General features: G+C 54.7%; 1 protein-coding gene across 4 annotated transcripts; it reads left to right on the forward strand.

Moving 5' to 3' along the window:
* Positions 1-34,879: 34,879 nt before the first annotated feature.
* On the forward strand, positions 34,880-56,762 carry GPRC5C (G protein-coupled receptor class C group 5 member C). Of its 4 annotated transcripts, none has more exons than XM_046676650.1 (5): positions 34,880-35,009; positions 47,886-48,968; positions 51,333-51,427; positions 53,515-53,664; positions 55,285-56,762. In XM_046676650.1, the coding sequence occupies exons 2-5, from the start codon at positions 47,918-47,920 to the stop codon at positions 55,315-55,317; spliced, it is 1,329 nt and encodes a 442-aa protein (XP_046532606.1). In that variant the 5' UTR covers positions 34,880-35,009; positions 47,886-47,917; the 3' UTR covers positions 55,318-56,762. The 4 variants fall into 4 exon arrangements, with proteins under 4 accessions (XP_046532606.1, XP_046532605.1, XP_046532604.1 ...); XM_046676649.1 differs by lacking the exon at positions 34,880-35,009 and adding an exon at positions 41,464-41,962; XM_046676648.1 differs by lacking the exon at positions 34,880-35,009 and adding an exon at positions 41,994-42,346.
* The last annotated feature ends 12,923 nt before the right edge of the window (positions 56,763-69,685 follow it).

The following is a 69,685-nucleotide window of genomic DNA, read 5'->3' on the forward strand; positions in this document are numbered from 1 at the left end:
CCTCCTTCCCTCTCTACTTCTCCCCAGAGCAGGATGTCCAGGAAGGGACACAGCCACACCCAGAAGCAGGAAGCGGCAGCTCCTCAATCCTTTATCCACAATTCTAACCTCCAAAAAGCTCTGAAAATCTGTCCTGAGTTTGTCACAAACACATTTAGTGGCAAAACCTGACCTGAACTGAGGCAAGAGGATTTCTGTCATGACGCAGTCCTGCTACCTGCGACCCGCTGCAGACTGTCAACGGGTGTAGTTATGCGCGGCAGCCACACGCCCTGCTAGAACCGAGATCTCATACACAGCATAGGCCACACATGGTCCTCCTCTATTCTGAAAAATTCTGAATTCTCTTTTTTTTGCAGGGGAAGATTCACCCTAAGCTAACATCTGTTGCCAATCTTCCTCTTTTTTTTCTTCCTCTTTCCCCTCAAAAGCCCCAGGATATAGTTGTGTATCGTTGTAAGTTCCTCTGGTTCTCTTATGTGAGCTGCTGACACAGCATGCTACTGACAGATGGGTGATGTGGTTCCGCACCAGGGAACAGAACTGGGGCTGCTGAAGCCGAGGGCGCCAAACTTTAACCGCTAGGCCATCAGGGCTGGCTCAGATTCTGAATTCTGAGACACGTCTGGTCTGAGAGTTTCAGAGAAAAGATGGAGGAGCTGTAAGTCCCACTATTTCTGCCACAGTGCGTGGTCTGGGCTGACCCTGAGTGGCTCTGGGCATGGAGGACTCCCCCTTGTGCACACAGATGTGTCCACGGGCAGGAGTTGATCATCAGGGCTTCGTTCCTTGCTTAAGGAGGAGGAGGTGCAAGTGTGGGTACCCTGGGGGAGAAGGGGTTACTGGAGGATGAGATGATGCCTCCCCCAGCTCACTGGAGGGGCCAGGTCCACCCTGTAGAAGGAGGCACTGGGAAGAAAGGTGCCTTTTTGATGCAGAACCAAATGGAACACTGTGGAGGAGGGACCTTCTTCCCATTCTGCAGGAAACCCCTGGGGACTCTGCAGTGGAGCCACCAAGTATCAGGGAAGAGCATTTTCAGGGATGGCAACCGAGGTTGGGGCAAGACCAATGACAGGAGGCCTCTTCAGCTGGCTGGTGGGCTGTCCTCGAGGAGACAGAAAGATCCACTCCCTCGTTCCTGAGCACCCGTGACAACTGGAACTTCCAGAAACAGGTGGCGGGCTCTACTGTGACAGGTGGAGTTTGGCACAGGTGGGGGCTTCGAGCCGCCAGAACCTGGGTGTTAATATTAACGTGACTTCACTTGTACACACAGGCTGAGGCGACATCAGTGTTTTCAATGAACCCTGTGTCCTGAGTATTGTAACCGTTTCATAGACTGAGGAAACGGAGGCACAGAGAGGTTAAAGGATGTGCACGTGGCCCTAAGCTGATCAAGGGCAACAGTGAGATCCGGACCCAAGTCTGCTGGCTCCTGGTTCAGTGCCTGTTCTGCCCATCAGCCCTCAGGTGCTCTCAGGTGCAGAAGATTAGAGGTGGGGCAGCTTTGCATCGCTTATAACTTTGTGGTCCTGGGCTTATCAGATTTGAGAACCGATGTCATATTTTCCTAATAAAATGCCTTAGGTAACCGTTTCTTTTTAACATTTTTGTAACCTTTGATAAAACGAAGACATCATCCCTTTATAAGCATGTCACTGAAATGTAAATGAAAAGTGTGATTAGAACTGCTCTTGTTTCCTTTATGCATTTTTATCATTCAACTCTCAGCGGCTTCCGGAGGAGCACGGGCTGCAACGAAACGTGTGGCCTCCACCAGCCCATCTGCTGAAATGCTGCGGCTCACGGAACTCCTTTCTGAAGTTCTATTTCTTCTTACAGTTCCCCCTCCGCTGTCCGGTTTGTCCGTGGATCCTCCGTTCCGTCACCAACCCTTTGTTAATGTTGGAGGGCAGGTATATTTCAAGCATCTTTCACTTCTTCGCAAGCCTATGTAGGATTTTTTCTGGTTTGGAAGTTGGTTGACAAGTTGTTTTCGGGTCTGTATATCTGTGTGTATTAGTTTTCTAGGGCCGCCATACCAAGTTCCACAGACTGGGCAGCTTAAGCGACAGAAATTAATTTTCTTACACTGGTGGACATTCAAGTCCGAGATCCAGGTGTGGGCAGGGTTGGTGTCTTCCGAGGTCTCTCTCCTTGGCTTGCAGACGGCCGTCTTCTCTCTGTGTCCTCAGCTGGTCTTTGCTCTGTGCTGGCGCATCTGTCGTGTCTCTGTGGGTCCAAATTTCCTCTTCTTATAAGGACACCAGCCAGACTGGATTAGTGCCCACCCTAATGGCCCCATTTTAACTTAATTTCCTCTTTAAATCCACATTCTGCAGTCCAGGGGTGTTAGGCCTTCAACCTGTGAATTTGGGGGTGCGGGGGAACAATTCAGCCTGTAACACTATGATTATTTTAAAGAGAAACGTTAGTTTGGCTGTGTATCCATGTTTCTCTCAGCTTGGGATGACGTGTCCCTCCACCTTTCTCTTCCTTCTGGCCAGTGTAGCAGGATTCTCCATCAGTCCTGTGTCTTTAAGCCCGACCTCTCCTTTTTTCACGGGTGCTTGGAAGATCTTGACATTTTTGATTAAACCCTGACGAAGAGGTGTCCGCGGACAAGTGTCTTTCTTTAAGAAGCTCCCAGAGTCTGCTATAGATCTTTTCAATTCCACACTGAGAGGACCTTTGCATTCAGAAAAGTTTTCTTTATTTTCATATCGTGATTGGGCTGCTGGCCCCCTTTTCCCTCCGCCACCCACTCTTTCCTCCGGCTGGAAAGTAAGTACATGGTCTGCCAGCTTTCCTCGGTTCTCTTGCTTGCTTCCGCCTCCGACAGCATTTTCCTCCCTGCATTGGGCTCGTGGGTTCGCTCAACTTTCCAGCAGTGGTGGAGGGTCCCCGTTAGCACTTCCTGGATGTCAACACGGCGGGCGGGCACTCACTGCCCAGTCCCGGCCGCTGCCTCACCCTTACGTTCAGCTCACTTGCACTTTCCTCTGGAGGTGTTTACTGTTCTTTTCCCTTTTTCCTTTTGTCCCAAAAAAGAGGCAGCCTGGTTGGGTAAAAGGGACCCACAGCTGAGCACCTCCCTCCAGGGTGCGGGGTGGCAGAGAGCACGATGGGGACAGGGGGACAGGCTTCTGGAGGATCTGCTGTTTTCAGCGACCAGGCCCAGGGGAGGGGCCCCGGGAGAGCAAGACCACGCTGTCTGGATTAAACATTGAGCCCCTTTGTGGGCCAAGGTATAGGTGTGCAGGCAGGGGCAACAGGATGGTCTTTGATGTGGGGGTGTCTTGGGAATCTCGGCTGCCCCCTACGGCCTGCCTCCTTTGTCAGTGGAGGAGTTGGAGCTCCTCAGAGGACCTTAAGCCCAACTCTCCCTTTTGCCTGTCACTATGGGATCAGACAGCAGGGGGCACTGCAGGACCGGCAGGATGGACTGGCCCGAGAGCCGAAGGGCCAGGCTTTAAGCCGGATTTATAGGAAGATCCAAGTTGTTGCAAAGAAACTATGCCGGCACTGGGGCCCACAGCCAGCAAGGAGCAACTGGGTGGAGGGCTCAGCTGTTCCTCTTGTCACTCTCCTCCACCCCGAAGCCACATCCCTCCGCCACCCAGGGGTTGGCCAGCCCAGGAGGCCCACAGGTTGCTGCAGTTTTCTCAGATCATTCTGGTGATTGGAAAGGTTTCCTGTATGTGACACTGTGTGAAGGGCCCTTCCATCGCCCTCGACCCTCCACCCTCCATTGGCAGGGTCCAGCCAGCCCTTCCCGCTGGCCTCAGATTCAGCTGAACTGCCTTCCCAGTTATGGGGAGCTCGGCCTGCCTGTGTTCAGAGCCCCAGGGTCTCAGTCAGTGCCTCTGGGGTCCCATGCGCCCCACCCCGTCCAGTTCCACCAGGAACGGCCCCCTGCCATTCCTGGCCAGCCGTTCCTGGCCAGGGCAGACACTGGGGCATCCTATCTTCCAAGGGGGGTTGGGCCTTGGCAGCAGCCCCCATGACAAGGGTGGAGGAAAAGGGGACAGAAGGTGAGGAGGGAGGAGACTGCCAACCCCCCAGGGAGTCATGGGACCCAGGGCAGATGGCGCCCATGCCTGCTGCTGCTCCTGGAGATGTCCTCCCCAGGAGCTGCTGTTGATTTCCTCCCTCTGGTCACAAAGCAGGAAGGAGAGTTTCTGCCTGCCCCACCTCAGTCCCCCGCCACAGCCGTGCCGACCTCACCAGCCTACAGCCCCGCATTCCTGGCTAGGAGGCCTGGGGGGTCTCTGGGGGCACCTTGGGTGGGTGGGCGGGCGGGCAGGCAGGCAGGCCTGCCTGGGCTGGGGGTGCCATGCTGGGGCGCTCGCCCACCAGTCAGGGCAGTGGGAGGGTGCAGGCCTTCACACCTCTGCTGAAGAAGCCTGAAAAGGTGACTCACCTGGGGAGCAGCTGGGCCGCCTGCCCGGCACTCCCTCACCTTCTTGGTGAAAGGAGAGCCCTTCAGTTCTTTCTGGAGAAAGTGGGTTAGGGCCTGACTTAGCCTTACAGCCTCCAGGAGATTTAAACAACAGAGTCCCACTTGCCCTCCTTTGACTAGTTTCCTCCTCTGGGCGGGAGCGGGGAGGGGGCAGTGAGGGCACAGTGGTCTCTCTCCCACAGTTCACCCCCACTACCCCACCGCAGGACTCCATCCTCCAGGCCTGGTGTAAGGGGCTGGTCCTTGCCCCTCCAGCTGGGCCTGGGCAGTGATTCCTCCAATCTGGCCTTGGGCGCCCCTCCCAGGGGACTGCCAGGCCCCCGCCCCCCATGTCTGCCCACTCCCAGCTGCCGGAGGTGAAAGAGTTAACGAGGTCTGTGGTGTTTCCTGTCCGGACTCCTCCTGGATGTATATTTAGCAGGCAGCGCCTGGAGGAGGAGAGGAAGCCAAGATGCCTGGCACTGTCGCCCTGATTTGCCACACCACTCGCAGGGTGGTGGAGGGGTGCTGTGAGGGGGTGTGGGATGGTGGGAGGGGAGAGGACCTAGTGGAAGGAGCAGGGGATGTGTGAGCTGGCTTTCGATGGAAGGCTGTGGCCTCAGAGAGGACTTCGAGGCCCTGGTGGGGGGAGGGTGTTTCTCTTCTTCCATGGGAGAAGAACCGAGCGATGCAGTCTCCCAGGGACATGCGAGGATTGTGGAGAAGAGGCCTGGGAACGGGGGCTTACTGGTGACGAGTGCGATGGGACCGGGCCTGCTGGAAGAGGTCCTTCCTCCACCTACTGCAAGGGCTGCACAGAAAGCCCCGATGTGGGCCCCGGGCAGGGAACCAGGGAGCGTGGGACCTGAGTGTCTGCAGCAGGGTGTCCACTGGTCCAGGGGCCCACCGGCTGGCTGGAGGTGGTGGCAGATGAGATGGCTGGTGAGCTTTGTGGCTGGGAGCTGCATTTCCACTTTGGAATAGCAGGCGTCACCTGAGGCTCATCTGGCCACAACTTGGGGACAGGGGTGGGGGGGGGTGGATTGGAGGGGGTTGGGGGATAGCCAGGGCAGAAGAGTTTTTCTAAGTTCTCCTTCAAAAGTGCTTCTGAGGGCCCTGCCCTAGGGAGAGCAAGGTGGAGTAGTAATTGGGTGGGCTGATTGCCGAGTGTTTTTTGACTTTAAGGGGATGGAACCTGTGAACAACGCAATCCAATTCCTTCAAGTCTCCGACCTCTGGGATGTTCAATTCACAGGGATGATGTTTTGTTTGCTTGTTCGTTTTTTGTTTTGTTTTGTTTGAGGAAGATTAGCCTGAGCTAACTGCTGCCAATCCTCCTCTTTTTGCTGAGGAAGACTGGCCCTGAGCTAACATCCATGCCCATCTTCCTCTATTTTATATGTGGGACACCTGCCACAGCACGGCATGCCTAGTGGTGCCATGTCCACACCCGGGATCCAAATCGGTGAACCCCGAGCCACGGAAGCAGAACATGCACACTTAACTGCCGTGCCACCGGGCCGGCCCCAATTTTTTTTGTAGCTTGCTTGTTTGTTTCTTAACTGGAGTGTCTGCACCCTCCCCAGACCGGGATTCTGCAAATCTGGCCTCTCAGCCCAGGGGTTGTCACCAGGGGCCAGGACAACCGGCTTGGCCCCCATGGCTGATCCTCCCCACGGGCCCTTCCGTCTTCCCCAGGTGAATAGAGCAGCTCAGCCAGATCCAAGAGAGGTTCCCATTTGTCCTAGAACTCAGTTCCCTGACCCCACTGACACCCACTGAGTCCTGGGCAACTGGCACCTCTGGGTGTGGGCTCCCCCCCGCCAGCAGAGAGAGATGGGAGGCAATTTGCCAGAGTGAGCGCAGGCCCTTCCAGAAAAGATCCAGGGATCGCCTGCTACCAAGGCATGCCAGTCATTGCCGGTTTTAGTCTGTTTCGATTCCCCTGACCAGGAAGCACCACTCTTCTAGAACCTTCTGTGTCACCAACCCCTGTGAAGGCAACTAACCCTTCCCCAGAGTGCCCTCTCTACAAACCACAAGGACACTATCTGACCTGAGATTATTTCTGGGGGAAGACTTTAAAAGTAAGGAGATGAACACATGTGAGCTGCTCTGCAGTTTGATGCAAAGGGCATACCAGTGTCGCAGTGGGATGTGGTGGAAAGGATACCGGGCTGGCACCGGAAGACCTGGGTTCCGGGCCCTCCTCTGACACCAATGCGCTGTGTGACGCTGTGTGACCTTGGGAAAGTCGTTTCCAACCTCGGAGTGTCAGTTGTCTTTGTCTGCAAAACGTAGAAGATGGATTAGATGGGACCTGTGGTCACTTCCACTGTCAATTCCTCAGACTCCAATGAGGCACCCAAATCTTAGTTCGGAGCAGAAGAGGAAGAAACAGCTCGCTGCACGGGGGGCATCTCACGGAAGAGGCAGCATCTGCTGAGCATCTCCCAAGCACCAAACACCGGCTCAGTATCTTATAAGCACCATCCCATAGACTCCTCACGTAACCCCAGGAGGCGGGCATCAGTATGTGCATTTTATACATGGACATACTGAGGGTCAAAGAGGTGAAGCAATTTGCCCAAAGAACACACCTAGTTAGTGGGGGAGGCAGGACTTGGGTCTGAGCCTGTTTATCTCCAGATTCTGTACATCCAACCATCGTGCAAGGTTAGGGAGAGGCTCGAGTCAGCATGGAGCCCAGATCTAGAAGGCAGGCACAAGAGGAAGTCACACAAGCACACAGCCCTTCATTCCAACTCTGGAGTCTGGCAAAAACAGCAAGGAGTTCGGTGTGGCTGGAGCCTGGCGGGTGGGAGAGGGCGGCGGGTGGTAGAAGACGAAGTTGGAGGCTGGGGCCGGCACTGGAGGCCTCTCTGTATGGCGGGTGGAGCTTCAGAAGGTTCTTAGGATTTTGTTCTAGAAAGATCCTGCCGATGGCATTATAGAGGATGGATTCGCGGGTCAGGAGGCTGGAGATCCCTTAGGAGACCAGTGCAAGAGAGAGCGAGGCCAGGATGGAGGGACCCAGGGACAGAGGGAGGGAATGTTCACACTCTCTGTGGCCCCTGGAGCACGTCTGTGAAGAAGGAAGGTTGAGGAGGAGGCCATGTCAAGACAATGCTTTGTCACCCCCTGGGCTTCCACCGCCTCGTGGCCTGGGGCTTCAGCTCTCCCTGCCCACTGATCACCGTGTGCTGTGGGGGCTTAGCCTTGGGTCCAGGGATTCAGAGGTGGCCCTCCAGGCTCTGGACACGTACCCAGAGGTGGTCTGAAGGGAAGGGATGGTTGAGGATGGGCGCAGAGAGCCACCCACCCTGGCGGTCCTTGGTAGCCTCATCTCCTTCTGTTTGCCCCACTTTGCCACAGCTGACACTTCTAGTGCCAAGGGCCCCGGGGTCTGTCTTTACAGGGCTCACATGGCCACGCGTGAGGAGCACAGGCCTGGCTGCCCCAAACACCGCCCACGCCCGAGCTCAGGTCAGTCACCTAGAGCAAGTTCAGACGGTGAGGTCAGGAGGCTGGAGCCGCTCCCCTCCTCTGGTCCCCACCGTGAAACTTTCTACAGCAAATCTTTCCATCTCCCGTCCCTAGGGTTCTGGGCTCTTAACCAACTCTCTCACGTTCCCTAACTCCTTTGACCCCAATACGGGAATAAACAAAGGCCATTTAAATGAGAATAAGCAAAGGCTGTTGATTCCAAGCTTGCTATCCAAGGAGGAAGCCACCATCACCTGCGTTTGGCGGGGACTCAGGGGCGGGCGGGGGGTGGGAAGGCTTTATAGCAGGACAGAGGGAGGCCCAGGTGAGGCCTGATGGGAGGCTGGCGGCATGGGGAAGCTGTGGGGGGCGACCAGCAGCGTGTGTCCCATGTGAGTGTTAGGCACATATTTGCTCTTCTCTGATTGGTCCTAACTTGGGAGCAGGGGCGAGATTAGGGAAACTGCCAGTCATTAATCCGATCCTGGCCATGTGGGGACCCCGTCACAGGGGTTGTTGTTCGGCTTATGGAGCAGTCGTTCAAGATAGTGGTCTGATTTCCTGCAAGTCTGGCTTATAGACAGCTGGCCCCTTCCTGGGCTGTGCCTGCAGACAGGGGGCGAGTTTCCTGGGCCGGTTCCCGCAGACTATGGGTTAGAGCTCTATTTTTATAGATGGTCTGACCATTGCCCACCTGTATGTTCAATCTCTCACCAACAGCCTGTAAGCATCAGCCCAGTTTTGGGTTTTCATTTTTTATTTTTATTTTTATTTTTTTGAGGAAGATTAGCCCAGAGCTAATATGTGCTGCCAATCCTCCTCTTTTTGCTGAGGAAGATTGGCCCTGAGCTAACATCCGTGCTCATCTTCCTCTACTTTATATGTGGGATGCCTGCCACAGCATGGCTTGCCACATGGTGCCATGTCCGCACCCAGGATCTGAACCGGCAAACCCCAGGCCACCGAAGTGGAACGGTGAACTTAACCACTGAGCCACCAGGCCGGCCCCTTACCCCAGTTTTTAAGGCAGGTAGATGAGGAATTGGAAAGGCGAGCGGACTTAGTAAAGTCACAGAGCCAGTGCGTTTCAGAATTGGGACAGGAGTCCACTGGTTCTGTGTACACACCTTTTCATCTCAGTCCTCTGAAGGCAAGGTTCTCGCCCCCAGCCTCTAGCTCCTATGCCAGGCCTTTGAGCGTGCTCCCGATAAATCGTTATTAAATGAATGCACACTAATCTTTATGTCAGTGAGGGAACCAAGTAGAAATGCAAAAGGAGAGTGCCAGGTCCCGGCAGATGAGGCACCTGTAATGAGAAGGGCCCAGCTCTCAGCCATCTCCCCTCTGGCGTCCTGCAAACGGCTCTGTGCTCCTGGGCTGGAAGTTGAAACCACAATCTGAGACTTGTGGGTCTGGGCCAGATGGGCTGGAGGAGAACCGGCCTCTAGAGGGCAGGAGCAGTCTGCCCTCGGGGTTGGGGTTGTCTACCCCACCGTCCCCCTCACTGTTCAATCCACGTGTTGGGGATTCTGAGTGAGGGGGCAGCCGATGGCAGAGCTCCTCGCAGGAGCTGGCCTGGGGGTATGGGGGGACAAGACCCTCAAGCCCTGTGGAAGGCAGAATTCTAAGGTGGCCCCACAATCTCTATCCCTGTCCTCCGAAGTCACTCCATGATTATATCACGTTAGACAGTAAAGAGTATTTTCCGTGTAGGGAGAATCACACTGCAAGGGAAGGGCCGTGGGCTGAGGGGTTAGGTGACCCAGGGAGTCAGGTGACCAGGCTGCCCGTGTGTGTCCTGTGCTGGCCCCAGGCCTCCACAAGCCCCAGTTTCTACATCTGTGATGTGAGGTGCCAACAGAGTAATCTGACACTACCTATCCAGATTCTTTTGAGCCCAAGAGAGGCCAGGAGTAAGGCCGGCTCCCCTGGGTTATGCTGGTCAGGTGGGTGTCGGTGGCTTTGGTCTTGTGGAAAGAAAGAAGCAGAAGAAATCATTTCCTAATGTGGGTGCAGGTCTACAAGGCCACGGCTCCCCCTCCAGGCTCCCCCTCCAGCCTGAGTTCCTCTCCGACCTCGGGGTAGAAAGGCCACACCCAGGAAGGAAGAGGATTTCACAGGAGCAAGAGGTGTGGCTGTTGACTTTTCCAAGAGCTTGCTTCTGCTTCTAGATGACTAAACACCTCCCGGGGCCATATAGGAGGGGTGTGGTCCCAACCTTATAAAGACTTCTGAATCCTGGAGCCTGGGGACCATGCACTCAACCTGCGCATCTCTCTGCGGCCGTGTGTCGGGAGTCTGAGCCCGGGGAAGGGGGGTGACTGGCCCCTCACCTCCCCAGTCAGTGCCCTTCTGACCCCTCGCAGGAGCGAGGGGAGTGGGCAGCGCCCTTCAAGCAGCCTTCAAGACATTTCAGCAGCTCCACGGCCTTCAGCTTCCTCTCTGCCTTCAGAAAGGTGCCCAGCAGAGGGCTTGGTCCCTAAAAATCTAAGGAAAGAAAAAAGCCAAATGTGGGCTGGGCAGATGGGAGAACGAGGGGAAAAGCGGAGGTTTGAGGATGTAAAGAGGTTGGAGCCCCAGGAGAGGAGAGAGCTGTAACCTGTTTAGAAGCCAGAGGGCCTGGGAGGAGACAGGACGAGAAAATGCAGAAAACAACAGCACCTGGAAGAGTAAACTCTCCCTCGGCAGAGCTGCCTGATGCTGAATCAGATCTGGCCAAGGGCACACTTGGTTTTCATTATGGACTCAATTGTAGATTATTGGTACTTATGGAAAGGAGGGAGCCTTGGTCCCCAGGCCTGTCACCTCTCCAGGATTCCAGCAGGGGGCCCCGCACACCACCTCTCTCCCCCAGGCTCGTCCCCTCCTCTCCCTGCAGCAAAGACCTCCTTCCCCATGCCTGTCACTGCAAAACCCCTTCCCATGGCCCAGGGAAGAAGTCCTGCCTCCTCAACACCGCCAGCTCTTCAGGTCTGGCCTCCCAGCCTCTCAGCCCTGCCTCCCCCCATGCCCTTCCCTCTCCCAGCTGTGCTCGCGCAGAGCCATTCCGTGGACCACTGGGTTCCCAGCACCTGCTCAGTGCCTGACAAATGGACGTAATTATCCACACCCTGGAGAAACGCATACTGGGTGTGTGAATGAGAACAATCTGGCCAATCGGAGGCCTTCCTTTCAGCTTTGAAATTCCGAGTAGGCAGAGCTCACATCTGTGCATACCAGTCAGCGTCCTTGCTGTGCGCATCCTGTCCAGCAGCTCTGCAGCGTCTGGGCCCCAAGGAATCGGGAGTGCTGCCTGGACCCTTCACCACCCACACCCCTGGTGGCCTGCAGAGGATCCCGCCATGTCACTTGCTGCCTTCTGCGTGGTCCCAGGGGAAAGGAACGGCCACAGGCCCGAAAGACGGCTTCACGTGGGAGCTCTGGATAAGTTGTTTGACCAAGAGTCCTCCAGGCCCTGAAACGTGCCAACAGGAGGGGAGACGCAGGTCCAATGTGAGGTGGGGCTCAGAGCCCACCTCCTGGGCGGGAAGGAGAGGGAGCTGCACAAAGGGTCCTTCTGTGCCCTGGGGCCCAGGGGAGAGGCCTGCAGCTAAGAAAATATTTTTAGTGGTTTTCTCTGCAGGCACCTACATTCCTGAATAGCTGAAGGGGAGAAGGCCCCAGGTCGGGCGGGGAGAGGAGGCTGCCCACCTGGCCTTGCTACAGGAAGGGGCATTGAAAGGAGCTCAAAACATGTTCCAGAAAGTGCTGGGAACATGTTAAGGGCAGACCCTTGAGGGAGCGGGCAGCCAGCAGACAGGCCGGAGGTGGGATGAGGAGGTGAGGGATGAGGCCAGGCTGAGAGGCTGCTGCAGGAGGCCCCCGTGGGAGGGCCTCCCACTCCTCTCTCCTCTGCCCTCCCCAAAGGCAGGCCATCTGCAGGGAACAGCCCAGGAGCTGCGTCTCCAGGCTGGGCACCATCTGGGTGGCCAGGAGGTGGGCCAGGGAATGCCAGGGGAGCTGCCAAGTCCTGAAGTCACCGTGCCCAGGCCTGTCCACCGCTAATGGGGGTGTGAGGGAGGGTGAGGCAGATAGTGGGGAGTCTGGACAACTCTGGGGCTCTCTTCAAGGCGTGAGACCCGAGTGCAAAGATGGGGGGTGTCGGGGGGCAAGTGGAGCCGTTAGTGGGTGAGCTCCCTGATGGCAGGGCCGGGCTTTGTTTCTCTGTGCATTTTTGAGCTTCCCCTTAGGGAGGTCAGGTTCCTATGAGGCTTTCAGAAAAAGGAACCTGGTGTCGGGTGGGTGGGGTGCATTTTCTCTCTGTTCCTATATCTCCCGTCTTTATGGTAAGAGCAGGGGCCAGGCCTGTCGGCCACCCCCCCATGGCTGGGTGGAACCAAGTGGGGCAGCTTTTTGGCCAGAAGACAAAAGTCTCTTTAGCTCCAAAGGATGCCACTCTGGGCCCCAGACGCAAAGCCTCAGGTCCTGTGGAAGGCAGAATTCTAAGATGCCCCCGAGATCTCCATCTCTGGGTGTTGCTTCTGTGATTATATCACATTATATGGCAAAAGGGATTTGCAGTGGAGTTAAGGTTCCCAATCAGTTGACCTTCAAATAGAGTGGTTCTCTGGGTGGGCCTGACCTCATCACAAGAGCCCTTTAAAGGCAGAGAGTTTCTCTGGTGGCAGAAGGAAAGTCAGAGATTCCAAGCACAAGAAGGATTTGATGCTCCGTCACTGGCTTTGAAGATGCGGAGGAAGGACTTGAGAGCAGCCTCTAGGAGCTGAGACAGACCCCCAGCCAACAGCCAGCAAGACAACGGGGACCTCAGTCCTACAACCACAGGGAACTGGTTCTGCTGACAACCTAAATGACCGTGCGAGCAGATTCTCCCCCACAGCCTCCGATAAGAGCTCAGCCTGGCCAATGCCTTGATGTTGGCCTTGAGACCCTAACCAGAGACTCGGTGAAGCCCACCCCAGACTTCTGACCTACAAAACTGAGCTAATAAATGGGTGTTATGAAGCCTCTAGGTTGGTGAGGACTTGTTACTCAGAGATAGAGAACAAATATTGGTGTCTGCGCACTGGAGGCCCAGGTCCTGTGTGTTAACCTGGGTGAGAAGGAAAAGGCAGCATTCTGGTTTCACCCACAACCTTGGGGTTGCACCTCATCTGCCCTCTGGCCGTGCCCCTCCTCCACACACAGGCATCCAAACCTTTGTCCACACGTAGCCTCTGCCAGAGGCCCCGGCTCTAATCCTCTGGCTGGCAAGTTTGGCACAAACTGTTTATCCATAGACCAATTGCCGGTGAATAGCACAGCTTCTTAGGCCTAATTATCCAGGTTTCGTATACCTTTGCTTCTCTGCTAACTTTTGCCTATGTTTCTGCCTGTTTCTGATACTGTTGGATCTTCCAGGCCTTAACAAGAGCAAACCCCTTCTAGCATGTTACCTAAGCAGGACTTCCTAGTTTAAGACCCAGACCATTCTTTCAGATAGTCCCTTAAAAGTTAGAAATTGCTCTCTCTTGGTCCCGTGACTTAGATGGCTTAATTTCACCCTGTGGCAGAGATGGTTAGCTGTCCACCAAAATCCCTGCTCCCTCTCACAGAAGAGAGTTGTCGCTAAGGAGCAGAGACTACATTTCCCAGCTGCCCTTGCCACTAGGTGTGGTCGTGTGACTAGTTCCCACCAATAGAATATGAGCAGAAGAGATGTATACTGCTTCTGAGCCAACGCCATAAGAGGAGAGTGTTCCTCTCTCATACTTTCCTTCCTCTTCTGCCGGTTGGATGTAAATGACAATGAGACCCCAAGGAAAGGCAGAGCCCCAAGATGGAAAGAGCCTTGGTCCCTGGGTCCCAAGTGGAGGAAAGCCACTGGCCAATCAAGAACACCTGCCTTGGCCTGTTATATGAGTAAGAAATACATTTCTAGGGTATTTAAGCCATGATAGATTTTGAGGTCTATTTGTTACTGCTTTTTGCCTACCCTTTTCAATACACATCCCTCTACTTGGCTCTCAACCTGAATCAAGTTGCACAAGGTGCTGACTAGAGTCCCGGGATGAAAGCCTCCAAATGTCCCTGTATTTCACTTTCCTTGGCTGGTTCCCATCCCTGTCTTGGTTCACACTGTCTGCTTGCTCCAAAGTCTGGCTGACTCAGCTGGCCTGGGCCACCATCCATCTGCTATCAATGAGTTTCTGGCTCACAGGAAAATGCACATTTATTTCCCCAAAACACAGAGCTCTTTTTTCAGCAAAGGTGGTGCAGCAATATATTTAGAGAAGTGAGCTGCTGTTCAGCACACGGGCTCCTGGTTACTTTGGGACGCAGCCAGGGAGCCACGGCTCCAGCCCCAAGTCTCTTAGCAAGAGCTTCTAGTGGTTGGAGAAGAGGTGGCGTGGGGGAATGGAGGAAACCAGAAGGAGGTGACAATTCTCTCAGAAAGCAATTAAGCATTTCTTGGTGGCCTCAGGGACAACCTCAACTTTTCATCCTTTCCCCCAGGGAGGCTGAGGTGTGGGGGAGGAGAGCTTCTGGAGCAGCTGTTCTTGAAAACTCTGTGATGTGGCGTTGGGAAGACTCTGAGAAGCTCCTGCGAAAGGCAGACCCACCCTGCCCGCTGCCCGGGGACGGTGCTTCCTGCCGCAGCAGCAGTCTCCATGCTTGGTGGATGTAAGGTCTGAAGCAGCAGCTTGGGGAGTCCTGGAACGGACTGTGGTGGGGTCGGAGATAAGAGGGAGCCCTGCCCGTTGTCCACAGCTGCCGTGCAGCTCTGGCTCACCAGCCGCAGCAGACAGGACCCTAACCCTAACCCTAGAACAGGCTGGGGGCTCTGCTGTAGCTCACAGATGCCGAGGCCCAGCTCCCATTTGGGGTCATAAAATTACACAGCAGTCCTGTGCTCTGAACGGCTCCAGGACAACTCTGCCTCAGCAATTTCCAGCGCAAATTTGCTTTTTGTTTGAGTCTGGAAATAACAGCGGCAGCTTCCCCAGGGCCCAGGAATCCAGCCACTGGCTCCTCCTGGTTTCTCCTGTCTGTGAGCAAGATGCAGCCAGGTGCATAGGGTGGCACTGAGATTAAGTGACAACGACCTGACTTGGCTACCCCACAGATGCCAAGACCCCACTCAGAGAGGGTCAGCAAGGACCACCAGGCCTCTCCACACCTCCCCCTGATTGCACGAGTGGCCTGAATCCTCCATGTGCAGCCGAGGGGAGTCTCTTCTTCCAATTCCAGGCAGCTCTTGGTACTAACCCTGAAGTGGCGATGACCTGAGCAGCCGGGGCTCGGTGCAGGTCACATTTAGAGATTTCTGGTGAGAATCTTTGCCCAGCTTCCCCGCTCCCTTGGCTGTGGCTACCACCCTCCCTGCCCAAAGTCCGTTCCGATAATTCAAATCCTTCCTCTTCTGCACCCGGCCTGGTTCCTCTTTCTGTCACTTATGTCCTCGGCCTTTGCTCACCGGTTCCTTCCAAATGTTCCCTCTCTGAATCTAGCTGGGTCCTTTCCATGCCTAGTTTGCAAACATGTCAGACCTGATCCCTACCTGCAAGCCCCCATCTCTCCCGGGGGACCAGGGAGCCCGGGTTTGACAGGTGCAATGATCCAGTGCACGTGAGTGCCAGATGCCCACAGGGAACGCCAGAGGCCAAGGTCTTCCTAGGACTGGCAGCTCCGGATGGTTCCCAGGGCAGAAATAACCTGAGCCTGCTGCCCTTTCCTTCTTGAGAGTGACTCAGCAAGAAGCTGGCAGACAGAAACACGAATCTAGTCCTGGATCTTGCAGTGGGGGTAGCAGGCAAGGCCATGGCCTTAGACTGTGCATGGAGAGAAAGAGTCTAGACGCAGAGTTGGGTGCTGAAAAGATGCTTAACCTCACTTAGAATAAGAGAAGTCAAATGAAAACTGCACCCAGACCCCGTTTTCCACCTAGCAGATTTGCGAAGATCAAAGGTTAGATGCCTCGCTGAGCTGGCAAGCATGGGAAAGGCGCTCTCATGCTCTGCTGGCAGGATGCTGAACCCACGCAGCCGCCATGGAGGGCAACCAGCAATCTACTATGCGCACAAATCCTGTCACCCAGCAATTCCACTTCTGGAAATGTGGCGTCCAGCTGGGAATGCATATTTGTGAAACGACCTAGGTGGCACTGTTGACAAGAAGGACAAGGGATTGGAGATGTCCTCCATAGGGGACTGATTCCACACTTATGGTATGCCCTGGTGATGGAATACAGTGGCCAGAACAAAGCATTAAGACCTGGTGAACAGATATGAAGCGTGTCCCAGGGCTAACGCAAAGTGCAAAAACAAAAGCACAGCAAAGCAGGAGAGGAGCAGGCTGTGGGGCCGGCAGGCTTCAATTCTCAATGAAGAAATGGACTGGCATGCACCATCTGGTCAAAAAGGCAAAAGAGATGGGGCTGGCCCCGTGGCCGAGTGGTTAAGTTCGCGCACTCCGCTGCAGGCAGCCCAGTGTTTCGTTGGTTCGAATCCTGGGCACGGACATGGCACTGCTCATCCAACCATGCGGGGGCAGCGTCCCACATGCCACAACTAGAAGGACCCACAATGAAGAATATACAACTATGTACCGGGGGGCTTTGGGGAGAAAAAGGAAAAAAATTTTAAAAAAAAAAGGCAAAAGAGAAACAGCCTGTATGCTCGTCTGGATGGTGTGCTAAGGGATATCATCTGGATGGAGACCCCCCCAGACTGATTTCATCCACTATACGGGAGCGTTTTCATGATGTACCTTTTTATAATTTTAAATTTTTGAACTGTGTGAATAGATTACCTATTGAAGAAGAAAATACAGTTTGTTTTGTTTTAGGTTTATTTTATTTACTTTTTTTGAGGAAGATTAGCCCTGAGCGAACATCTCTGCCAATCCTCCTCTTTTTGCTCAGGAAGACTGGCCCTGAACTAACCTCTATGCCCATCTTCCTGTACTTTATATGTGGGACGCCCACCACAGCATGGCTTGCCAAGCGGTGCCATGTCCGCACCCGGGATCCGAACTGGTGAACCCCGGGCCAGCAAAGCAGAACGTGCAGACTCAACCACTGAGCAACTGGGCCGGCCTGAAAATGCAGTTTAAAATACGTGGGCCCCACCTCTGTAATGGAATGCAATGACCCCAGATCTTGAGCGACCAGCAAGTTCCGGGACAGAAGGAGGTGGTGGACGGGAGAGATTGTTCCGTCTTAATTCATGTGGCGTGTTACCTTTTACAAAATGCGTCACTTTTGTTGCCACAGCCAATGCTCAGCACAGTCCTTTCTTTTTAGATGAAGAAAAGGAGGCTCAGAGAGGCAAAGTGATCTTTCAGAAGCCACACAGCAAGTGGCTGAGCCAGGACTTGCATCTAGGTTTTCCTCCTCACATGTGTTTTTCTACCTCCCCCTGTGGCTGGAGAGCCCTGGGGGCTCAAGTCACTGCTGTCCCCTTTTCCACCTAGGACATGATCCACCCTTCAGTGCACACTGGTCCAGGCACCAGCTGTGCTATCAGGATGATGTCAAATTCTGGGTCAGCTGCATCCTCCCTGGGAGACTTTGGGGAAGTTGCTTGTTGGGCCAGCTCTCAGTTGCTTCATCTGTGAGGCAGGAACAATAGTGCTACCCACTCCAGAGCGTTGCGGTGAGAGTTTCCTGAGCTAAGGACCAAGAAAACAGTAGCCTAGAAGAACAAACGGGCCAGGCTTCCGGCAGGCAGCCTGGAGTCCCCCGGGGCTGGGGGGGGCTGCTGCTGGTCTTAGAATCTCACCAGATCGAAAGGAAAGTGCTTTGCATCGACTCCAGCGTTCGATCTGCCCCGTCAGCCCGCCGGCCCGGCGTTCGCCCAAACGGACATGCTTTCTCCTTCCCTCTCCTGCTCCTGCTCTGTCTTGTCCTTCCTGTGCCTGCTCTGGCTCCCCGCAACCTGGAGGCAACGGACCTAAGATTCTGCACAGAGATCCAGGCCAGCTCGGCCAGCAGAGACAGGAGGATGGCCACGGCTGTCCCCTGTAGGAGCCCGGTTCTGCCTTCTCACCCCCGCCCCCACCTCCCTTAAATAGCCAAGATTTGTTTCCTTTGGAAATTACGGTCAACCAGAAAAAGGTAAATAGGAGGGAGGAAGGGAAAGAAATGACAGTTTTTCCTCTTTCTTTCCCCACTAAATAGGTTTGAACACAAGCCTTTAGCTATGTATCGTTTTCTTTTTAAATAAGATAAAAGTTTAGGGGCCAGCCCCAGTGGCCTAGTGGTTAAATTCAGTGCATTCCACTTCAGGGGCCCGGGTTCAGTTCCCAGGTGTGGACCTATACTGCTAGTCTGTCAGTGGCCATGCTGTGGTGTGACCCACATACAAAATAGAGGAAGATTGTCAATGGATGTTAGCTCAGGGTGAATCTTCCTCAGCAAAAAAGAAAAAAGATAAAAGTTTATTTCTGTCTCACATGGTGGTCTGGAGGTGGGGGGTCTTGCCCGTCAGGGCCGCTCTGCTCTGCTCCACCAAGTCTTTCAGAGAACTAGGTGCGGTCCCTCTCGCTGCTTGGCTGTCCCCCAAGAGACCCCATCTGCAGGTGGAAGCTGAGTGCCTGCTGGGCAGCTCTCTGCCTCTACGCAAACTTTACAGTTTTATAGCCTAAAGTGCCTTTTGCAAATGTTAAAGGGGTCTCCTTCAGGCAAGTGCACATCTTGGTCAAAAGGAAGGTAGCTTTGCACGAAAAAAGGGGCACCCTCTCTAGACAGGTAAATTAGAAAAAGACGCTCTATCATGGAGGAGGCAGCTGGGTGGGAGAGTGACGAGGGGAACTGTATTTCATGTGAAAACAAAGGTACCCTTTCTTTTAAGTGGACGGAACTCACGGCTTAGTGAGGGGAGCAAGGAACCCACCAGTGTGTGGATTTCAGCAGTTCTGGGGGCTGGGCAGTCTCAGACGGAGGCACAGCGTGGTCAGTTCTGGTGTGAGCCCACTTCCTGGCTCACAGTAGGTGACGTCTGCTGTGTCCTCACACAGTGGAAGGGACATCACCCTTTAAAGAAAAAGGGGCCAGGGCCTGGCACGGTGGCGCAGCGGTTAAGTGCACACCTGCCGCTTCAGAGGCCTGGAGTTCGCCGGTTCGGATCCCGGGTGTGGACATGGCACCGCTTGGCAAGTCAGGCTGTGAGAGCCGTCCCACATATAAAGTAGAAGAAGATGGGCACGGATGTTAGCTCAGGGCCAGTCTTCCCCAGAAAAAGAGGAGGATTGGCGGCAGATGTTAGCTCAGGGCTAATCTTCCTCAAAAAAAAAAAAAAGAAAGAAAGAAAACATTAATAAGAAGAACCCATTTTCTTAATTCAGTCTCCCCTTCCTTGTTCTTCTTATTAATATTGTTTATTTTTTTAATTAACATATAGTAAACTGACTTGTTGCCTTTCTTTGGCTTTTTGGCATTTAGATTTGTGTGACCGCCACCGCATTCAGGATAAGAACAGGTCCACCGCCTCAAAACCCTCCCTCAAGCTTCCCTTTGGGGAGCCGCGCCCTCCCTCCCCACTCCCCACTCCCAACCCCCACCCCTGCCTGGCCACCGCCGTGTTTGTTCTCCGTCACTGCAGGTTGTCCTCTTGAGAATGTGACGGAAGTGGAATTCTATGGTGTAAATCCTACTGACTGGAGTTTTTCACTCAGAAGGTCTTTGAGATTCATCTCCATTGTTGCACGCATCAATAGCTCCTTCTCTTTATGACCGAGTGCTCTGCCATTGTGTGGGTGGACCAGAGTTGGTTTATCCATTCATTTGTTGAAGGACATTTGGGTTGTTTTCATTTTTTGGTGATTATGACTGGAGCTGCTATAAATATTTGTGCACAGGTTTTTGTATGAACAAAAATTTTTATTTCTCTAGGGCAGCGGTTCTCAACTGTAGGCAATTTTGCCCCCCAGGGGACATTTGGCCATGCCTGGAGACATTTTCGATTTTTACAAGTGGAGGGTGCTATTTGCTTCTGGTGGATAGAGGTCAGGGATGCTGCTAAACATCCTACAGTGCATAGGACAGCCCCACGATAAAGAACGAGCTGGTCTGAACATCCACAGCGCTGTGGTCGAGAAACCCTGCCCTGGGGTAAATACACAGAACCAAGATTATTGGGTCCCATGGTATGTGTATGTGTGACTTCATACAAAATTGCCAAACTGTCTTCCAGAATGACTTTACCATTTTGCATTCCCGCCAACAACGTATGGGAGTTGTAGGGGCTTCACATCTTAGGCAGAGCTTGATGTTGTCAGTCTTTTTAATTTCAGCCATTCTAATAGGTGTGTAGTGGTATCTCATTATGCTTTTAATTTGCGTTTCCCTAGTGGCTGACAATGTGCTTATTCACCATCTGTATAACCTCTCTGGTGAAGTGTCTGTTTAAGTCTTTTGCCAATTTTTTAATTAGGTTGTTTGTTTTCTTATTGTTGAGTTTTGAGAGTTCTTTATATACTGTGGATCTATCTAAGAGAAATCTATCCTTTGTCAAATATGTGATTTGCATCTTGTCTTTCCACTCTCTCAACAATGTCTTTTGCAGAGCAAAAGTTTTAATTTTGCTGAAGTCCAACTTGTCATCCTTTTCCTCTTTTGTGCTTTGGTGTCATGTCCAAGAACTCTTTGCCTAACTCCAGGTCATGAAGATTTTCTCCTAAAAGTTTTGTAATTTTACATTTAGATCTATGATCCATTTTGAGTGAACTGTGAAGTTCAGGTTGAGGGCTCTTTTTTTTTGGTGTATGAATGTCCAATTATTCCAGCACCAAGAGCTGAAAAGACCATCCTTCACCATTGAATTACTTTTGCTCCTTTGTCAAAAGTCAGTTGGGCCTCTTTGTGGTTGATCTGTTTCTGGGTTCTGTTCTGTCCCATTGACTGACGATGTCTACCAACTTGCCAATATCTATTGTCTCAGTTACTGTAGCTTTATTTATTTATTCGTTTATCTATTTTTATTTATTTTGGGGGGGGGGGAAGATTAGCCCTGAGATAATACCTGCTGCCAATCCTCCTCTTTTTGCTGAGGAAGACTGGCCCTGAGCTAACATCTGTGCCCATCTTCCTCTACTTTATATGTGGGACGCCCACCACAGCACGGCTTGCCAAGCGGTGCCATGCCCGCACCTGGGATCCGAACTGGCGAACCCAGGGCCGCCGAGAAGTGGAACGTGCACACTTAACCGCTGCGCCACCGGGCCGGCCCCCAGGTCCTCTATTCTTGCTGCTAGAACAGGGGCAAAGAATTTGACTTCTTCAGGCCCCATTTCGCTTGCCTGTAAAGTGGCAGCTTCGCTATCTGACCCGCCCATCTCATGGAATTGCAGCAATACTCTTAATGACCAAGCACAGAAAACATCTGGGAAGTGACAGCCCAAACTGGCATCTCTAGGGAATGGGATGGGGGCGGTGAGCGGGGAAGGGGGGTCATGGGGACATCATTCATCTTCAAACAACTCTGATCTTGTTTCAAAATTTTAACAAGTATGAATTCCTTTTGTGATTAAAAAAAGTTTGTAAATGTTCACAGTGACTACATATGTTAATTCATCATGCATTTGGTGGTCTTCAAAAACTTTTCTGCCCTGCAAAGCTGCAGGCTACTCTTCTGCGCCTATGGTGGTCACTTGGCCCAGCATGGGCGCTCTGGGTCCAAGGGTGCCAATGGGATCAGCTAGGTTGGGGACCTGGGTTCCAAGGGGGATGGGAGAAAGGGAAGGTGTGGCTCTACCTTGGCCGTGAATGTGGCTCCTTCCTCCTCGCTCCCAGCCCCCAGGTATAGAACATATGTTCCTCCCTGGCGGTCTGGCCAGACCAGCCTGCAGGCAGGTACCGAGGTGCCAGAGGGAGGGACACTGCAGAACAGAACGGAGTCAGCACAGAACACATTTTAGAAAATCAATCGCTGGGGCAGCAGCCCACCAGAGCGAGGGGGGCCGGGCGCCAAGGCCATCCTCCCATGGAGCCAGCTTCCTGCCCGGGGTTCTGCACGTGCTGATGGCTCAGCAGGCGCTGGGGCCAGCCTGGGCCAACTGTACTCAGTGCCCAAGGACACAGCTGGGGGCTGGCACACCTTCACTGGGCAGCGAGGAGGAATGGGGCCGTGTGCATTTGCACTTGTTTATTTGCTGTTTTGAAGCTCATTGTATGTGGGTGTGGGGGCTGATTGTCCCGTGTGGCTGGAGGCCGCTCAGGACAAGCCCTCCCTTGTTCACAGCCCCTCCCAGATCTGGGAAAGTGGCTGGGGGCACAGTCCACGGAGAACTTGGGATACCCCAGAAGCAAGAAAAGGGACTATATGAGGAGACCACTGTTGTTCCTATTAGGGGTAGTCCCCACTGACTGCGCTCTGCCCCCAACAGGAGGGCAGGCCCCCAGGACGTCTCCCTGGAGGGCGAAGAGAGGCAAGGGTGGCAGGGAGCCCAGGCAGCCTCCGGCGGGTGGCGCGCAGGCTGCATAGACCAGGCGCTTCAGCAGCTGAGCTCAGGTTACAGCGGCTCTCAGCCCCTCCGGAATTCGCTGCCTGCCCCCAGGCTCCGAAGTCATTTTTGGACATGTTGGTGGGGAGATTTCTGGAAACAAGTTCTGTCCTGTCCTCAAGGGCTGCCCGGGACCTGGGGGATGTGGGGGCAGAGGGAGCCAGCAGTTCTCTGCTGGAGGCTGCAGCGGCTGAGGGGCCAGTGGGAGAGTCAGGGCAGGCCCTGAGTCGGCACCGCTTCAGACCCCGACCTGCTCTCATCCTGAATAAGTCTAGCCTGTCAGGTCAGGAGAGACACCAACACCTTCTCTCCAAAGACTGTCTCTTACCCAAAACACAAACCTCTTCCCTCCTCTATCGGCCCAAACACAAGCCCAGACAGAAATCTTCTTGTGCAGAGAGCAGCCTGAGTGCTTCCCTAACTCAGAGGTCGGCAGATTCCCATAAAGGGCCAGATAGCAAAGATTTTCAACTTCGTGGCCATGTGGTCTCAAACACGACTACTCATATCCACCATTGTAGCAGGAAAGCAGACAGACAATATGTCAATAAATAGGCGTGGCTGTGTTCCAATAAAGCTTTATTAATAAAAACAAGCAGAGGGCCAGGTTTGGCCTGTGGGGTGTAGTTTGCTGACCCTAACTCTAATTCACCAGAACCCTACTAGGGCAGGTCTGAGCATCCTTTAGGATTGCCCATCCTCCCTATACTCCGCCAGACCTGCAGTAGCCATCCCAGGTTCCCTAAGATCCTGGCTGCCCACCGCTACAGAGAGGAGGAGGGTTTGTAAGCGGAGGGAGGAGGCATATGTTTGCTGAACAGACCCCCCACACACACACCCCGTAAATCACTTCACCTTAGCCCACTTTAATTAAACCCGAACAGATGCCTCCCCAGTGAACACACGTTTGTGGCTCCATAAATCACCAGGGTAGGCCACTTCAGAGATGAACAAGGAATGACCTGCCTCCAAGCCGTATGTGAGACTAGAGAACAGGCTGAAGTCCAGGGGGGAGCCATGGGCCTCCCCATCGGGGCCCAGGAGCAGAGATGTTTTCATTCTTATCCACATCGCCTTGGACTTACCATCAGGCTACAGTGGGAAAAAGGAGATTCAAGCCTCAGAGATGCTATCACTTACTGCCGAATGACCCTGGGCAAGTTACTCAATCTCTCTAGGCTTTAGTTTCCTTGTTTTATAAAATAGAGATAAAAATAGTACTTGGTTCCTGGAGCCCTGAGGTTTAGATTAGATAAGCCACGTGAAGCATTTAACGTAGCACCTAACACATACGGTCAAGCCTTGCTTGAAGATGGGATTCCTTCTGAGAAATCTGTGGTTGGGCAATTTCGTCATTGTGCAAACATCATAGAGTGACCTACACAAACCTAGATGGTATAGCCTACTGCACACCTAGGCTGAATGGTGCTGATTTTATGGGACCACCCTGGTATATGCAGTCCATGGTGGATTGTAATGTGGCTATGCGGTGCATGACTGCACGGGCAGGGCCAAAGCTGTGGCTGTGACTGTCAGCTTACTCACTGGGCAAGTTCCATGTGTCAGACCTGTGCTAAGAACTGCTAAGTTAAATCTTACTTAACACTCATAGCAAGCCTATGAGGTAGCTCTTATACTCCTGCATTACAGGTGAGGAAACTGAGGCTCAGAGAAGCGATAACTTGCCCTAGGGCACACAGCTTCAGCCAGAGTCAAAGGGGAACCATGAGAGTGAATGTACAAGAAGAAAAGAATAGACATGGACAAGGAAGCTTGGGATCCTCTGCAGACAATGGGGCAGAGAGGCAGCCCCACTGGCACAAGTGTGCTTTCACTTTCTGGAGAGGAAGGGGACAGTGGCCTCTGAGCCACCATGAGTTCAGTTGGGGCCCTGTCTCTTGGACACCTGCCAGTCTTTCCCAGGAAAGCTGACAGTCCTGGGTGGAAAGATTCTTTGGGGGTTGTTGGGTGAACATCCCATGGCCCCATGTGCTGGGTTGAATGGTGTCACTCAAAAATTCATGTCTACCTGGAACCTCAGAATGTGACCTTATTTGGAAATAGGGTCTTTACAGATATAATTAAGGTCAGGATTGACATGAGATCATACTGGACGAAGATGGACCCTAAATCGAATGAGAGTGTCCCTATAAGAACCAGAAGGGGAAACATGGCAACTTAGAGAAGAAGGCCACGAAGATGGAGCAGAGACTGGAGTGATGTGTCTATAAGCCAAAGACTGCTGGGAGCCATGAGAAACGTGGAGAGAGGCACCGAATGGAGTCTCCGTCAGGGCCTTCGGAAGGAACCAACCCTGCCGACACCTTGATTTTGGACTTCTGGCCTCCAGAACCAGGAGAGAATAAATTTCTGCTGTTTGAAGCCACTCAGTTTGTGGTAATTTGTTACGGCAGCCACAGGAAATGAATACACCACGACCTTTTGAACTTTAGAGAGTGGTTCCCGGTGTCCCAGCACACTCTGAGGTCCCCAACCATGCTCGTAGACTGAGACAAATGGACAAGGAAAAGACGCAGGAAGGGAGAAGTCAGCTGGCGGGCCAGTGCTGGTTTGGAAAGCCAGCGGACAGGTGTAACGCAAGTTTGAAGGAAGCCACTGCTGGGAGCCAGGAACGGGAGCGAAGTCAGGAAATGATTAGGAGAGGCGAGGCTGGCCCAGCAAGGCTCCATCTCCTCTCTGCCTGAGAACCGCAAATAAACGGTGCTGGTGACAAGTTCTTTATTAAAGGGAAGTAGCCAGGGCAATGAAGGGACTGTCTGGTCGGCTTCCCTCTCCCACTTCAGGCTGCCCTCTCCACCCCCACATCAGGGCTGTGTCTGCACGGCGGTCCAGCGGACAATCAGACACGACTCCCACGACGCCGTCCGACTGCTGGGTCAGAGCTGTGGTCAGGACTGGGGGGTGAGGCCAGGCTGGATGCTGGCCACAGACAGACCTCCATATTGTGGCCCTGACCTTGGTGCCCAGGGCCTGTGCCCGCCCAGAGTCCTATTGTCCAGAGAAGCCAGCAGCACCTGGGTGACAGGGGGAGGGGACTGCCCCGGGCTTTTCAGTTGAGGAGTTTCTTCCTGTTCCCACACTCCAGCTGGAACCAGGCCTCCCATGTTGTCATAGCAACAGTCCTTCTAAGCTGGGCAGCTCAGAAGGCTGAGGAGTGGGGACTGTCCCTTGTTCTGGGTGGTAGCTTGCCTCCAAAGGGAGCAGCCACCAATTCCTGCCCTCTTTGTACATATATGCCACTGCCCCATCGAGAGGTAAAGTCCATCCATCCACCCCTTGTATGCGGGCTACCTTGTGACTGCTTGAACCAAGAGAATACGGCAGAAGTGATGCTGAGCCAGATCCGCACCCAACCCTGGAGAGGACTGGCCATTTCTACCTGCTCTTGGAGTCAAGAGGTGCCATTTAAGAAGCCGGGGCCATACCACTGGAGAGAGAGGCCACACGGAGGAGCCCTGAGCTGCCATCTTGGACATCCAGCACCGTTGGGTCTTCCTATGACCACGTTCCTGGTTGCTCTCTGATGGCACCTGTCTAGGCGCCTCACCCCATCACCAAGGGAGAACCCACCAGTTAAGCCCCATCAACCCACACAACCACAAGAGAGAAAAATAAATCATTGTTTTAAGCCACTAATTTTGCACTAGTTTGCTTACACGGTCCTTAATGATAGGAATACTCTGACAGATTCCTCCCTTCATCTCCAGCCCCCGTCTCATTCACTGGCTACTCTGGGGCAACAAGAACCCCAAGCTCCAAAGTCCACAGTCCCCATGGACAATTTGACTCTCTGGTAACCGGCCCTGGTCACAGGGCAGGACCGCTGGGTGGCACTGCTCCTCCTGGTGTTGGTAGGAAACCTTTAAATGAAAATCAGCAAATATTTGTAAAGCAGCTGGGATGTTCATGGCACTCTGAGGAACTCAAAGAGACATACAATGCCTTTTATTTGAAGAGCATTAAACAGCTTAGCAAGCACTCTAACATATTGAACCTCATTTCACCCGTGACAACCATGAAAGTAGCTGGCAGGCATCATTCCTTTTGTTACAGAACAGGAAACTACCTAAAACCACACAAATGGGAGTGGCAGAGCCAGGGCTAGAAGCCAGGTCACCTGGCTACCCATCCATAGGCCTCCTTCCCACTGCATCCCTGTCACCCCCAAACCATGCTGGATCGCATCTGGGGCTCGGGCAGGCCCATTGTCTTGGTTGAAGGAGAAACGGACCACAGGCGGCCAGCAGGTGCTGTAGTTACTGGCCCTGAAGTCGCCTTCCTGAGTTCCGTGGTGGTTCTGCCTTGGTTGTAATAACCTGGCGATTACTCACCTTGCTGAGCCTTAGTCTCTGCATCTGTAAACGGAGATGAGATGCCCCGCTGCAGAGCTGCTGTAAACCTAGGGGAGGGGCAGGCTTTTGTGACTGCCTTAACAAAAGAGGGTGGGGAAGTGACTCTTGGAGATTCTGGAAGCTAGATGGCAAAATACAAGCTGTCTGCCTTGCTCTCCATGAAGCAGTCTGACCTCCCGGAGGCTGCCATGCTGTGAGGAAGTCCAAACCGGGCCACATAGGGAGGCCACATGGAGAGGCCCTGAGGCCACACAAAGAGGGGAAGGTGCCTGGCTGGCCCCCAGCTGCCTCAGTTCCATGCTTGTCCAGCACCATCCATTGTCCAACTGCAGCTCTGTGAAAGACAGGGAGCCAGAAACGCCCAGCCAAGCCCTTCCCGAGCTCCTAACCCAAATAAACCATGAGAGATAAGAAAATGGTGGCTGCTGTTTGAAGTCACGAAGTTTTGGGGTTATCTGCTACACAGCAATAGAAAGCTGGAACAGAATTGGTTGGGGGGTTGGTGGGTTGAATAGTGTCTCTGCCTTCCCCCAAAAAAGATATGTTCACCTGGAACCTCAGAATGTGACCCTATTTGGATAAGGGCCTTTACAGATGTAATTAAGATATGGATCTTGAGATGAGATCATCCTGGATTAGGGTGGGCCCTACATCCAATGACAAGTGTCCTTATAAGAGACAGAGAAGAAGACACAGAGATACAGAGAAAAAGACCATGTGAAGTCAGGCGCAGAGACTGCAGGGATGTGGCCATAAGCCAAGGGATGCCCGGAGCCTCCAGAAGCTGTTAAAGGCAAGGAAGGATTCTCTCCCAGAGGCTGCAGAGGTCTGTGACCTTGCTGACACCTCGATTTTGGACTTCTTGCCTCCTGAGCCGTGAGAGAGTAACTTTCTACAGTTTGAAGTCATCCACTTGGTGGGGGTTTGTTATGGAAGCCCCAGAAAACCATTACAGGGGGCTGGAGGAGCTTCAGACCCCCTGCTGTCATGATGGGAGCTGTATTCGCGGCTCCTGGATCAGATGCGAAAGGAGCACACAGAAGTTTTGGGATCAGGACTCTGGATGATGAACGCTGCCTATCTGCCACAGCTCGAGTGAGACCCGGAGCAGACAGAGGATCAGGGCAGGAAGCAGAGCAGACTGGCCTGCCATCGGGCATGCTGTCTACCTGTCTTAGTTCCTTACAGCGAAGTTCACATAAAACAAGGATAAGCAAAAGTATGAATGACCTGGGGGGGTCCGCGGTTTCTTCATCTTGGAGTTCAGCTTACCTCCCTCCAATTTTCATCATTCAACTTTTTGGCAGAAGATGGCCAAAAATTCTGCCCCCCAAAATTTTGTGTGGATTTAAGATTAAATCACCATCCAGCTGGAACTGGCGTAACCGAAATACGATGCTTCGTAGAAACATGAACATCTGCAATGGCAATAGGTTTTGAAAAAGGGGCTGCAAACTTCAGTGCTGACAGGGGCCAGGTAGGCAGCATAAATGAAAAAAAGGCTGAGTGTGAGAGACAATAGGGTGTGGCAAAGAGTGGGGCAAACTGAAGCGCTCCAGCTGATGGTGGTTGTGTAGAATCGTGGACCTAGAGCTGCCAGATCGGCCAGTTTTCTAAAAGAAACTGGAAGTCCAGATTTTTATGTAAAATCTGATTTTTAAATTCTAGCAATCAATTCAAATTTAAAACATTGGATGGGGGCTGGCCCGGTGGCACAGCAGTTGACACGCTTTGCTTTGGCGGCCCGGGATTTGCCAGTTTGGATCCCGGGTGCGAACCTACGCACTGTTTATCAAGCCAAGCTGTGGCAGGCGTCCCACGTACAAAATAGAGGAAGATGGGCACAGATGTTAGCTCAGGGCCAATCTTCCTCAGCAAAAAGAGGAGGATTGGTGGCAGATGTTAGCTCAGGGTTAGTCCTCCTCAAAAAACAAACAAAAAAAACACCCCAACGACAATCAAAAAAAAAGTGGATAAAAGAAAACATATCTGTAGGCTGAATTGGGCCTAAGAGCTCCTGTTTCTGACATCTGCAACTGGAACCATCTAGTTCAGCCTGGCGCTGTGGATACCCTGCATGTCTCTCCTCAAACACTTCACAGCGGTTCAGCCATCAGTTCTGGAGGGTCTGGCTTATAAAAAGTCTAGCATCTGACTTTTCTTCTCTACCCTAAGTGCCATCACTCCCCATCCTCTTTCATCTGGACCACCAACCCTGGATCCAAGGAGGCATCCCCTTCAGGGGCCAGGTCAGGACCGCCATGGCCTTGCCTCCCCCTCATCACCAGCCTCCAGTCTTCCTCTCTCCCTCTGTAGTTCCTTTTATAAGCCAGTTGGGTTACTTGCTGCTTTCTGAACGCACCAAGACCCACAGCCTCCATGTGTCCTTTCATGCCATTCCCTCTGCTTTCCCGCCCGCCTCTGACTTTCTATCCGTTGCTCCTGGTCCAGCTCAACTCTCACCTCTTCTCATTCCCTCCTGAATTCTCTCAGCCCCCTTCCCAGCTTTCACTGAGTCCGTTGTCTCCTGTAACTGCTGTCAGCCCGGATCTCAGCAACCAGTGGACATTAGTCTCCCTGATTAGATTATGAGTGTCTCGGAGACAAGCACCATAACTCGGTTTCCTTTGTACCTCATGCCAGGCACATTGGGAGTGTTCAGTAAGTATCTGAAGAAATGGACCCAACAAATCAGGAAGCTATGGTAGGAAGCGGTGAAGAACTTTTCAGAGGTCACCCAGCTGATTGGAGGCAGAGCTGGAACTTGAAACCACTTCCCAGCTGGCATTTTTCTGGCCTTATCGCCGAGTGGCTGGCTTGGCTGAAGAGTCAGTGAGTGCCAAGACTGAGAGGCTGAGAGGTGTTTCTTGGAGGGGTGCCAGGACTCTGACAAGAAACAACTTTTCGAGAAATGGTGGCTTCAGAAACAGGGAGGGAGACACGGGCCATGAAGATGTTTGGGGCAGTCAGACGAGAAAGTTCTGGAGCAGAATCAGTCTCAGCAGAATGGAGTGTGCAAGGAAGAATTCGATAAAGACAAATTCTGTGACCAGGATCCAGAATCCACTGGAAACCATGAGGAAGTTCCAGTGAGAGACAGCAGCTTGGGTTTAGGAAAATAGCTGAGACATCAAGGACTTTCAAGTGACCTAAAGAAATGCCCACCTGTGCTTCCATCACAATGACAATGGCATTGACTAGGCTGGCCCTTCTAACCGTCAGCTCCCATTATCACTATTTCTACCAGCACCACCGAAGACAATACTGCGTCATATGTGTACAGGAGTTTTAGGTTGAACTGTGCCACCCCCTCAAAGAGACCTGTTGCAGTCCTAACCCCCGGTACCTGTGAATGTGACCTTATTTGGAAATAGGGTCTTTGCAGATACAATCAAGTTAAGATGAGATTGTACATGATTAGGGTAGGCCCTAAATCCAATATGACTGGGATCCTTATAAGAAGGCCATGTGAAGAGACAGACACACAGGGAGTAGGCCACATGAAGACAAAGCAGAGACTGGAGTGATGCAGCTACAAGCCAAAAAACGCCAAGGATTGCCAGCAGCCACTAGAAGCTGGAGGAGACAAGGGAGGATTCTTCCCTGGAAACTTCAGAGAGAATATGGCCCTTCGGACACCTTAAATTTGGACCTCTACCCTCCAGAACTGTGAACATGTAAATTTCTGTTGTTTTAAGCAGCCTGCTTTGTGGTACAGCAGTGGGAGCAAACTCATACAGCATGTTCACACCTATTCTTTGATTTGATCCTCCCAAAGACCCTGTGAGTTGCTATATGTTACTATCTGTGACAGCCAGCCTCCAAGACGGCCCTGATGGTCCCACCTCCCAGTATTCCCTTCTTTGTGTAGCTCCCTTCCACACTGAGTAGGGCTGACTTGTGTAATCAATAAGATAGTGTAGACATAAACGTGTGCCTTCCGTGGCTCAGTCACCACGTTTCAGTTTCTGCCTTGCCCTCTCTTGGAACACTTGCCCTGGGGAAAGCCCAAAACCGTGTCCTGAGGCCACTCAAACATCCTGTGCAGAGGTCCATGCCGTGGTGCACTGGGACCTCCAGCCAGCAACCAGCTCCAGGTGAGGGAGCCATCTTGGAAGCAGATCCTCGCATTCCAGTCCAGTCTTCAGATGAACTGCAGCCCCAGCTGACATCTTGGCTGCAGCCTCACGAGAAATGCCAAGCCAGACCCCTCAGTTAATCCACTCCATGATTCCTGACCAGGAAACTGTGTGTCGTAATAAATGTTTACTGCTTTGTGTGCTAAATTTTGTGGCACAGCGCCAGAGAGTGAATACATTGTTTCCTATCTCAACAGAGGCAGCAGTATGCATAGCAGTTAAGACTATCACTTACTAGCTATTGACCTTGAAGGAGTTACTTCAGCCTCTCTGAGTTTCCTCCTGTATAATCAGGTAGAATAATTGTATCCACCTTATAGTTGTTGGGAGGAACAAAGAAGTTAATGCATAACTTAGACTGTCCCTGATATATAGTAAACATTAGTTATTGTTATTATATGGGTGAGAAAGCAGCTCAAGAGAGATGAAGAGACATTTCCATGCTACACAGCCAACTACTCAGTGGTCAGGCTGAGTCCTGAACCCAGGTCCCTCCTGACTCTCTGCACAGTGCTCATGGTTTAAATGAGTGGCTGGCTAAGTCAGACACTCTGTGAGTCTGTAACTTCTATCATCCCCTCCCCCGAGAGCAGGCCATTTTAGTGGTGAAGCACCGTCAACAGCAGGCCGTGCACATTGTGCTGGGGCGGGGGGACAGCCAGCTGCTCAGACTGTGGCTCTGGACCCGGTCTCAGGAGAGAACCCCACAGCCCCTGGAGGAGGGGAGTTAGAAAGGCACGTGGGCTGGGCACCGTCTGAGGGAGTCTTCTCCGGACCACGTGTCATTGCCAGAGCGGGTCCAAGGACAGGGAACCAGCCACTGTTTTCAGCCTAGTTAGGAAATGGCCAAGAGGGCAGGGCAACTGTTTTGAAATGCAATACGGTATTAGGGCGAAAGGGTCGTCGGGAGTAAATTTCTACTGCACAGGCTGCTTTACTCGAGTTCAAGCAGATCAAGATGACCTTGGACAAGCAGAGGCCCCGGAGCCACGGGCCCCCCTACAAATGCCCACTCCTCTTTTTTCTCTAAGTCTGTGGCTCCTGCTCCACATCTGATAGCAGGAAATAGTGGACGGTTGTGGTGAGCGAGGCACAGGAAAAAAAGAGCAGAAATAAGAAAAGGCAGTGGCATTTGAAACCTACCTTTCAATGAGCAAGATTGCCTATGAAAATTGGATGCAAAGAACCTCCAGATGTGCTGGTGGCTTTCTAATGACCCTCTCGGCGGTGTAGACCTTTGGAAAACATCAAGGAAGGTTACTAGGTGTGGTTTTTCCTACATCATCACTGAAGAAGGCAGCCACTCCAGAATAGGCCTCTTCGGCATAAGGATTATTTTGAGAAACAGCAGACACAGAAGCTCTGAAAACAGAGTGTAGTTACCCTTTTGTAAGGGGAATTTGCATTTATAAGGGAAATCTCCATTCGTAAGGGTGTCTTGCTCTCTGCACCAGGAAGAGAAGGAAGCCTCTAAACCATGAGAAGCTAATCAATGGAGAAGGCACACACGGAAATCTGCCTAACAAACCTTACTCTTGTTTACCACACTTTTCCTGGTCACCTCCCCATTCCTGACCTCCCTCACACTTTTCTTTTGTCTTTAGCTGAAGGTGATATTTAAGTCTGTATTCTAAGCCACCTCTTCGAGTTACTCATTTTTCCCCCGGACATCTCCCATGCGTACATGTTGATTAATTTCTATTTGTTTTTCTCTTGTTAATGTGTCCTTTGTTACAAAGTTCCCAGCAGATAACTTAAAATGGTAGAGGGAAAATTATTCTTCCCTCCCCGACATCACCGTGACCTAAAATGCCCCACATCACTTTGGTTCTGGAGCCTTACTATTTCTAGAAAGAGGAGTTTGGGTGCGAAGGGGCAAGAGCAGACACCAGCAGAAAATAATTCCATAACTGTCTCTGGCCTCCAGGAAGAGGGAACCTACAAGGGGTCATGTCCAAAAAAACGTTTGTGAGGGCTTGCCTTTGGGGCCGGCTCATGTTTTCTTCCTAATTTCTGCCCGCTTCCCACCTCCGGGACCCTTACTTTCTAACAGGTAAGAATACGGGGCCTTCAGATCATGTGAGTCTGGCCAAATCTTGTCACTACAGAGCCGCCCCCCACGTGCTAATTTACTCTTGCTACTTCTCTCCCCACGAAAACCCCATTCCCAGGAGTGCGTCCATTTAATCAGACCGCTCTCTGACCACATGCCCTCCAGTCAGCTCCGCTCATCACTTTATCCTCCTATGAAGTGTCTGCTTGTATTCAAGATAGATTTGTGTTTCAGTGGCTTGCAAACTTTATTAGACACAACCATTGCCTGGAGCACTTGTTAAAAGACAGAGTCTGGGAGGGTTCCGGAATCTATAGTATTAATAAGCTCCTGGGAGATTGTGACAGTGATGAGCCTTGAACTCCGAGGACCCGGGCCCTAACTGGGATGATTTCAGACAGGGCTGGAACATACTTGGGAAAGAGGCAGGAGGGCAAGACAAAGGAGGGGAAGTCGAACAGTGACTTACTGATCCTTAATCAAGCCTTGAGCACGGGAGGGCAGGGCGAAAGGAGGGTGTGGGGAGGCAGGGAGCTAGGCAGGGCCCTCATTTCCTGGAGCACTTCCTTTGTGGATCGGCTCCTCGCTCCCCCACCCTGGCTCCATCCCTCTGAGGCTCATCCTCCGAAGTCCCTCCTTCCCCATGAAGCAGGGAGCCCTCGCCGCCTGGGTGTGAGGACACAGAATCCTTCAGGAGGCACCCACACCTTTTGTATTTGCCTCTCTTTCTTCTTCCTTTCCCCTTGGTGCACTGGAACAATCGTTGGTTTACTAGCCTCGCTGGTTCTCAAGGTCAGTGTGCCTCATTAATCTCATTCGTGGGGGGTGGGCACAGATTTTGTAAGACAGGCTCTTAGCTTTCTTGGTTAGAGACTCAAATTCAACATCCAGAATGGGACCGAGACATTTGCTTTTTAAACAAACACCGCAACAGATGCTGAGGCTGTGTGCTGAAGTTTGAGAAAGCCTAAGGACCAGCTTCATCACCATTTTTTCAAGCTGCTCTCTCCCTATACAGATTGGGCAGCAGAGACAAATGAGCCTGGGACCAGAAAGCTCCCGGTCACTGGGCACTCTGGGGCCAGGGGCTCTGGGGTGTGTGGTTTCACGTAATGGCTACAGCAGTCATGCAGGGCGGGGACCGTCACCCCATTTCACAGAGCAGCAGCTTCCATGCTCTTTGGGTGACTCTGCTGCTCCGCCCAGTTCTGAAACTATGGCTCCATGACAGCAAGTCAAAAGGCCAGGCTTCAGCTTTACACCCGCCACTGTGTGACCTTGGGTGGGCTCTCTTTCCATCCTGGCCTCCAGTTCCCGGAGTCTCAGGAGGCGTCTAGGAGGGCTATCCAGAAACAGGTTATCACAGGGGCTGAGCTTTGTTGTGAGGTGGGTTTGATTATGATTCTAATGTTCTGTCACCCAAACTCAGTCTTCATACTTTGTGGCTTACACCGGAGAATCAAATCACGCAGTCTCAAGTGAAAACAAGAAAAAGGGTCCTCAGAGGAAATCCATCTTTGGATTTCACCGGGAGAGCCTGGAACAGAATGCCTGTGAATGGGTTAACGTTGCAGGGTGGGTATGAGGATAAATTGTAAAACTAAAGGAAAACGACTATAGGCCGAGAGAGTGACAGCAAGAATGAGGGCTGTTGCATCAGAGGGCTGAAGTATAGACTGTTTATGGCCAGGTCCCACTTTAGCATAACCACAGCTGCTATTAAGACCCTCAAATGCGCCATCAGTGGTTCTGAACTTTGCATAATGACTGAACTCTGCCTTATCATCAGAGGGGAGGAGAAGAAGAGCGTGGAAACCAAAGGGGCTGAAATTTCAGCTGCTGCCAGGCGTCCTGGAGCTCCATCACACTCCCAGAATAGCGCGGCTAGGTTCCCGGCAGCTCAGGCTGCACCGCAGCTGGGCTTCCGGCGAGGGAGACAGAGTCAAACCCCAGGCAGTGCCCGGAACAGCTGGGACTGGACGCCACCCAGAAGCCAGCTGGCTGGCCGTGCCCTGCTGGAGGCGCCATCTCTGGTGAGTGTGGGCATGTCTGGCTCTCCCCTGGCACCCTGGCTCTCCCCCTTGGGGTCCTGCCTGAGTTCGAGAGTCAGGGGTTCTCTCAAATCCCAGGCGAGGGGGTGGGGGCAGCGACCGGGTCTTTTGAGCACTGTTGAGAGAACTATGCTGGTGGCTGGTGAGGCTCATGAAGGGCTGAGTAGCCCTGAAGGCAGGGCAGGCTGCAGCGTGTGCACAGAGGACGTGACCATAGTGAGCCAGCAGCCACCAAGAGAAGAGGGTGCAGAAGGAAGAAGTGGCAGAGAGGGAGACACACGGCCCTGCCACAGGCCAGGCGACTCCCCAGCACAGTGCTGTCTCCAGGAGGCTGGCTTCTGAAGGTGGAGGGGCTGTCGGGAGAAGGGAAGGGAGCTGAGACGGGAGTTTGCTGGCTTGACACCAAGTGTGCTCTGGGGCCACTGTCCTCTTGGGCAGGCCCGTGCAGATCCTTCATCTCTTTATTCCCTGGCAAATATTTATTGAGGCCCTACTGTGGGCAAGGTCCCAAGGGAACACAAAGATGGATCGGGCACCCACCTTTCCCTCAAAGAGCTTACACCCTGGTGGGGACAGAGACACATAAATAAACAATCATAGGGCAGAAAACGTAAGAGCGATACAAGAGATGAGAAACGCGCTTTGGGGAGTAGCACGGTGAAGGGCAAGTCCAGTGGAGTTAAACAAATGGGTTCTAATCTGTGGCTAGGCACTTACAAACCTCAGTTTTTAAATCTATAAAATGGCAATAATATCTGCCTTATTGAACTCAGAGGGTCGTAAAGACCAAATATATAGAAAAGACACTTTGAAAATCGTACAGTGCTATGCAGAGGGAAGCTACCCTGGTCATCGTACTATCAGACTAGCCAGCGTTTCTCTGAACTTCTTGGCCTGGGGTTCTGGGAGCCAGAGGGAGCCGGGGGTCTAAGGGCCGGGTTCATGAGGGCAGCAAGGCCAAGCCCGGCCCCTGGGCCCTCCCCTTCCCCTTAGAGGAGGAGACAGCTTCTCTCAATCAATCCGGTCATTCCCTTGATATTTATTGCCAGTGTTATTGAATGTATAAGGCATTACCCCGGGAGCCGCAGGCAAGGACAGGCTTGAAATCGAGAGTCTGTTCCCCAGGGAGCCTATCTCAGAACTGAGGAGGTAAGATGCCTGTGCACAGAGGTCATTAACACCGCAGAGCAGCGCTGGACAGGAGCTCGAGGAGAGCAGAGGCAGCAGGACTAGGGGGTGGGGTCACCAGGAGAAGCTTCTGGGAGGAGCAGAGGCCTTTAAAGGGGGATGACTTCAGAGAAACCCAGAGACGCATCCTGGATTGAGAGTGGGGGACAGCGTGAGTGAAGCCACAGGAAGGCAAGCCCAGTGGCCAGACTCGGAGCTGAGCTCTCAGGCTGGAGAGGCCATTTCCTGTGGGGAGAAAGAGGGAAAGGAGGCTGGAACTCAGGTTGCGGGCAGGTTGCAGAGGCCTTGAATGCCGGGCGAGGGAGTTTGGTCTTTCACATAAAGGCAGTAGGAGGCAGGGAAGGTGTTCTGAGGAGGGAGCGCCAGGGTGAAGTCGGGGAATGCTCCACATTGGATGGGGGTGGTGACTGGAGGTGTTGGGGAATGGCAGGGAGACTGCGGGCAGGGGTCATCAGTTTGGGGTCGTGTAACCGCTGAGGGGAGGTAGAGGGTTTACCCACCCCCGAAATGTTCTCCGATTTGGGGCAAGACTCTTCCTGAAGCTAAGGGGGAGCTAAACGCTGCCTATGTACACATTTCTTTGTTTTTGGAAGGGCGGGGGGGGGGGGTTGAGCGACCTGAATCCCTGGACTGTCGGCTTTGACCCTGGTTCCTAGATTCACTCCGTCTGTGGTTGGAGGCTGTGCAGACCTGGGCGGCTCAGAAGGCCCAGTTCTCTCCTTCCACAGGGAGTCAGTCAGTGGCCGCTGAGCTGTGGACAGGAGTGGGGTTAGCGAGAAGCAGATTTTGTGGCCACTGTGGATGGGCTCAGCATCAGGTGGCATTCCAGCCGGCTCTGCCCCAGCCCCCTTCTGGGTACATTTCCAGAGGGATCACCCATGGGCAGCCGGTTGTGGAGAATGAGGGTTTAACTCTCCTGCTCCCTGGCCCCTGGCTTCCTGCTTCTCAAGGAGCCACCTTGTTACCTGGGTCCTTTCAGAAAACCAGGTGGTCCCTGCTGCTCCAAGCAGGCAGTCCTACGAGCCTAAGAGAAAAGGAGACTCAGCCAGACACTGCAGCCCGGGCAGTAAGCAGTTAATGCCAGGCCTGGGAGCAAGAAGAGGCCAAATGCAAAATCTGTTTACCAGCCGGGGGTGGGGCACCCAGCCGCCTGGCACAAGATTCCAGGCACCCACCTGTCAGGGAGCCAAGAGCCCCACCCTCAGCCCAGCAAGGGACTGTTCTCCCTCCACTGGGGCCAGGCACTGAACCCCGAGGAGGGGGCAGCGAGCCTCCCACCTCCCCGAGGAGGAAGTGGCTCCCGAAAGAGGTTCTGCAAGCTGAAACTTCGATCCAGGACTCCAGCAGGCCAAGGGCAGTCTCTCTGGGGAGCATAACTGACCTCTAGCCCTCTGGAGTGGCCTCCTCCAGCACCCCAAGCTGGGCTGCCAAGGCCCCCTACCCTGTACTCTGAAGGCAGGGCATTTCTGGCCCGAGCGAGGTGGGCCTCTCCAGCAGGCACCAGGGCTTGCTTGCTACCCAGGAAGGTGGGCAGGGCATTTGCAAGGCCCCCGCTGTGAGGGGGATGGTCAGCAGGGGGCTACCCTCCAGGGGGGTGCCTCGACTCCTGCTGCTATGGTTCCGACCACAGAACAAGGGATCTACCGCACGCCCCGCTCTGCGCCAGGTGCCGGGGACATCAAGATGAGAGAGACAGGCTCCTGTTCTGGAGAAGGGCGCAGTGTAACCCGGAGACGACCACTGAGAAGTCTGATTAAGATACACTAGGATAAATGATGAACAAATGCGTAAAAGACCCTGGCTCAGCAGAGGGCTCACATGGTTCTTTCTGGGGAAGGCGAGGAAAGCTTCACAGAGGAGGGACATTGGAGCCGAGCCTTGAGGCAGGGCAGAGTTTTAAAAAATTTTGGTCAGACAGAGGAGGGAGGGTGGCAGGGACAGGATGTTGGAGGTAGAAGGAACAGCACAGGCGAAGGCCCAGAGCATGGCATGGCAGGGCCATTCTGACAATGGTAAAACAGAACGGGAAAAACGTCAGAGAAGCAGCTTCTACAAGAGTTTGGGTGAAAGACTATTAGGTCTCTTTAACTGACAGGACTAAAGTTCAGAGGGGGTGGACCAGGAAAGGAGAGGCTGACCACTGAGCAGCTCTAAGTGCCAGGCTTGTGTGAGGAACATTTTAGAAGCATCTCCATCCGGATGTTACAGCAAGATGTGGGGGTGGTGTTGTCATGAACTTTTTTGGGGGGGGGGAGGAAGATTTGCCCTGAGCTAACAACCGTTGCCAATCTTCTTCTTTTTTTTTTTTTGAAGATCAGCCCTGAGCTAACATCTGCTGCCAATCCTCCTCTTTTTGCTGAGGAAGACTGGCCCTGAGCTAACATCTGTGCCCATCTTCCTCTACTTTATACATGGGACGCCTACCACAGCATGGCTTGCCAAGTGGTGCCGTGTCCACACCTGGGATCCGAACCGGCAAACCCTGGGCAGCCAAAGTGGAATGTGCGCACTTAACTGCTGTGCCACTGGGCTGGCCCCTTCTTTTTCTTTTTAAGGTATGCTTTTTTTGTTGAGGAAGATTGGCCCTGAGCTAACATCTGTTGCCAATCTTCCTCTTTTTTTTTGTTATTTTTCTCCCCAAAGCCCCAGTACGTAGTTGTATATCCTAGTTGTAGGTCCTTCTAGTTCTTCTATGTGGGATGCCGCCACAGCATGGCTTGATGAGTGGTGTGTAGGTCTGAACCCAGGATCTGAACCAGCGAACCCTGAGCCACCGAAGTGGAGCATGTAAACTTAACCACTTGGCCAAACTCCTCCTTTTTTTTTGCTTGAGGAAGATTAGCCCTGAGCTAACATCTGTGCCCATCTTCCTCTACTACGTATGTGGGTTGCCTCCACAGCATGGCTGGTGAGTGGTGTAGGTCCGTGCCTGGGATCCAAAACTGTGAACCGGGGCCAGTGAAGCGGAGCGCACAGAACTTTAACCACTCCACCACGGGCTGGCCAGTGTCATGAACTTTTCATAGTAGAGGAAAGTGGGGCTCAGAGAGATGAAGTGACTTGCCCAGGTCACACTGCTGGCAGGTGGCAGAGTGGCTCCCGACCCTTGGGCCTGGACAGCAGCTTAGACTCTTGAAGTACAAAGAAGGAAGAGTTTGATGAATAAAGCAGCTTGAGTGGCCAGCAGGAACCCAGCACATTATCGGGACACACACACACACACACACACACACACTCCTCCACAGCCCATTGCTCCAGGATCTCTCTGCACAGTGGGTGGGTACTCCCCATAGGTGACCACTTCTCAAAGTGTTATTTTTGGTGAAAATGGGAATTCATAAAGGTTTCTATGTGTCTGGGTTATTAAATCCGGTGAAGGGCATTTGGAGAGGGCTGTGACCCTGAAGTTGGAGTCTTGGAAAGCGGCAGCCTCTCCCACAGAACTTCCCTTCTAGCCGGTGCAAGCCAGGCTAGTGTCCAACAGCCCCCAGGCCATCTGACTGCGGGAGTGGGGGAGGGGCTCTCCTGAACTCCACCTCCAGTCTCCCCACCCCGGAGCAGGGCACAGGCCTCAGGGGACTAAAGGAGACGCACCAGGCCCAGGTCACCTGCCCCAAGGCTCTTGCTTTGTTTTGAAGGCATCCTGTTCCCGAGTGAGATAGGTGAAAAGAGAAAGAGGGGAGAGTTCTCAGAAAACCGCCCTCCATTTCCGCTGCTGTGTACCGCTCAGGGCTGGCGGAGGGCAGGGCCCAGCCGCTGCAGTGTCCAGGCCTCTTTTCCCAACGACTCCCAGTGGGTGGCCAGGCACCCACTTCCCCCTGCCCCTCCACGAGGTCAGCTTCCCAGGCTCGAGAACATTTCCTCTGCCCCACCGCCCCCTGGCTCTCGAATTGGCATTTCACATATGCTAATGAGCGCCCCCTCCTCTAAGCCCACTCCAGCATTGGTTGCCTCTTTAATGAAAACCACTGAGCGACTTGCCCTCCGCTTGCCTTTCCAGGGTGGGCGCCCAAATGCCTGGACCTTACGAGGCCCTGCACACCCTCACACGGGGGCCTGGAGACTGGGTTGGGGGTGGAGTTAGAGGAGGGAGACCGGGAGAATAGCACAGCTTTGCAGCAGAAACGCGCTCTTCCGCTTAACGAACTGAAACCATTGAGTCTTGGCCGCGTTTCCCAGACCAGCCAGCGAGCGCAAGGCGCAGGAAGGCACACAGGGTTCTAGAAAACCAGGGCCCCACCGCCAGCTCCGGCGGCTAAGCAGACGTTCCCTCCTGGCGTCCGACGAGTCGGTGTGCGAGGGGAGGAGCGGGCCCGAGGTTTATCGCTCGGGCAGGTCCGGGTGATTCATAGAGTTTCACTGCTGGTCGTCATAGATTGGGGCGCAAAACAAACAGCCCGGGAGGTACCTCTCCTCTTTCCCTGCCTCCCCCTGCTACCCCCTAGTCCGTGACCGGCTGCCTCCCCTCCACCCGTCCTGCGGTTCCCCCCCACTCCCCCACCCCATGCCAGGCGCTCCCGGCTCAGCAAACACACCCCGCCGCAGGGTGGCTCCGACCGCGCTGCTGGCGATCCCCCAGGCAACTCCGCGTCACGGGAACGGGCACCCCGGAGACCCGGCGCCCTGCCCTCCCTCCGCGTCCCCTGGGCCCCAGCCAGGGCCAACAACCTCTCCCTTCTCGGTGCGCGCGGCCCCTCCGGAGCCTCCAGCGCTTGCTAACTAGGCCCCGCTGGGCGCCCCGGCACTGCGCAGCCCACCTCCCGCGGAGCCCGCAGCCCCGCGAGAAGGCGGCCGGAAAATCTCCTCTTGTTTACTGGGCTGGGGAGGCCCAAGACTGGATTGCTTTCCCCTTTCTGCAGTTCTTTCTCTGCTGATTCCTGGGCCGGGAGGGGAAAATGTGGCAGCCCGCAGACCCATCCCAGGGAGGGGCCCCCGAACTCGTGGACAAGAGCCAGGCTGGCGGGAGCGGCAGTGCTCAGAGTCAGGGCCGACGCGTCCCGGAGTGGAGGCCGCGGGGGCCGGGTTAAACACTGTACCCCGGGGGACAGAACCGTGAAGGCTAATTAGGACAAGTCGGAACAGGGAACCGGGACGCGGGGAGGGGAGTGCGCGCTGAGTTGGACCGTGTCTGGAGCGGTCTCAGGAAGCCCAGGCGCGGGGTAGTCCGGCCGGGGCGAAGTTTGCCCACGGTGCCGAGAGGTTCTGGGCTCGGCCCACGGCATTAGGGGCGTGCGCGGTGGCGTTCTCACACACACTTGGGGACCCGTATGCCGGGGAAGGGCCGCGCATGCAAGAGGCAGACACTCAGTGTGTGGTGCGTCCACGTGTGCAAGCTCGGGGAGGGGACGGGGCGCAGAAGGCGTGACAAAGACAGACTTTGTGTCTGAGTGTACGCCTTGCTCCAGCCCGGAGCAGCCAACTGTGCCCGGCGTGTGTCTCACGGGAGAGCCAGGACGAAGGTGACAAAGGCTAAGTGTCCACCAGGGAGAGACGCAACAAGGTGGCCCCCGCGCGTGTCTGTGTGCGCGCGCTGGGACATGCGGGGAGGGAGAGGCTGCTCGCGAGGTGTGCTGGCCTCCACCCCAACCCCCTTTCCGGAGAGAGAGACAGGTCCAGAAAGTGAGTGCGCGGGAGTGTGCGCGCGCCCGTTGTGGGGGCGTGGCAGTAAACAGCAACAACCCACACGCCAGCTTCGCCAGAAAACTCTGATCTCCCTCCCCGGCCGGAAAGTGCGCTGGAGCCTGGAGGTGAGTCGGAGGGGGAGGGCCGGGCGTGCTTTGTTACTGTGTAAACGGATTGCACATACCTGGAGCGCCGCCGGCGCCCGATAAGCGCCTGAATGGAGGTGATGTCACGGTGATGCAGGCGCCGGCCCACCCTCGCCGAGAGAAAGGAGCCGAGCGCCGGGGGGCCAGCGCGAGAGCCGGCGACCGAGCGCAGCCAGCTTAGCCCGGGTCCCAGGGAGAGGCAGGCCCCGCGCCCTGAGTCCCCGCCCGGGCCCGCCAACCCAGGCCAGGGCTGGGCCTGGCCCGGCGCTCTGCGCTCAGTTCCCCCCGCCCCGCCCGCGCCTCGCCAGGGGCTGGAGGTGGCCCCAAACCCCGCGCCGGAGCCGGGCCGGCGGCGCGTCCCAGGTAAGGGCTGCTGCCTTCCCGCTCCGCCCTCCCTTGGGCGCCCGGAAGAGTGGGGTCGGGCCAGCGCGGGGTGGGCGAGGACAGAGGCCCGGGGGTGGGGAACCGCAGGGCGGAGGATGCCTCGCCAACTCCGCTCGGGTGCAGAAAGTTTCCAAACCCGAGCAGGCTGGGGACTGGGTGTGGGGAGAGCCCGGCGCTGCGGCCCCGAGTGGGGGCGGGGAAAGAACTCCACCATCGGGGTTTCCAAGGAGTGCCCCCTCCACCCCCGCTGCCGGTGGATGAGGAGGGCAGGTTTCTGTGGCCAGCGGAGATGGGGGAGAGAGGCTGGCTACCCTGCTTTTTCTGTTCCGATGCCCAGGGGAGCGCCGGTGTAAACGCCAGGAGAGGGGAGAGGTGGGGAGTGACGCCCAGGGGAGCGCCGGTGTAGACGCCAGGAGTGGGGAGAGGTGGGGAGTGACGCCCAGGGGAGTGCCGGTGTAGACGCCAGGAGTGGGGAGAGGAGGGGAGGGGAGTGGAGAGTGGATGGCTCAGAATCTTCCTGCGGCAAGTTTGGAATTTCAGACCATCAAAGAGCCTCTACTTAGAGAAACTCAGAAGCTTGGCTTCTAGATCCGGCCCACCCCCCGCCCCCCGCCCCCCGCCCGCGCCCGCGGCTTTTCCAGGGCCCTTTGCAGCACCCTCCATCCCCAGCCGCAGCTTTACACCCTGGAAAACTCAATCATTTAAACATCCCGCCATTTCGATCCTAAAGCAGAGGGATCAGAATGTGTTGAAATAGGGTTTCATGCTCCTGAAGGTTCCCCCACGTGCCTCCATTTGTGGCTGGGGGAGGGAGTGCTGTTGGGGAGTGGGGCGCATTCCAGAGCGGCCTGTGGATTGAGACTTCCAAGTTTCAGAATGCTCAGGGAACTTTGGCCCAAATACCCACACTCAGTGTGGACGTCTAGGTGGAGTTCCAGAAGTCCCTCAACCTGGGTGCTGAGGTAACTCCTTACAGGCACAGGCATCTCGGGTTCCTCTTCTTATTGGTTGGTTTAAACACCAGAGCCCCCTGGACAGAGGAGTAAGATGATAGGACCCAACTGGCCGAGAGAAAGTAGGAGATGGATGAGAGAAGGGGAGGAGGTGGGAAAGCTGTCAGTGAGTCCATCCATCTCTCCTGATAGGCTGCTGAGTGGTGGCAGATGCTTTGTGGCATCCCTGGGTGAGCCTGGGTGCCTCCCAGAGGGTCCTGGCACCCTTGAAGGTAACCACTGGCTGTGGGTCTCTGTGTTACTCTCGAGCTTGGGAGACAGACCTGGGTGGCGGTGTGAAGCCCTTGGCGCCCCCTTTTCAGGTTCTCAGGTTGTTGTGTGGATGGTGGCCGCACAAGGCAGAGGGGGCCTGGCTGCCTCCTCCTTCCTGGGTGGAGCCAGTCCAGGCTGGCTCGGCCTCTGAGCCCACCGCACTGCTGAGGCCACTCTGCTCCTGGAGAGGGAGGGAGGGAGGGATGGGGTTCTGGAACTGGATTGGGCTGACTCAGACCAGAGCTGGGGGCTGAGTGGCTGAGCCTGGGGAAAGGCCGATTTCAGAGGTGATTAAAAATATTTGTATTATCGATTCCAGGGAGGTGAAGCAAAAGAGCCCTTTTGTCTAGAAAATAATCTGAGGCTGGGCTGGCCTGCAGCCGTGGGGGGGGGGAGCGGGATGGAATTCATGGGGCAGAAGGAGGTCCCCCTCCCTCTCCCCTCCTCGGGGCCACTGAGAACCTTAAAGCAGAAGATGTGACTCCAAAATGCAGGAGGCAGGAGTGGGATCGGGGAGGAACGTATGCCGAGTCCGTTCGATGAGTGATTTTCGAATGCTTGCTGTGTTCGAGCATGGTGCTAGCTGCTGCAGACGCCCTGAGACAGACAAGGCTTGTTCACCCTCAGACCTCACAGCCTGGTGGGGGAGACACACGCACACACACGATTCCAGCCATCTCAGAAGACTTGGGCTGGAGTGCAGTCCCTAGGGACCCACAGGAGGGCGAGTCTCCAGAAGGAGCTGGTCCTTTGCATCAAAGTCCTTCCCCCTTTGCCACCACCTTAAGTGGCATCAGGGGACTGGCTGAATCTGCACTCCTGGAGGTTGGAGGGCCTGGGTTGAGCTCTTCTGAGCTTCCTTCTGTTTAAGTCAGTCTCCTGCTGGCCTCCAGGAGTCGCTGTCCTAGGCCGTGGACAAGAGCCAGCCCCATCTGGCCCGATTTCCCCACCTGAGTTGGTGTATTCCTGTCTCCCCACTTGCCCTGCCATTTTCAGGAGAATGGAGGGATGGGACATTTCAGGGTGGGACTGGTTTGGTTCCTCTGGGGCTGGGAGTTTCAGGGCCGCTGGGCAGCGTGGTGCCTGGCTCAGGGGGAGGGACAGGTACAGGCTCCTGTTAACTTCCCTCGAAGTTCTCATATTGGTGGGGCCGACAGACACGAGACTTGAAGGGTGAGGTCCAGGGTCAACAGCAAAGTTAGGAGGAAATTGGGGTGAGAGCTATGGAGCTTCTTTGGACCTGGCCCAAGTGCCTGTGAGCTGCCGGATCCAGGGGGTACAGGCACAGATTTCTAAGAGCCAGATGGATCCAGAAGATTGAGTGGCAGACGGATTCAATGGGTCCTAGCTTGGTCTTTTGTAATGACGGGCCATTACCAGATTTGAACTTGTAGCATGGTTTTAGCATCCTCTCCCTCCACCTCCAACCAGGCCTTAGATTTTGTCTCGGAAAGGATTTCTTGCATCTGGCCATTGTGCCTGACCTTTGGCCTCGATCTTTAAACCAGGGTGAATGTGTTCTGAACAAATCGATTGCCTGTGCTTTTTGCCAGACGCAAGTCTTAAAGCACAACCCTGGTTATGCCTCCATCATCCTAAAAACAGCCTTCAGTGGCTCCCCGTTGCCTTTAGAATAATGCCCCAGACTTCTTCCCCGTAGCATTTCTCATCTGTCGCCAGCCAGCCGTAAACTCCCTTTGCAAACTCAGTTCCTACTTGGTGAACTTGATTTTTCTCTCTTGCTCTGAACTTGAGCTCATCTCAAGGCTTTTATTTGTGCTATGTTTTATTCCTCTCCTTTTTGCCCCCTTCACCTGCTCATTCTTCAAGGCTTAGCTTCTTTGTGTCCCCCGTCTTGCTGGAGTATCTGGAACGTGGTGCATTTTCATTAAATACTGAATACAGTTGAAAGGTCTTCTCCAGTCTGTCTTTTCTGACCCCTTCAGCTGGAAGAGCTTCCTCTGTGTTCCTCTAGTACCTTTTTCTGTCCCAGAGGTAAATTCTGTTGTGTGGCACTTACCATATTCTACCTTGTATAGTGTCTTGGAGACCTACCTTCTCTGTCCTCTCAGATTTTACGTGCTGTCAAGTCAGGGACTGTGTGTGTTCATCTGTGTATTTTCCACTACTCTGACAACAACTGAGCCTTGTCAATATTTGCAGATTTAGAATAATTGCATGTTCTAAACTGGGAGCTGGGAGGGGGAGGTGGGTGAGAAGCCTTGAAGGGTGTGCAGATCCCTGGAGGCGGAGGCTGGGCGGCTGCTCCCGGGGGTCGGTTCCACATCTCCCACTTCACCCCAAGTTCTGCCTGCTTTGCTGTGGGCTAAAAACGCCCCAGATGGGGCTGAGTGCTTAGGATCTCAGAGCCTGTTACCATCAAGGGTCTGCCCTGCCCGGAATGGTTCAGTGTTCCTCCTTACCCATTAGCCATCCCGGCTCTCTTTCCTCTCTCCAGCCCTTGTAAATACAGCTCGTGCCTCATTGATTTACGGTACACAAAGTCCCCTACAAAAGCTTAAGTCACAATGCAGGGGAACTAAGCTTTTGCATTGGAAATCAAGAGAAACTAGTTATGTTACTGTGCCAGTTATTGAGGAAAACAATAGTTAATTCTCATAAGAAGGCTAACTTACTAAGCGTTAACGGTAGGTGGTGTTTGGGGGAAAAGCAAGCTGAATTAAAAAATGAGGAGGTAGCTGAGATACCTAAAATGTTCTCAAGGGGCTTGCAGAATATCCTAAAGGACTTTGAAAATTGATTATTTTTCGAATTTCAAATTTTTTGAAATTGTCAATTTCACTTAACTTACAAGTTTCATTTTTCCTGGTTTAGTCGCTGGGCCCGTCTGCTTATCAGTTGTGGAGACACAGTGTCCATCGACTGAGATTTAGGATTTTTGTCTGCCTATGAGAAATTAAGTTACAGGGAATGGTGAAAATATAAGAGGGTCAACTGTGTCAATGTCCCCAAAGGAGGACGGAGGGGGTGGGGAGGGAGGAGTCCGGCCATCCTTCCCGAGCTTCCACCAGCGGTCACTTTCAGCCCAGAAAGCTTGGTTGCTCGCTTTCTGAAGAGTTCCTGGGCCCAAGGTGAGGGAGGACCAGGCAGGGTTACCACCAGTGACTCGAACATAGGGCTGATTTAAATGTGGAATACCTGCATTTCATAGAACTTTGGAATTTCTAACTTGCTTTTTAGAGCATTTAAATTTTGTTTTCCAGGTGAATTTACAGTCTTTGATTGGAAAACACTCTGATTTGGTCTTTAATTTCTCTCACCCTGCCACATTCTTTACCTCCACTTCCCAAGGGAGATCCAGTTGGTGTGGAGGAGAGGCGGGTGGTTTTCTTTGGACCTACAGCACTTGGTGGAGCCGCTGTCGCACGGGTGGAGTGAGGACCGGGAGTCTTAAGTTGCCCTCCCGGGGTGAATACAGATCTCTCTCCTATCTTAGCTACCATGCCTTCAAGGCCTCCTTTAGAGATTAATTCCGTTGGCTTTTGCTAGGCCCCTGCCCTTTCTTGCTTTTAAAATGTTAATGCCTCGTTGCAGACTTTTTGCATTAAGTCATTAACTCCCTAGCTGGGAAATTCGTTTATTTTATCCTTGACTCCAGCGACAGAGCTAGACAAAGAACTTTGGGTTCTGAAGAGGAGCTGGCACGCAAAGTGGGGAAATGAAGGCAAAAAAGGGAGGTGGTGGGAGGAATGGGGCAAGTGTTGACAGAACTTTTCAACTGTCTCCTCATTGTTTCTGGCGGCAGGGTCTGCCTGTCACAGGTGCTTGTTAAATATTTGTTGAAGGAGTGAATGCATGCTTGGCTGATTCCCCGTGGACTTAGGCATCCCAGGGACAGAGCTGAGGGGGCATCTGGGCTCTTGAACTCTGGCATGCTTGGTTTTGACTTGCTCACAGGCCCTTTCACCCCCCACCCCAGCTGCAAGAGCTCAGGGAGTATTTGGACCCAGGTTATGCTTGGTGGCGGGGGAAGGGACCTGAAAATTCAGTGATGGTTTCCTTCTCTTCCGTGACTAGGAACAGGGATGACAAATGGGTTTCCTCTCATTTGCCTCTCTGGGCAATTGATAATGCCTGCCAGGAGTTCTGTGTTAAGAAGGATTCTGAAGCCCAGAGGGACAGTCATACTCAACTTAGATCATCTGCTCAGATCGGGATGGGGGAAGCAGCACTTTGTGTGGCAGAGTCTGGCCTTGGAAGACTGATTTTGTCTTTTCTTCCTCTGTCTCTAGGGACCCAGCTGGAGCCTGGCCTCAGAGCCAGAATGGCCACCCGCAAAGCCTTGCTGACGTGCCTGGGACTGCCTCTCTTCCTATTCCCAGGGGCGCAGGCCCAGGACCACGCCCCACCTGGCTGCAGCCCGGACCTCGACCCCCTCTACTACAACCTGTGTGACCGTTCTGGGGCTTGGGGCATCATCTTGGAGGCAGTTGCTGTGGCGGGCATTGTCACCACTTTTGTCCTCACCATCATCCTGGTGGCCAGCCTCCCCTTTGTGCAGGACACCAAGAAGCGGAGCCTTCTGGGGACCCAGGTGTTCTTCCTGCTGGGGACCCTGGGCCTCTTCTGCCTCGTCTTTGCCTGCGTGGTGAAGCCCAACTTCTCCACCTGTGCCTCGCGCCAGTTCCTCTTCGGGGTCCTATTTGCCATCTGCTTCTCCTGCCTGGTGGCCCACGTCTTTGCCCTCAACTTCCTGGCCCGGAAGAACCATGGGCCCCGGGGCTGGGTGATCTTCACCATGGCCCTGCTGCTGACCCTTGTGGAGGTGATCATCAACATGGAGTGGCTGATCATTACGCTGGTCCGGGGAGGTGGTGAGACGGGCGCCCTGGGCAATGGCAGTGCCGGCTGGGCCGCCATCTCCACCTGCACCATTGCCAACATGGACTTTGTCATGGCGCTCATCTATGTCATGTTGCTGCTGCTGGGCGCCTTCATGGGGGCCTGGCCCGCCCTGTGTGGCCGTTTCAAGCGCTGGCGGAAGCACGGGGTCTTTGTGCTGCTCACCACAGCCACCTCCATCGCCATCTGGGTGGTGTGGATTGTCATGTACACCTACGGCAACAAGCAGCACAACAGTCCCACCTGGGATGACCCCACGCTGGCCATTGCCCTCGGTGCCAATGCCTGGGCCTTTGTCCTCTTCTATGTCATCCCTGAGATCTCCCAGGTGACCAAGCCCAGCCCGGAGCAAAGCTACCAGGGGGACATGTACCCGACGCGGGGCGTGGGCTACGAGACCATCCTGAAGGAGCAGAAAGGCCAGAGCATGTTTGTGGAGAACAAGGCCTTTTCCATGGACGAGCCAGCCTCAGGTGGGTCGCCGGCCTCCCTCCCGTGACCCCTTTTATTCGGCGTCATTTACTGCAGGACAGGGAGCTAGTCTCGAGCAAAATGGAAGGTTCTCAAGATTATCTACAGCCTTCTGCCTTAAAATCCCTAAATTCCAGTTTTAAAAGATTTTTTTTCCCAAAACTCGTGTAATTCATGAATATACTTTCACTGTAAAATTTCAAACGTTACAGATAAAACAGTTTCTCCTACCGTCTCCCCAGATCTACCCCATTGCTTCCCGTTCCATCCCCAGGACTGTTGATTGGTATTTTCCTCCACATGCCTCAGTTTCCTCATTTGTAAAATGAGGATAATAATGGATCCTGCGTCATAGGATTCTCGTGAGGATTCCACTCGTGCCTGTGCCTGGCACTTGCAGTTAGTCTGGAAGTAGTAGCTATTAGCTGTGTGTATTACTATTATTTTACTGGTATTATTATCTTTCCAGAACTTGCTTTTCTATTATGTACGTGGCCATAGTTGTCTCAGTTTCCTTTAAAAGTCTTTTCAGTTAAAATTTTGTTCTTTTTGATAAAAGCATTCATGCCACATACTGATCTAAGCAGCACCCACTGTCCAGCCTGCTGGTCCCCAAGCTCCTGCCCGGCGCTTTCTTAGGAGCCAGCTCTGGGGGCTCCAGCCAGCCTCAGAGCCTCGGCGCGTGGCGCTGAGGGCGTCCCAGAGGCGGGAGAGGCAGGAAGTGAGGTGAAGCCTATGCAGTCTGGGCCCAGCCCCGCGTGCGGATCAGCTTGGGGGTTGAGGGGGGAGGGGAAGGTGGCCTTTCTCCCGGAGACTTGGCCCGACAAGCTCCCGGCCCCCAAGGAAGGAGTCTTTCTCTGGCATTTGTTAACTGTGAGGACCGCTGGCATTTATTGAGTGCCTCCTCTGCCAGGCGCTTTCCTAATGTGTCCTGTCGCGTGCGTCTCGCTTGCTTTCGTAGCCTGCTGGCTGTGTACGGCCCCTTCATCTGCCGTGACCAGGGAAGCCAGGGACACAATCTCACCGTCCAGACCCTGACCTCAGACTGTGCTGATGGAGATATTTGGGGACTCAAGGCACTTAATTGATTGTCAAGCCCCGGCTCAGGGACCTCTGTCAGAGGCCAGAGTCAGAGGCAGGGGAAGTTCCAGAATCAAATTCTCTGCCTCTTTGCCACAAACTGAGATCCCCAGGATTTCTGCTTTGGGGAAGGGAGTGACCCTGTCCTGCTGGGCCCTTGATCTTCGATCTGCCCACCGGGGCTGAGTGCTCCCTCCCCCAACCACTGAGTGCTCCCCACCAGGGCAGAGTGCTAGGGTGGGTGGGCCCAGTTGAGTGTGTGTGGGAACGGGGGGCACTGATGAAGCTGCAGGGAAGAGGGGCTTGTGGACAAGTGTTGGGAGGAGCTTCAGCCGCCCACACTCCGCCCTGACCGTGCGCCAGTTGGTCAGGGCCATGTCATCCTCAGCCTTTGTCCTCTCAAGGCAAACACTTCTGGGCCCCTGAGGGGTTTTTTTGCTTTTATTTTTTTTCTAAATGGAAAAATCAATGGAGTGAGCCCGGCACTTAGGAAGCACTGTAGGGTCGTGGTCCCTCGGAGCTGCGGAGCCATCAGCTTGCAGGAGACGGACATCCGCTGGGCCTGCCCTTGTGGCCCAGCTGGCTCTTGGGCCCCAGGGGCTAGTCAGCAGCTTTCCTCAGACACCCTGGAAGCGCCCAGCAGGGTGGAACAGATCGGGAAACCAACGTGCCCGAAGGCACGAGGAAGAAGTCTTCCTGGAGCTGAACGTGGCTCTGGAGACTTGCCAAGGGGCCACAGCTCAGGATGTGCATTCAGTCCCCCTGCCGGGGCTCTGGGTTGTGGCATCCTGCGGAATCAGCACCCAGCTCTGCCCCACGAAGACGTGAGGAGTTGGGCGGTGGGGTCTCTGCTGTGTTGACCCCAGCGCCTGGCAGCGGGCCCACAGCGGTAGAGGCCAGCGTTGGAGGCTAGCCATCTTGGAAGGCAGCCGAAGGCCCGTGTGCCCCTTTTGGCCTCTGGCCCCGGAGGGCGGATGGGGATGTGAAGGTTGCTGACTGAAGCCGTTTCTGAGCTGGGGGCGGGAGTCCCAAACTGCAGGAAAGCCCTGGGGAAGGTGAGCAGGGTTGTGCTCTCCATGTATCCGAACAAAGGGGTGCTGGGCTCCGGAGGGGCCCCCACACCCACACTCGCACCTCCAAGCTGGCCCGGCTCCTTCCCTGGGTTAGATATTACCCCAGGACCAGCCTAGCCCCTGTCCCTGTCCCTGTCCCCTGGGGAGCCTTGCTTGAAGTTGGGAAGGGAGCTGTTAGCCCAGTCCTCAAACTGCTCCCGTGTGTTCTTGCAGCTAAGAGGCCAGTGTCACCGTACAGCGGGTACAATGGGCAGCTGCTGACCAGCGTGTACCAGCCCACCGAGATGGCCCTGATGCACAAAGGCCCGGTGAGTGTGGGCCACAGAGCCCAGCCTCAGTGGGTGAGTGGGGAGGGCTGTGTGGCCGATGGAGTGTGGGCGGCGGGGGCGTGGCAGGGAGAAGGCAGGCATCTCCATCTGGTGCATCAGCCTCAGGGAACCCAGAGCCCTGCTCCTAATGCCCCTTGCCTGGAGCTGATGTATCTGCTGCCTTCAGCTGCACCACGGTGGGCCCTACCCGTGACTTCCGGGTGTCACACGCTGCCTGGGGCCACATGGATGCAGAGCTCTCGTTGAGCTGGTGGGAGCTGCCAGCTTTACCTAAGCAGCTTAGGGAGGGACAGAGGAGGGTCTCAGCCAGGTGGGCTCATTCTTGGGGCCCCCAAAGGGATAGAGGACCAAATGGCAAGTCTAGGTAGGCATTTACTCCGCAATCACAGCTGTCCCAAGAGGGCCTTGGCTCCCCTCCCCCACCAGCAGGCAGCAGCTCTCGACCTCATACCTCCCCTGGGTTCTGGAAACCAGATGCTCCATTAGCCAAGGGGATGGGGGGTGGGAACAGGAAGACGGTGGGTTAGATTCCCTCCATGTATGTTCCTTCTCCCGGGCTGGCAGTCGCTGTGGGGAGAGGTCAGTGACCCTCCTTGGCAGGCCTCTGGGAACAGGAAGGAGGGAGGTCAGCAGGGCGGCCTTCTCATCCCCCTCCCCGCTGGGAGCCTGGGGGGCAGGGTGAAGCGAATGCTTCTGAAACTTCCACCCCCAGCCCCTTGCCTCTCCCTGAGCCTGAACCTGTAGCCGGGCCGTGGAGAGCAGGCCATGGCCATGAGTGGGGGTGGGCAGGAGTCTCTGAAGGAGGTGAGCAGGGTCTGTGGCCCCCAGCCCCCCAGGGTGCCCCGCCCTTGCTACCCCTCACTGACCTGTGTGCACTGAGTGCTGCTTCCCCGGGACTAAGGGATATTTTATCTAATACAGTGGTTCTCAAAAGCTGGTCCCCAGACCCCCTGCATTACCATCACCTGCAACTTGCTAAAAATGCCAATCAGGTGGGGCCCTTGGTGTGGTGGGGACCTGTTACTAGCATCTCTTTGGTGATGTCACCTTGATATCTTGGAATCTGCCATGATGGGAGTAACCACCCGCAGGAATCTGCAAACACTCCAGATTGGGTCTCCCCCACCTCCCCCAAGTTGTTCAGCATTTCCCAGCCCGTCACTGGGTGTGGCCCCGCTAGGTGTGGGTGTGGCTTAACTCAACAGTCCCGGTGATTCTGACGCACACCCCAGTTTGAGAACCGCTGATTTAGATGTTCCAGGAGCTGCAAGGGGAGGGGACAGCACCCGAGTCTGAGTTGACTGAAGGCCACCTGGGGCCCTGGAGCTGCAGGGTTTGGTGGCAGCTCCGTCCATGGGGATAAGGCAGGCAGGGCCAGGAGTTCGCCTTCCCTCCAGGGTGGGAGCTGGGATGGGTGCCTCAAGACCCTCTGCGCCCCGCAGCCTGCGTCTCTCACCCACAAGGACCAGGACCTCTGCAGCTCTAACCTGGTTCCAGGCAGAGAATTGGGGTGTTAAGTCTCCATATCAGACTGGCCAGCCCAGACTCCTAGATGAGGGCTGTGTGCACAGGCCCAGGGCCTGACAGGAGGGTGTCCTTGGGCAGGCACACTAGCAGCTGTGATGTTGTTGGTGCTGGCGTGGCATTGGGAAGAGGCGGGTGAGGGTCTTGGAGGAGGGCAGCCCAGACGGGTGAGAGCAGCCCCGTGTGGTTTGCCCTCCGTTGGGCCCCGAGGTTTCCCTGAGGAATGGAGAGCAGGAGGGGGCCTGAGAAGGGGATCCTTTTGAACGGGGCCAGCCCTATGCGAAGCCCCAGGACCGTGGGAGGTGACCAGGGACCTCATCCCCCAGCCTAGAGGCCTGGCCCTCGGCCGGGTAGGATAAGGGGCTTGAGGTCAGAGGGCAGCCCCTCCGTTTCCAGAGGTGGAGTCGTCCATCCCAGGCCTCCCCCGGGGCCCAGCTGGGGGGACAGGGAGGGGAGCTGGCAGGCACAGCCCTGCAGGAAGCAGCGTGTGTGCCTCCGCCCTGGCGGAACCTGGCTGTGAGACCGCCTGTTCCTCCTTCCAGTCCGAAGGAGCTTACGACGTCATCCTCCCACGGGCCACCGCCAACAGCCAGGTGATGGGCAGTGCCAACTCGACGCTGCGGGCCGAAGACATGTATGTGGCCCGGAGCCACCAGGCCGCCACACCGCTGAAAGACGGCAAGAACTCTCAGGTCTTTAGAAACCCCTACGTGTGGGACTGAGCTGGCGCCAGGAGGCATGCAGATTTGGGGAGGGCCCTCGGGACCCCGTGAGGGACTGCCCAGGAGCCCTGAGCTCTCCACCCGCCCCCTCGCTGGCTCAATGCAGCTCGTGCCTCAGCCCGGAGGCCCTCCCTGTCTGCCAATGTTCGGGTGGGTGTCCCGGGTGCCCCCCACCCACTCCTCAGTGTTTGTGGAGTCGAGGAGCCAAGCCCAGCCTCATGCCAGGGTCACCTCGGCAGTCACGCTCCAGCCAAATAGTGTTCTTCTTGGGGTGGCGGCCAGTCAGCACCTGCGTCCTCTGGAGTCTTTGGAGAGATTCCTGCAACCTCGAGAGTTTTCGCAGGTGTGTCTGTCCTGAGTCTTGCTCCTCTGTGAGGAACAAGGTGCCTAATAAAGACGTTTCTGCTTTATTAACCCTTCCTCTGGGATGTCGTTTCTGACCTGGGCTCTCGGTTTCTGATGAGCCACTCCTCCACTGTCACTGGGGCTGGTTCCTTTCTCCTCTGCCTCCACATCCAGCTCCCGTTGACCACTGCTGCTGGATTTTCCTTCTGGCAGCCGTGTAGCTGGCACCACTGCCCAGGGAAAGATTCTTCAGCTGAGTCTCTGTGTCCGTGTCGTGATCAGAATGAACTTCTGGGTCTGGCTCCTGTCTAGGGTCTCGTCCAGCATCTGGGCTTGTCTAAAATCGGGCAGCTTTCCTCTGGGACCCCCCTCTACTGGCCGTATGCGGGGACCAAGCAGCGAAGGCGGGTCCACCAGCAGGCTGCTCAGCGGAGTGTGTCTGTGCGGGAGACGGGCGAATGTTAGCCCCTCTCAGCTGCAACGGTGGTCAAGATCCTTCAGGGGACGAGGTGGCTGCGCTGTTAGATCACTCTGTGCATATGTGGGAGAGGGAAGGGCTCAGAGGACTGGGCTGGTTTACAGAGTGGGTTTACAAAGGTGGGAAGGTTGGGCCAGGTTCTGGTTGGTTTCACTCCTGGGCAGGAATTAAAATGCCCATTTACTCATCCTTTACAGTAAACAGAGCCTTTCCACATCGGCTCATTTTAATCCTCGTGGCTGCCCCAAAATATGGGCAAGGCCACTATTCTCACCCCTTTCCAGAGGTGAAATTCCAGAACCCTACCATTTTAGGGTTAGACGGGGCCTTGGGACCAGGTTAGCTGTACAGCTCTCTGGCCCCCCCCCCTTACAGGTGAGCACACTGACCAGAGAGGCCACACAGCCTCGAAGTGGCCACACCAGGACCAGCTAGGTTTTCTCGAGACTCTGACTTGCAGTGGCCTGGGCTCCTGACCCTTGGACACTGGCTCAAGGCTCTCCGCCCCTCCCAGGCTTGGGAATGTTTCTCCCCAACTTGCCAGAAGCTATTTTCTGACACCCGTTGTAGGAAAAAAAAAATGTTTCTGTTGGAAGGGAGAGAAAGGTTGCCGGAATTAAAAAATCCAACTTCTCCCAAACTTTTCCTTCTATGTCAATTTGCACCAGTTCCCCTGGGTACTCAAAACAATTTTTTTAGTAAAAACCAGTGCTTGGGCACCAGGCGGTAGGGTCCCCTTTGACTCTTGTTCTTTCTGGTTACTTTAGGCTCAGTCCCCACAAAATAAAACGAGATGGTAGACGCCCTCTTCCCTGGACTGCACGTCGCCCTGATGTCCTCATTCTTCTGTGTCCAGGCTGAGCAGGGCCCACCCGGCACCTTGGAGCTGGGAGGGACTGGAGGCTACCAACCTGGAGCAGTGGACCGAGTCGGGGGCCCTGTGAAACCCTGAGGCGTGTGGCCACCCACTTTGCTGCCCAGCCCAGCCTCTCCTGGTCCCCAAGTGACTGAGGCCACAAGGAGCCGTCTGCAGACCCCCGGGCCTGCCTCCATCCCTGTCTTGAACCCTCTCCCCGATTCACACTCCCTGTGTCCCTAGGCTGTGGTTTCTCCAGATGGCCATCCTCAGGTGCCCCTGTCTTCACACCATGGGCCTTCCTGGCCATCTTTTGGTGTCCAGCATCTGCTTGTCCTGCTCTGGGCCTAGGTGAATCTCCTCCGAGTCTTTGGAGCCAAGCCATGGCAGAAGTTGGCCCTTGCCCTTCTCACCAAGGCCTCCTGCCACCACCTGGACCATAGGAGGCCACTGAGCTGGGGCAGAGCTTCCTGAAGGCCTGGACAGACACTGCTTCCCTTCACGGCCTGTGGGTCCTGGATCTGAGCCCCTTTGCGCCATGACCCCACGCCTTCCCCACCTTCAATGGACTGGGTCCCATCAAGACACAAGGCAGGGATCGGGGCTGTATTCTCAAGGACCAGTTGAGAGTCCTGGACCAGATGCATTGGCATCTGGGCCTCTCCCATGATGGAGACTCGTGGGACTTGGGGAGGCCCCTTACATGAGTGGCATCTGGGCCTGAAGATTGTGCCATTTCCTGATGGGCAGATGTATAGGTTTCTACCTCACCTTGGGCACCTCGGTGTGCTGGCACTGCTCTCCTCACTGGGGACTTGCTCCAGAGGGTCCTGATCACCATCCAGGGAAGTGGGGAGCATCCTTGGGACCTACGTGATGATGGCACCAAGGATAGAGATGTGCATAGCTCCAGACTCGTGGGAACTCTGCAGCTTTGTCCTGCCCTCGCCCACCAGACAGAGATGGCTGGTCCAAAGGGACCCTCCCTAGGTGTGCCCAGGCACACCTCAGCCCAGACACCCCTGGGTGCCGAGACGAGAGCAGCGGCTGCGAGTTGGGCTGTGTGCGACTTCACCCTGTAGTCGGTCCCACAGCTCTCCAGTGCTAACCCCCCGCCCCAGCAGCCTGTGCCTTTGTCACTGGAGTATTTTTCCAAAGCTAAATTGGGTGAATAGGCCCTGTGAATGAAGTAGGATGTACACTCGAGTGTGACCACCCACCACCACCACCATTCGCCGATCCGTTGGACTGGCTCGCTCAGTTCCATGAGTGGAGTATTCCCTCCGATGGAAGAGAAGAGGGAGTTCTGTGTGCCTCAGACTTCTCTTGATCTAGGCCAGTGGCCCCAAGATCCCTTACAGTGAATAAAGGGCCTCTCTCGCTTTTCAAGGTGAAAGTCCCACGTGAGTCCTGGCAGCGCCAGGTGGCCTGGGGGAGCAGCCTGGGGTGAATGCGGGTTTGTTTATGATCTGAGTCCCCTGGGGGTCTGCGGGTGAGGCTCAGGAAGGGATGGGCTCCTAAAAGAGGCAGGCCTGCCGGGATTCGGGATTACCCTGGGGCCCTGCTTACTCCGGTCCTTGGCCAAGTGGAGGACAGAGAAGGGTGGTCCAGCGGCATCGTGAACAAGTGTGGAATGGAAGAAACCAGAATAGGCCAGACCCTGTTCAGGGAACACCAGGCCACCACCGTGGTAAGTTCCACACCCATTTCTGTCAAACTGTAGCTCAAAGCAGCATAGTTTGGACTTCACAAGTGCTCAGAATTAAATGACCTGCTCTCCATTTGTGAGGGATTACTACCACTCAATCCGTGTGTTCGTTAAGAATTTTCCTGGGATTTATTAAGAATACATATTTTTGACTCCAACTCCCTACATTCTAGACCAACAAAGGCTCTTTGATTCCAGCGAACCTTTTTCTCGATGCGGGGTTTATTCTAAGAGGGGAAACCAGGCCTCGCAAACCAGCCAAGCCCGAGGCCAGTCTCCCCACAAACCCAAGGCCTGGGGATGAGGTCGGATGGGCCGGGAGACGGGGACCACCTTATCACAGTCCTGCTGCCTGGCGTGCTGGGGGGCACCAGTGGGTGGAATACTGGGCTCGTGGGAAGGCGTATTGGGCCCAAGGGATGATGAACACCGCCTCTGGGTCAGGAGGACCCACCAAGTGCCACATCCAGCATTCAGTTTACACATATGGTTCCCACACTTGTTCAGGGCCCCTCGGCTCACTAAAGTACAAGAAACAGGTAAGTGACTCGCCCATGGTCACACAGCTAGTAGGGGTCTCAGCCCTCTAACCCGTTCTCCAAAACCTAGCACTTTCTTTAGCCCCAGGGGATGTGTCACACGCAGTCAGGCCCAGGTGCAGGTGACCAGACTGTTTCCTGTCTGCTGTCTGCACTCTGGGCCCTTCTGGAAGCTGCAGCCCCTGCTCACAGCCGCATGAATTATTTAGCATCTGCACCAGCCCAGTAATGCTCTGACCTCATCCTCCTTGGGCTCAGGGTGCAGGTCTGACCTCGGTTTCCTCAAAGAAAGGATGCTGATGGGAGGAGGCTGGGGTGATGGGTCCCTGTGTGGGGTGCAGATGATTGAGAGAGGGACACTGGTACCCAGGGGGAAGGAGGTGAGGACCAGAGAGCCACCACCCCTGTAGCAGGAGGCAGCTCTGCAGAGGAGTGAATGTGACCCAGAAATCAGACGGCCACAGGTTCCCATCCTGCCTCTTGCTCACTAGCTGTGTGACCTTGGGCAGCTCTCTTGACCCTCCCTCAGTTTCCTCATCTGTAAAATGGAAGAACTAACACTCTGAGTTCACATTTAGTGTTCCAGCCCCTCAAGGTCACTCCTAAAGGACACGGCCAAGGCAGAGCATCCAGGAGCTAGCCGCCCAGTGTTTCCTGCTCAGACACACTGGTCTCCAGGCCAGATCTCAGTTTTCTGCCCTGGAGGTGCCACGCTTTCACTTTCCTCTGCTGTCCCTCATGCACTGGGTCACCAAAGGGAGTGGGATGGCAGGTTGCCACAACTGGAGGGAGATGTTGAGGAGAGGACAGACCCGGCAACACCCTGACTAGCAGGGATTAAGAATAAAGGTGCTAAGAGGGTCCCCTGGGGCACAGGAAGTCAAGAAGCCAGGCTGAAGAGCTAGGGTTGAACTGCTTTCAGCCAGTCAGCAAATGTCTATTGCGTGCCTACTCTCGAACATAGAGATGAGCAAGATCTGGTCCCTGTGCTCTGGGGTGGGGGGTGGGGGAGCTGGTAGCCTAACTTCTCTTTTGCCAGATCAGACCCAAGGGCTCCTGTGGGAGTGGGGATGGTGGCTTCCATCCCGGATCCACGTTGGCCTTAGGCAGGCAAACGCTGCTTCCACCAGGCGCCCCCTCCCAAGTGACACCTTTGCTGTCAACAGGGCTCCTCATGGGAGCTGGTTCTTACCATCTGCCTGACCTTGCGCAGCTTCCTTAACCCTGCCTGGGCTTCCTCGCCTGTAAAATGGACCCCAAGCCTCCAGCTCTGCCTAAGCCTGGAGTTGGGCCCCCAGCAGTTGAGAGGGGACCTCACCACAGGGCTGTGCTGAGGGTACGCCCCAGCAGCCTCGACTCAAGGTCTGGAGCAAAAGTGGGTGGACAGGGCCACTGCCTGGCCGTGCCTGGAACAGAGGTGCCAGGAGGCCCAGGCTGCTCCCAGATTGCCCCCGCCCCCCGCTCCCGCCCCCCGCTCTCCAAGCCAGGGCCCCAGAGGAAGTGCCCTTTACTGATTCGACCGGCCCAGGCGGGCGCACAAAGACGACAGCTGCTCCTTCACCATCAGACGACACCAGAGGGCCGGCGGGGACAGGAGGCCCGGGAAGGGCTTATGGAGATCTTAACGGAGCGTTTCAGCTGCGGCCCTGCCCTGAGCGAGTGGCGGGAGGGCGCGGGCTGCGGACTCCCTTTGCCGCCCCACTGTCGCCCACGCACCTGGGGTGGCGGGAGGTGGGGTGGCGACTGAGCCTCGGGCACCCGACGTCACTTTCCAGCGAGGGTCCGCCCCCCAGCCCGCGGCCAACCCGAGGCGGCCTCCTGCTCCCCACCTCGAGCCCCGCCCCGACATCCTGCAACCTGATCCCGCCGCTGGGCCAGCCGGCCCAGTCCGGCTGTGTCAGCTCCTGCAGGGACTGGGAGGCCGCCCGCCCGCGCTCCCCTATCCTGCTTCGGGGCGGCCGGTCGCAGTGTCCCCTTCCCACTTTCTGGGCCGGCCAAGACCAGGTCCTTCCACTCGGCCTCCCCTCCAGGGATTGCTGTCATTTATGACCCTTTTTCTGCCCCCTCCCAAGCTGCGAGCCCCGGACCCGGCTGATTCATACACCATTCATCCCGGTATCTCGGGGCCCAGCACAAAGCAGGGCCGGAGAAGCAGGTCCCTGTTAACAAAAGGAGAAATCCCTGCCCGGAGGCCCGCTGCGCTCATTAGCTCGCTATGTTTGGCCGGGTGGGTGTAATGCGGCTGGGCACAGGGAGCCCCCGCTGCCCTGGGTCTGCCTCTCCAGCAGGGTTTCTCAGCTTCGCACTGGGTCCTTTCCGGGGTGGGCTCGAGGAGCTGAGCAGCGTCCCTGGCTTCCGCTCACCAGATGCCAGTAGCATCACCAACCCCCTAGTTGTGACAACCAAAAACGTCTCCAGATGTTGCCCAATGTCCCCTGGGGATGAACTCCCCTGGGTTGAGAACCACTCCTCTGGGGTATTACCATGGGCCATGAGCCAGCTGCACACAGGGCAGTGGGGTGGGAGCCCGGGACTCCACATTGGTATTCCTGGGTCCCCCTTCTCCACTGGTTCACAGATGTCTCAGGCCAGTTTGGGGACTGTGACCCTTAGTCTGACAACATTTGGGCTGCATGTGACCGGCCAGCTCCTCTCACTGTGCAAACACCTTCTCAGCTCCTGCCCTGATGTGGGTGCTGAGCGGGGCCCTGGGACAGGGGATGCAGGACACTCCGAGGTTTTTCTGTCACCAGCAGTCAGAGTAGCTGGGGCACCAGAAAGAGACTCCCACGATGTGTGGGTCAGGCAGCCTCGCGTTCATGGAGAGAAGCTGGAGGAGGATGCCTGGCAGGCAGAGGCCGCCAGCTGATCCCAGGGGCTGTCAGGACTGAGGGTCCTGCTCAGAAGCAGCTCAGCTGTGGCCCCCACTCCTTGGGGCTACCAGACGTGGCAGGACTCAGCCTCTGCTCGCTCCACAGGGGAGGCAAAATGGGGCACCTCCCCCAGCACAAGACACACACACACACACACACAAAGCAGACTTTTCAAAAAGATCCAATCTCAGTCTTGTGGAGGAAGGCTTTAATAGTCCTCCCTTCGCTATTCGATATTTGATATTCATATTTACCTGGATTTGCATACAGAGTCAAAAGGCACCAAAACCAGGTTAAAGGGCAGGGGGTGGGTCCCTGGGACCAGGCCTTCGAGGGACAGGAAGACTTTTTACTGTTTTCTTTCTCCTTCCCTCCCGGCTTCCTTCCTTCCTTCCCTCCTCTCATTCTTTCCTTCTCCATGAAAATAAATTACTTATTAAAAAAACTGATCGAAAGAAAGAAAAGGAGCTCCAAAGTGAGCTCACCTGTACAGCGCCCCCATCAGCCTGTGTTGTCACTGCACGGCCGTCGCGAAGGCCAGGCCCACAGCAGGTCCTCAGTAACCCCTCTCCATCCTCATCCTCCCTCCAAGAAAGGCAGGCCCACTTTCATCCTGCCTCATTTTTCCAGAGCATTCTCCCCTTGGGAGGAGTTTTGAGGAGGATGGGGGGGCCTGGGGAAGGCAGTGTGTGTTCCTGGCAGGTAGGTGCAAGGGACCCCACGGCCACCCCTCCGCCACAAGCTTGCTGGATAATTGCAATTCTGAGAAGACTGACTTAGATCTGCATTCATGGAACAGATCGGCGTGCTGATGCCATTGGCAGTGTCTCTGCATGTAGCTCATGCTTATAAAACATGCCATGTCCCGCAGGGCAGACAACACAGACATGACAATAGCACTTGGCTCATTGATTCATTCATTCAACAGTTCTTCATCAATATTTATTAAAGGCTGCTCTCTGCCATTGTTCTCAGTGACATCAGTTCCCACACTGAACTCTCTCCTGGCCCCCGAGTCTGCCTGGCGCACAATTCTCCTACCTCCTCTCATCCGTGAACTCCACCTTCCCGTGTCACTTCAGCTACGTGTCTGACGTCTCTGGAGGAACTGACTACTCTTTGCACGAATTCTACAGACAGCTACTTTCCCATATCAATAAGGTGCAGTTAGACTCTTGGGCTGCAAGGACAAAGCCAGCCCATATGTGTGCATGTGTCAATGCACCTGTGCTGGGGGTGAGGGCTAACCTGGGAGAGGCGTGTCCCAGATTGGAAAGCGGAGCCGAAAGGAACAGCATGGGCTGAGTTGAGACAGTCTCTCTCGGTCATAGTCATGCAAGTCAAGAGGGGCGTTTCTGAGGCATTAGAAGGTCCGTTCTCCACGGGGACTAGTGTGTAGGGAAGCTGATGTATTGGTTTGCTAGGATCTGTCTGACAAAGTGACACAGACCAAGTGCCTTAAACAACAGAAATTTACTGTCTCACAGTTCTGGAGGCTGGAAGTCCGAAATCAAGATGTCGGCAGGGTTGGTTCCTTCTGAGGCCATGAAGGAAGGACCTGTTTGAGGCCTCGCTCCTTGGCGTGCAGATGGCTGGCTTCTTCCTGTGTCTCTTCACGTCGTCTTCCCTCTCTGCTTGTCTCCGTGTCCAGACTTCCCCTTTTTATGAAGACACCAGTCATACTGGATTAGGGATCACCCTAGTGACCTCATTTTACCTTGATCACCCCTCTAAAGACCCTCTCTCCAAATCTGAGGTCGTAGGACTTCGCCATATGAATTTGGGGGGACACAATTCAGCCGTAACACCTGGCTAGTCTTGGACGAGCTTGAAGGGGTCGAGGGGACAAGGGGATGCAATTGGCCCCGTCAGTGAAGGCAGTCCCCGGGGTGGCTCGAGGACTGGGGCAGCCCCCAGGAAGGGGCCCCAGGGCACCTCCTTCGGGAGTGCAGTCTTGCAGACGAGGCTGTTATGTTTCAAGTACCCGCCTGCATATGTCCTTTGACAGGATACCCCCACGCGGGGGCTGAGACTCCCCCACACTGTGCTGAGAGTCTTTTCCTCCGACTCCCCGAAAGCAGATGGTGCTAACAGACAATGACCTGTTGTCCATAAGCCAAGAACAGTGAGGTCTGCGTGGCCCTTTCCTGATACGGGCCTCAGATCTGGGTCAAGGGACGGCCAGCAGCGAGCAGACACGTAGAGAGAAGTCCCTCTGTTTAGAAAGCGCGCTTTCTCGTCTTTCATGTTTTAATAAAAGAATGGGGAAGACACTGCCCACTCAGCATCTCAGGCAAGGGAGAGAGCTGTGATCAGATGTCAGCGGGGCCACAGTCCCACCTTGGGAAAGCTGTAAAGCCTTGGGCATCTCCCCACCTTGGGTCTCAGAGGCACCACCGAAAGTGTTGGTCACCTCCAGGAGTGGGCAGCACCAGCCAGCTCTGAGCCCAAGGCCACCAGGGCAAGCGGTTGAAGACTCGCATCTTGAAGGAGGCGGGAGGGCAGGAGCCCACAGGTAACCCCTGAATGCAGTTGTGTTCCAGCTGTTGGGCGTGAGGGACACCCAGTCCTCTCGACCAGTTTCTGGCTTGTGGTGATTATAAATGAAGTTCAGCCTTGTGGGGGCAGAAAGGAGGTGTCATTCCCCGCTCCCCACCCCTCATTCCCGGTTGCAAGGGCCTTTTAAAATGCGCCTCCTGCCTTGGCTGTCCCAACAACAACCAGGGGAAGGTTTTCTGGCTGCCCTTGGACTGGACGGTGGAAGGGCCAGCTGGGGCCGGCAGAGAAGGGGCACTCAGGGGCTTCTGGGAAGATCTCACTTTAGTTTGACCTCACCTTGGAAGTTCTGGGTTTTATCTTCCTGACAGTCATGAATTTCTTTATGAACTCCCTCTACTTTCATGTTTCAAATCCTGACATCCTTTCCTCTGGCCATGACCTCTTCACCCTTCACCTTCCCTCCCTCTCCCTGGACTGACTTCCCCCTCACGGGGGTCTCCCATCTCCCAGCCCCTTCCTCCCCTCCCCCATCCAGTCTGCCAGGGCACGGGCCTGGACCCAGTCCTCCCAGGGCAGGACGCATACCCAAGCTGTACGGTGTACAACCTCACCCGTGACAAAGAGGTAGTAGGAGCCACCTTACTCTGTCCCCATTAGTCTATTCTTAGACTAATGCTTAGACTAATGCTTAGACAACTTCGGAAGAATCTGGATTGCTACAACCATTAGTTACCTTTCCGTGGCTCATACATGCTTCAACAAATATTTCAGATGCTCAGGGGTCTAGGGGCACAGTGAGTGCAGCATTAAAGTCTTCGCTAGGACTCCAGGGCCCTCCTTCTAGATGGGACACCCACCCTAATGTCTCCAACCTCTGGAAACCCAGAAGAATCCAGAGACTGTCTGGGGGACGTTGCGCAGCTGCCGATCTCCATACCCCTGTGCAGGTACCAAGAGCCCTTGAAGCCCACTCCCGCCAGCTCATTTCCTTCCGCAAATATCTGTTGAGTTGGCTACCATGCGCAAGGCACGGTCCTATCCTGTCCTGTCCTGTCCTGTCCTTCCTGTCCTGTCGTCACCTCTGAGCACAGGTAGAGTGGCAGGCATTCCACAGATCCTGCACGGTAGTTTCCCAAACTTGTTTGATTGCGGGCATCATCTTGGGGCGCTTGTTAAAATGACAGACTTCCAGTCCCAGCCCCGGAGAAGCTGATGCAGGAGGTGGGCCCGGCACCCCAGGTGTCTGTGACATCAGCCAAGCTTGGGACCCTAGCTGGAGACCTAGGTGGGTTGCACACCGTGCCCACCGCTGACCTCACGGTCCTGTAGAGGCTGCTCGGGAGAGTTGGAGGAGCTGGATGACTGGCGAACAGGGGAAGCTTTCAAACAATCACCTCCTGACCTCTCTGGGCACTGCGGTGGAGGCAGGGTATGTGGGGCAGAAGAGGGAAGAGTCAACCTCAGGCTGGTCCCCCAACACCTCTCAATGGCTGAGGCTCCATTTGGGGTCAGGCCAGATGTCCTTTTGGAATTTTCAAGGGCTCTGTGCATCCTCCTCCCAGAATTCCTCAAGGACAGAGGTCAAGTGGGACTGAGATGGGGGCCCAGGGCTGAGGTCCAAGACCCCCCCAGCCACTTGTCTGTGCCATTTCCTGTGTCTGATAGCAGGGACGGCCCCCTCACCCAAGCCACTGTGACTTCTGTCTTGACCTGAGGACCACGTCCACCTTTTCAGTGATCTTTTGTTTTCCTGTCATTGTTTTCATGTTTCCCGCTAAGCCACGAACTCCTGGAAAGGAGAATTGTTGTATTTTTATCTTCATGTCCCCATCTTTGGGCCCGCGACTTGGCACAAGGTAGGTTAGCCATTAAATATTTGTCAAGTAAACAAATAAACGATGTCTGGGCGTAGAGTGCCCCCTGGTGGAGTCCGAGAGTAGGGCAGCATCTCAGATCTTGGCTGGAACAGTCAACCCGGAATAACCAGTCCTGGTCCCCTGGTTCTGGGCAACCCATCCACGTGTGAGGTCACATGGCCCTGGGGAAGGCACAGGGCTCCCTGAACAAAGTCTGGTGGGGAGGGGCAGGCTGGGCCTTTGAAAGGAGAAGTCCTAGCTGACAGGAAGAGGAGTGAGGACCAGGAATGCTGTTCTGTTGGCTTCCCAAATTGTTAGACATTTGGGAAGAGGCACAAGCTGCCGTGAACACAGCGGTGACCATGGCAGGTGTGATAAAGGCCATGCGGATACAACAACCCAAACCTTTATGGAGTGTGGACATGAGGGAGTTGTGTAATTATTATCCCCATTTTACAGGCGGAGAAGCTGAGGCTCTGGGAGGTTAATAGCTCAGCCAAGGTCACAGCGCTTGTCCGCAGCAGGGCGGGGATTCAGATCCAGGCAGTCAGAACCAGAGTCCATGCTCTTACCACTCCCAGCATCCATTCATCCATTCAATCGTTTATCCATTCATTCATTTTGATCCAACTTTATGAATCTGATCCTGTGGAAGAGTTGGGGCCAGGACACCAGGTCCCACAGCCACAGGCCTTGCTGTCACATGGAGTCCTCCTGTGAGAAGCCCCTCCTTCTCTGGGGAGAATTTTGGGGGTCCGGGGTAGAGTGTGGCTCCCAGAAATCAAGTCCCCGGTTGATTTCTGCACTTCCTCCATCGCTCCTGGGTGTGTCCAGTGTCTGTCTGGAACCTCTTTTCTCCCCTGCAGCATCCTGCATCTCCCCCTTCCTCAGGGCAGGGGTGCCGTGCCAGGGCTCCACCCAGCCCAACTGAGTCAGCACCTCAGCGAACAGTTGGGTAGGGAAAAGGGGGAGGGAGGTTGGGGAGGTGGCTCAGGCATTGAAAAAACTCTGCAAGAGGTTCTCATAAGCATCCAGGGTTGAGCCCCTGCCAGCTTCTGTGTAAGCAAGTGTGGTCAGCGGGATTGGGAAGCCGTATCAGGATTGTGCCCCTTTCTGCTCCCCCCCACCGGGCCCCACAGCGCTGTGCTCTTTCTTCTCCACCCCCCCAACCCCCCCCCCCGCACACACTCTGACCCCTGGAGCTGCCCCTGATGAAAGTCGAGCCTCCTATTCTCTAGAGCTGAAAACCTCAGCAGCGTTTAAGGTCTCATCCCTGGGTCCTCCTCCCCCATGTTCGGGCAGGGGTTCTTGTCAGCTGGTTGTCTTGGGGTGGTGCGGCCTCAAACCCAGAACCTTGTGGTGGAGAACCTTACCCAGAGAGGAGGGCAAGGAGACGCGAGACCCGCTTCCCCGTCTCTGACTTCCTAGGCCCGGAGGTGAGGCTGCTGTCCCCGCCCCCTCCACTTGCAGCCTCTGCCCTGCGCCCCTTCTAGAACAGTTCAGCCATGGCGGGAAGTAGAGTAACATCCTGCTCACCGTGATGGGGCAGCTGGACAGTCCCGGGTCAGCCTCAGAGCTGGGGGTCTGATTGGGCATCTGAGTACCCCTGGCTCTCCTTGGCAACAAACCAGGAACTCAAGAGAGCCCGGAGGCTGAGCCCTGGCATCCTTCATCCCTCCTGGGTGGCCTGGTCTATGGGCTGGACCCTGTCCTGTTTCTTCCCCTGTGACCTCTGCCCGATCTCCTTTCACCTTCTCCTCCACAACAGGTTAGCCATCCTGCTTCTCTGAAGCCCCCAGATCCTCTTTCCAAGGGCCTGGAGCCTTCCTCCTTGTTCCTGGTGTACTGGAAGGATCACTGTCACACACCTGGATTGCACACATAAATCTCTCCACTTCCCGACTTGGGAAGATGGGAACAGTGATCTGCCCAAGAAAGCCGGCAGTTGTAGCAATCACCAACAGATGGCGATAGGGGCTGCTCGTGGCCGGACAATTCTGGTTTAAAATTTACTCATTTTAAATGAACTATATTTAAAATAAATAAATAAATGCTTAATTCAATAAGCTTTAGTAAATTTACGGGGTTGAGTAACCAATACCATAACCCAATTCTTTTTTTTTTTTTGAGGAAGATTAGCCCTGAGCTAACATCTGCTGCCAATCCTCCTCTTTTTGCTGAGGAAGACTGGCCTTGAGCTAACGTCCATGCCCATCTTCCTCTACTTTATATGTGGGACGCCTGCCACAGCATGGCGTGATGAGCAGTGCTAGGTCCGCGCCTGGGATCTGAACTGGCAAACCCCTGGCTACTGTAGTGGAACGTGTGAACATGCCACCTGGCCGGCCCCCAGAACCCAATTTTAGAACATTTCCTCAAACTTGGTATTGACATCGTTTCTAAGTGAATTTGTCCTTAAAGTCCAAGAGTTTATGAGATTTCCCCTGCTGGGAAGGAGGGAAGGCACCCTTCCCATAACTCTACCTCGGGTCTCCTTACCAGCCTGCGCTATGAATTAACAATTTTGTAAATCTTGTAATTGTCTGAAAAATAGTCCAGTTTTGTTGCCCTATATGTGTGTGTTGCATGTTAAAGGCTTTGACTTGTTAAATGCTCTGATTTTCATTCATCCTCTCTTAGAATCTCTTATTTCGTGATATACTGAGACTTGGAAAATGGAAGCGGGCCCACCTCCCTGGATCTCAGCAAGGCCCAGGGAACCAGAAAGAAACGAAGAGAGCACGTGAGGCTCCCGGCAAGCCAAGGACACACATTTGGTTCCACTTTCTTTCTTTCTTCTTTTTTTTGAGGAAGACTAGCCCTGAGCTAACATTCGCTGCCAATCCTCCTCTTTTTGCTAAGGAAGACTAGCCCTGAGCTAACCTCCGTGCCCATCTTCCTCTACTTTATATGTGGGACGCCTACCACAGCATGGCTTGACAAGCAGTGCCATGTCTGCACCTGGGATCTGAACTGGCGAACCCTGGGCCGCCAAAACAGAACGTGCGAACTTAACCACTGGGCCACCAGACCAGCCCTGGCTCCACTTTCATTGACAGGTAGCACCTATAATCCTCACCTGCTGCCTTGGAACAGGGATGGAGACACAGCCCATCTCTAGTTGGCACTCACCTGTTACAAGGTCCTTCGGACCCTTGGCTTGCCTGAAACACACACATTCAACCGGCTTCTGGGAACGTCTGTGGGCAGGCTGCTGTGGTGCTGAGACACATGAACAGCAGGATCAAGATGGGTGTGTGTGTGTGTGAGGCAGCTTCTGGCCTTCCTGAGGGCTTGGGAGGTGGGGTCATCCCCAGAGTGTCAGAAACTCACATATTCAAGCTCAGGGCCAAATGTGCCCACTCTTAGCAGTTTTAGAACCGACTGCGTGCTCGTTCATCCAGCCCCTACCCTTTGTCAGCACAGGGCCAAGAGCCAACAGGACTGCTGTGCGTTTGTCCAGCCTGGGGCAGTCCCTTGGGTGTTGAAGGAGGAGGTGGCGGTGGTGATGGGGAGGCCAGGGTAAGCGGGGACTCCCTGGCAAGTTTGTCAGTTTGGGTTCTCAAGGCCCAAATTGCCCAACATCCTCTTTCTCATTATGCTCCTGGGTCAGCCATTCGGGCGACTTCCACTGCCTTCTCAAAGCCACTCACTCCCTGCCCAGTGTGGTCACCCACCTCGTGAGTCATGGTACAGTGGACAGAAGTCTGGGGTTTAATACGGACATCTCTCTGAGTTCTGAGGAGCAGAGACTGACACACACACATGGTTGGAGTTCCGTAAACAACAGCTTGAGTAATATATAAACAAATTCACATCTCTGGTCTCGTGGGAGGCTTTCCGGGAAGTGGGCGGGGTGAGCGGTGGCATTCTCACTTCCCAGAAGGAGAAAGTGACGGAGAGAGGACGTGCATGCGGCTAGGATGCAGCTCAGGACAAGGACACAAAGACCGGACCTTCCCCCATGGTGTACTGTGCTGTCCCCACTGTCACAGTCAGGGGTCCTCCTGTGGCTGGCTCCCCTCCCCCGCCTCCCACCCCAGCCCGCTCCCTGGAAAGATGCCAGGGTATGACCTGTGATTCAGGAGACAGCGAAGGCCAGGGCTGGGAGGCGGCTGCTCCCTTAGACGCTGCCATCTTTGTGCACCCTTGGGGAGTGGGGGGGGGGCGTTGATTGACGAGCAGCTTTGACGCTGCCAAGACCTCCCCTTCCAGGCGTGCAGATGGCCGGCCTCTGCTTGAGCCTAGTTTTTGTCGCTGTGTAACTCAGGGGAAGTGCACAAACCTTAAGTGTTCGGTCGGATGGTTTAACACGCTGGCACCATCGCAAGTTCTATGCCTTTCTTCGCCAGGGGGTGGAGTTTGGCAGGAAGACGAGGCGGGCCTTGCTGCCATAGTCCTGGTTTCCCTTCCCCGACAAGTGCGCTGGGCATGTGAGCCTGGGGCTGTGGCGGCTGCCGTGGTCCCTGCTTTCGTGAAGTCGTACCATGAAAACAAAGGCACGCAGTGCGAATGATCAAGTACAGGCGCAGGCAGGGGACAGGGCTGCGGGAGGCCTGAGAAGGCACGGGCATCTTCTGAGGAGACGACTTGAGGAGTCATCCACAGCCCTCCCTCTGTGGATACCCCAATCCCTGTGACCGTCACATTTTAAAAAAAATATATAATCTACCAATTACAGATATGATATGAAGGTAAAGGCATAGTTTTTTGGGTTTTTTTTTAAGGTAGACTTTTTGATTAGGAAGCTTGGCCTTGAGCTAACATCTGTTGCCAATCTTCTTTTATTTTTCTTCCCCCCCAAAGCCCAGCACGTCATTGTGTATCCTAGTTGTAA

Source organism: Equus quagga, chromosome 11 (assembly GCF_021613505.1).
Source record: "Equus quagga isolate Etosha38 chromosome 11, UCLA_HA_Equagga_1.0, whole genome shotgun sequence".
NCBI lineage: Eukaryota > Metazoa > Chordata > Mammalia > Perissodactyla > Equidae > Equus > Equus quagga.

Excerpts from the sequence above, each read along its gene's own strand:
- GPRC5C (XM_046676650.1), top strand. The coding sequence starts at position 47,918 with ATGGCCACCCGCAAAGCCTTGCTGACGTGCCTGGGACTGCCTCTCTTC. Across the intron at positions 48,969-51,332 it reads CATGGACGAGCCAGCCTCAG|CTAAGAGGCCAGTGTCACCG; the intron begins GTGGGTCGCCGG and ends GTGTTCTTGCAG. Across the intron at positions 51,428-53,514 it reads CCCTGATGCACAAAGGCCCG|TCCGAAGGAGCTTACGACGT; the intron begins GTGAGTGTGGGC and ends TCCTCCTTCCAG.